The 72,089-nt window shown below is 44.5% G+C and overlaps 1 protein-coding gene across 2 annotated transcripts; it reads left to right on the forward strand.

The window, feature by feature from the left end:
• Positions 1–29,870: 29,870 nt before the first annotated feature.
• On the forward strand, positions 29,871–59,368 carry IRF6 (interferon regulatory factor 6). 2 transcript variants are annotated; one of them, XM_044286205.1, is made up of 8 exons: positions 29,871–29,995; positions 38,122–38,298; positions 44,973–45,177; positions 47,469–47,579; positions 49,704–49,850; positions 49,957–50,349; positions 55,567–55,685; positions 58,501–59,368. In XM_044286205.1, the coding sequence occupies exons 2-8, from the start codon at positions 38,125–38,127 to the stop codon at positions 58,774–58,776; spliced, it is 1,425 nt and encodes a 474-aa protein (XP_044142140.1). In that variant the 5' UTR covers positions 29,871–29,995; positions 38,122–38,124; the 3' UTR covers positions 58,777–59,368. The 2 variants fall into 2 exon arrangements, with proteins under 2 accessions (XP_044142140.1, XP_044142141.1); XM_044286206.1 differs by having other exon boundaries at positions 29,905–30,000.
• The last annotated feature ends 12,721 nt before the right edge of the window (positions 59,369–72,089 follow it).

Here is a 72,089-nt window from a genome sequence, read left to right on the forward strand (position 1 = left end):
AGTCCTTAAAAAGTGGGGTTTGGAAATTTCTTAAAAATTTTAAGAATTGCTTCTATTAAGGGCCAGCTGTTTCGTTCCGCAAAATACGGAATGCACATGGATGTCATCCGTATTTTTTGCAGATCCGTTTTTTGCAGACCGCAAAATACATACAGTCGTGTGCATGAGCCCTTACAGTGCTTTATTTTTTTTTTTTTACATAATTCTGAGAACCCCATTAATGAGACACAGATTAAACACATTTTAGAATTTGACTACCTGAGATAGGGCAGATGTGTAAATGCTTTACTTAACTTTTAGGGAACAGCCTTTTACTTATGTTATCTTTTATCTAACTATTTTGTGCAAAAACTTGTTCTGACCTTAAGGCCTCTTTCACACGGGTGTGTGCGCCCCGTGGTCGTGCTGCTGCCCGCAAAATGTCGGCCGCAATGCACGAGAACAGTCCGTGGGGCAGCCGCAGCAGATTGCGGACCCATTCACTTTAATGGGTCCGCGATCCGGACGTTCCGCAAAAAGATAGGACATGTTCTATTTTTTTGCTGTACGGAAGTACGGGACGAAACCCCACGGAAGCACTCCGTAGTGCTTTCGTAGGGTTCCGTTCCGTGCCTCCTTTGCGCACCATTCCGCATCTCCGGATTTGCGGACCCATTGAAGTGAATGGGTCTGCATCCATGATGCGGAATGCCCACGGAATGGCACCCGTGTATTGCGTATCCGCAAATGCGGTCCGCAATACGGCAACGGGGAGCACTAGCCCGTGTGAAAGAGGGCTAAATCAAATCTGTCACCTCTCTATCCAACTGTTTGCATAGACACATAGTTGTTGTTCACCTGATTAAAATGATGTTTTTAATGAAAAATATTACATGAAAAGCCAAAAGAAAAATATAACGATTATTTTAAATAAAATTCATTTAATTGTGGGGCTCACACACGCGAACGTATTTTCTTTCCGTGTCCATTCCGAGTTTTTTTGCGGACCATATGCAGAACCATTCATTTAAATGAATCCGCAAAAAAAAACAGAAGTTATTCCGTGTGCATTTTGTTTCCGTAAGTCCGTTCCACAAAAGAATAGAACATGTCCTATTATTATCCACATTACGGACAAGGATAGTACTGTTCTATTAGGGGCCAGCTGTTCCATTCTGCAAAATACGGAATGCACATGGACGTCATCCGTATACATAGGCGTGCCTGGGCACACCCTAATCACACCCCTGTGCTACTGCACTGCCGTCTGCTGCAGCTGCATAGCCTCTTGAGCCCCGGCTGTCAGCCCTGGCCGTACAGCTTCAATGACATCTCAGTTTCTCACATCTGCTCGACTGACGAGTACGACTGCTCCTGTGCTCCTGTGTCCCAGCGGCCGGTCTCGTAACGTCACTCACTTCGACGTCATGCGCCTGCTCCGCCTGCTTCAATAATAAAGTGGGAGGAGCAGGAGCGTGCCGCGTGACGAAGTGGGTGACATCACGTTACGCTGCCGCCGGCCTAGTTTGAATGTTTGAGAGCCTGCCTGCCCGCCCAAGGCGCCCAGTGATTGTGTAATAGATAGTAGTACAACTTGGTACAAGTTTAATTACAACACTTTACATAAGGAACGTGGCAGGGTCTAACAATAGTTGCCGGGCTCCACCCCCTGCTGGGGGTCACTCACTGTCAGGGACACTGTTATGGGGGGGGGGGGGGGTCTGTGGATGATGACACATATACAGTTGCAAGAAAAAGTATGTGAACCCTTTGGAATGATATGTATTTCTTCACAAATTGGTCATAAAATGTGATCTGATCTTCATCTGTCACAACAATAGACAATCACAGTCTGCTTAAACTAATAACACAAAAATAATTGCCATGTTTTTATTGAATACACCATGTAAACATTCACAGTGCAGGTGGGAAGGTGGGAAAAGTATGTCAACCCTTGGATTTAATAACTCGTTGAACCTCTTTTGGCAGCAATAACTTCAACCAAACGTTTCCTGTAGTTGCAGATCAGACGTGCACAACGGTCAGGAGTAATTCTTGACCATTCCTCTTTATAGAACTGTTTCAGTTCAGCAATATTCTTGAGATGTCTGGTGTGAATCGCTTTCTTGAGGTCATGCCACAGCCAGGGGCGGATTAAGTGCATCATAGGCCCGGGGCTGTTTCCTAAACTTGGGCCCCTTTTCTCTATTTATTAATGTGTTAGCGGAATATCCATAACGGAATTCTTAGATAACCCGAACCTTATACGCCGAACTTGAAAACAGAAGTTCGCTCATCCCTAGTGCCCAGCCCAGCACACCAAGTGTTTGAACATCAAAATGGTGGATTATTAATCCCTGTAATCCATCATTTTGATGGTCAAAAACTTGGTGTGCTGGGCTAGGCACCTGTGAAGAGAAGGATCAATTGTAATCCACCATTTTAGGCTAGGTCTACACAACGACATTTGTCGCACCAATGTCGCGCGACAATTTTTATAATGGCAGTCTATGGTGTCGCACTGCAACATGCGACATGCTGCGACGCGACAGTCTCAGAAAATCCATTCAAGATGGATTTTTCTGCGACTGTCGCGTCGCAGTCGCAACATGTCACATGTTGCAGTGCGACACCATAGACTGCCATTATAAAAATTGTCGCGCGACATTGGTGCAACAAAATGTCGCGCGACAACTGTTGCGCCCTATCTGTTGCGCGACTTTTTGTCGCGCAACAAATGTCGTCGTGTAGACCTAGCCTTAATATCAAACACTTGGTGTAATAATCCATCATTTTTATAGTCAAACACACTTTGTGATGGGCAGTGGCCCCTGTGAAAAAAGAGGCAGAGCAGAGGCCAGACAGCAGCAGCCATTTCAGTCAGATTAGAGCCAAAGCTGCAGAGTGGCTGTAGCCTGTAATCTGACTAAAATGTCCACTGTTGCTCTGCCTCTCACTCACAGACACGGGCAGCCCACAGTCCCACTGCCCTGCTGCCCAGGCCATCACCATTCATTAGAATTTACTAGCTTTGGCTGCTGCTGCGCCTGCTCACTTGAATACTGGAAGTTAACTCCGACGAAGCAGGTCCTCCATGCTGCTTTCTCTCACAGACCCAGCCAGGCTGTCCCGACTCCTGGCACTGGCAATAGTAAGTGGTGGCACTGAGAAGACTGGGGGCGGGCACATCGGGGGCGGGAATAAAGCACTGCAGCGTGCCTTCTGTGATGGAGGAGGCGGAGCTACAGTGAGTGACTGACTGAGTCACGTGCCCCCCTCCTCTCCTCTCCTCAGCACACTGTCTTCCGCCGAATCCGCCCTGCTTCATTTTTACAGCCTATCTTCGCGGCGCTGAAGGGGGCAGGATCAAGCAAGCCGGCCGGCTGTTACTGTCTGCACTGCATCAGGCAGCGCAGCGGCACGTGTAAGTGAAGCGCTGGCTGTGCGTCGCTACTGCAGATATATTTTTGTAACTTGGGGTCTGGTGGTGGCGCAAAATGGGGCGTTTAGGATGGCAAATAGGCGATGGGCCCCTCACTCACCCTGGGCCCGGGGCTGCCGACCCAAACACCCCAATTATAATCCGCCACTGGCCACAGCATTTCAATCGGGTTGAGGTCAGGACTCTGACTGGGCCACTCCAGAAGGTGTATTTTCCTCTGTTTAAACCATTATGTTGTTGATTTACTTCTATGCTTTGGGTCGTTGTCCTTTTACAACACCCATCTTCTGTTGAGCTTCAGCTGGTGGACAGATGGCATTAAGTTCTCCTGCAAAATGTCTTGATAAACTTGGTAATTCATTTTACCTTTGATGATTGCAATCTGTCCAGGCCCTGACGCAGCAAAGCAGCCCCAAACCATGACGCCCACACCACCATAGTTCACAGTTGGGGTGAGGTTTTGATGTTGGTGTGATGTGCCTCTTTTTCTCCACACAGTGTTGTGTGTTTCTTCCAAACAACTCAACTTTGGTTTCATCTGTCCACAGAATATTTTGCCAGTACTGCTGTTTTTTACAGCAGTGGCTTCCTCTGTGGTATCTTCCCATGATATCCATTCTTGTTTAGTGTTCTATGTATCGTAGATTCGCTAACAGGGGTGTAAGCATATGCCAGAGACTTTTGTAAGTCTTTAGCTGACACTCTAGGATTCTTATTGACCTCATTGAGCAGTCTGCGCTGTGCTCTTGCAGTCATCTTTACAGGACGGCCACTCCTAGGGAGAGTAGCATCAGTGCTGAACTTTCTCCATTTATAGACAATGTGTCTTACCGTGGACTGATGAACAGCAAGGCTTTTGGAAATACCTTTATAACCCTTTCCAGCTTTATGCAAGCCAACAAATCTTAATTGTAGGTCTTCTGAGAGATATTTTGTGTGAGGCATCATTAACATCAGGCAATGCTTCTTGTGAAAAGCAAACCCAGAACTGGTGTGTGTTTTTTTATAGGGCAGGGCAGCTTTTACCAACACCTCCAATCTCATCTCATTGATAGGACTCCAGTTGGCTGACACCTCACTCCAATAAGCTCTTGGAGATATAATTAGTCTAGGAGTTCACATACTTTTTCCACCTACACTGTGAATGTTTACATGGTGTGTTCAATAAAAACATGATAACATTTAATTCTTTGTGTGTTATTAGTTTAAGCAGACTGTGATTGTCTATTGTTGTAAATTAGATGAAGATCAGATCACATTTTATGACCAATTTGTGCAGAAATCCATATCATTCCAAAGCGTTCACATACTTTTTCTTGCAAATGTATCTGTGTCATCATCCACAGATTCACCCCACCCCACCATAACAGTGTCCCTGACAGTGAGTGACCCCCAGCAGGGGGTGGAGGCCAGCATATCATTCCAAAGGGTTCACATACCTTTTCTTGCAACTGTATAGAACAAGATGCTGCTATATATGTGTCATCCAAAGATCCCCCCCAGCCCCCCATAACAGTGTCATCCACAGATCCCCCCGCATCTGTGTCAGATTCCACACAGATGCCCCCATAACAGTGCTATCCAGAGATATCCCCTTAATATATTGTTAAGGGGATATCTGTGGATGACACTGTTATGGGAAGGATCTGTGGATGACACATTGTTAATAACAGTGCATCATCCACAGAAGCCCCCCATAACAGTGTCATCCACAGATATCCCCTTAACAGTGCGTCATCCACAGATATCCCCTTAACAGTGCATCATCCACAGATGCCCCCATAACAGTGTCATCAACAGATGTCCCTATAACAGTGTCATCCACAGATATCCCATAACAGTGTCATCCACAGATCCCCCATAACAGTGTCATCCACAGATCCCCCATAACAGTGTCATCCACAGATCCCCATAATAGTGTCAGTGTCATCCACAGATTGTCACAACCAGACAGCTGAGAAGCTGTGACAGAGGCCTTTCAGAACCTCCTCCTTGAGTTCTCTTTGTTGTGCTGTTCAGTTCCTCATCTCGTTAGCCTCTCTCAGCTGTCATGGAGTTGGACTGATTGCTTCCCTTTAAATTCCTCCCCATGGTGCATTACTGGGCGGCTTATACTACTTCCTGGAGTGTGTGTGCATGCTGATCTTGTTTTCCAGTCTGCTACAAAGTTAAGTGCTGAACATTTATCTGTTATTTTCAGTTTGCTGGATCCCAGGTGACCCTGACTCCCTCCGTGTCTGGTGAAGGGAGCTGGTGGTCGTGTCCCCTCACTATTGTAGGGTGTTCAGGGGTTATATAGTCGAGGTACGTCGATATGCAAACTTCCACCTTTGGGATCTTTGCATAGGCTGAGCAGCCAGGGAAAGTCTCAGGTCTTGTGCAGGGGTCTCCCTTTTGGTTCCTTAGCTTTGGAGCCACTCAGTCATATATGCATGTTGCTTTGTCTTGTTTCCTGTACACCGTCCGTGACATTATAAGCTGCCAAAACCGTCTCAAGTATGGATCCGGTTTCACTTTTGGCTGAACGCTTCCAGGGTCTTTCATTGGAGGTAGCTGATCTCCGTAAGACTTTTTCTCAGCTTCAAGTGACCGGTTCAGCTTGCGTTCATGGAGTTTGTTCTGAGCCTAAGATCTCGCTCCCGGATACGTTCTCCGGGGGTAGTGAGAATTTTGTGCGTTTTAGAGAGGCTTGCAAACTCCATTTTCGCCTTCTTCCCCATTCCTCTGGTGATGAGGAACGGAGGGTGGGGATCATTATATCGCTGCTCAGGGGTAACGCTCAGTCCTGGGCCTTTTCGCTGCCGGAGGGGGCACGGCCCCTCCGTTCAGTGGATGAATTCTTTTTAGCCCTGGGTCAGATATATGATGATCCGGATCGTATTGCTCTGGCTGAGTCTAGACTACGTCTATTATGCCAGGGTAAACAATCCGCAGAAATATACTGCTCAGAATTTCGGAGATGGGCAGTTGATACTGGTTGGAATGATGCTGCACTCCGAAGTCAATTTTGCCATGGTCTTTCAGAGAGATTGAAAGATGCATTTGCCTTTCATGAGAGGCCTATTTCTTTGGACTCTGCTATGTCTCAGGCCGTTCGTATTGACAGGCGTCTTAGAGAGAGAGGAGAGATGTCCCCTTCCTGTCATACTCAGTCCCAGGACAGTGCAGCGGTCCCATTCTGTGCGCAGGGGTCTCAGTCGCTGTCAGCCCCTTCTGAGCAGGAGCCCATGCAGCTGGGGTTGATTGCTTCTGACAATAGAAGATTCAGTTCGCATGGGAGGGTTTGTTTTTGTTGTGGAGGTATAAATCATTTGGCAAATATTTGTCCCTCTAGGAGATTCAGGCAGTTTTCTGGGAGTAATAAAGAAACAAACAGGAAAAAATCTTTTAAAAATGTTCCGTCTGTTACTATTGGCAGGGTTAAGGCGGAAATTGAAGGTTTTCCGTTTGCTTGTAGTTCCCGTTTTGTCCTGCCGGCTAGGGTGGCGCTAGAGAGCAAGAACATTTTTTGTGAGATTTTTGTGGATAGTGGAGCAGCGGTCAATCTCATTGATAATCAATTTGCGATAACTCATGGTTTCCAGGTGCGCACTTTGGGAAAGGATATTCCTGTTTTTGCTATTGATTCCGCTCCACTTTCTCAGAAATCATTAAAGGGCATAGTTCACAATATCCGTTTAATTGTGAGTGATGCTCATGTTGAGGATGTGTCATGTTTCGTCCTTAGCGGTTTGCCTACTCCTCTAGTGTTGGGGCTACCCTGGCTCACTAAACATAACCCCACCATTGATTGGCAAGCGAGGCAAATAAATGGTTGGAGTGACTTTTGCAGAGAGAATTGCCTCACGACATCTGTTTCTGAGGTTGCTACTTAGACTGTACCATCTTTTCTCTCTGAATTTTCGGATGTCTTCTCTGAGAGTGGAGTTCAGGATTTGCCCCCGCACAGGGAGTACGATTGCCCTATTAATCTCATCCCAGGCGCCAAACTGCCTAAATCTCGTTTATACAATCTTTCCCAACCTGAGAGGATCGCTATGCGTGCTTATATCTCTGAGAGTCTGAGAAAAGGACACATACGACCCTCTAAGTCACCTGTTGCCGCTGGTTTTTTCTTTGTTAAGAAAAAAGATGGTTCTTTAAGACCTTGTCTGGATTTCAGGGAGCTGAACAGTATCACTATTCGTGACCCTTATCCGCTTCGTCTGATCCCGGACCTGTTTAACCAGGTTGTTGGGGCTAAAGTCTTTTCCAAATTAGATCTAAGAGGGGCATACAACCTGGTCAGGGTCAGAGAAGGAGACGAATGGAAGACGGCCTTCAATACCCCTGAGGGCCATTTTGAGAATTTGGTTATGCATTTTGGTTTGATGAATGCCCCAGCCGTTTTTCAGCATTTCGTGAACAGCATTTTTTATCATTTGATGGGAATATTTGTATTAGTGTATTTGGATGACATTTTGATTTTTTCTCCTGATTTCAAAACTCATAAGGAACATTTACGTCAGGTCTTGCTCATCCTGCGGGAGAATAAATTATATGCGAAACTGGAAAAATGTGTGTTTGTGGTTCCAGAAATTCAATTTCTGGGGTTTCTTCTCTCCGCTTCTGGTTTTCGCATGGACCCCGAGAAGGTCCGTGCTGTGCTTGAGTGGGAGCTTCCTGAGAATCAGAAGGCGCTGATGCGGTTTTTGGGCTTTGCCAATTATTACAGGAAGTTTATTTTGAATTATTCCTCTATTGTTAAACCACTCACTGATATGACCAGAAAGGGGGTAGATTTTTCCTCCTGGTCGGTAGAGGCGCGTAAGGCTTTTTCTAATATCAAGGAGAGTTTTGCTTCCGCTCCCATCTTGGTGCAACCTGATATTTCTTTACCCTTCATAGTTGAGGTTGATGCTTCTGAGGTGGGTGTGGGGGCGGTCTTGTCTCAGGGTTCCTCTCCTGCCAAATGGCGACCGTGTGCCTTTTTCTCGAAAAAAAACTCTCCTCCGCAGAGAGAAATTACGATGTGGGAAATAGGGAATTGTTGGCCATCAAGTTGGCTTTTGAGGAATGGCGCCATTGGCTAGAGGGAGTCAGACACCCTATTACCGTATTTACTGACCATAAAAATCTGGCCTACTTGGAGTCAGCCAAGCGTCTGAACCCGAGACAGGCCAGATGGTCTTTGTTCTTTTCTAGGTTTAATTTTGTGGTCACGTTCCGGCCTGGAGTTAAGAATGTGAAGGCAGATGCCCTGTCACGTTGTTTTCCGGGAGGCGGGAATTTTGAAGACCCGGGTCCCATTTTGGCTGAAGGTGTGGTGGTCTCTGCTCTTTTTTCTGAATTGGAGGCAGAGGTGCAGGCAGCCCAGTCAGAGGCCCCTGATCTTTGTCCTCCTGGGAGGTTGTTTGTGCCTCTCGCTTTAAGACACAAGATTTTTAAGGAACACCACGATACAGTCCTTGCTGGGCACCCGGGGGCAAGAGCCACACTGGATCTCATCGCTCGGAGATTCTGGTGGCCTGCGCTTCGTAAGTCGGTTGAGGGTTTTGTGGCAGCCTGCGAGACTTACGCTTGTGCCAAAGTCCCTCATTCACGGCCATCAGGTACTCTCCTTCCCTTACCCATTCCTTCCCGTCCTTGGACACATCTGTCCATGGACTTTTGAACGGACCTGCCTCGTTCCTCGGGGAAGACTGTGATTCTGGTGGTGGTGGACCGTTTTAGCAAAATGGTGCATTTCATCCCTTTTCCTGGTTTGCCCAATGCTAAGACGCTGGCGCAGGCATTTATTGATCACATTGTCAAATTGCACGGTATTCCTTCAGACATAGTCTCTGATAGGTGCACGCAGTTTGTTTCCAGATTCTGGAAGGCTTTCTGTTCTCGCTTGGGGGTTCGGTTGTCATTCTCTTCTGCTTTCCACCCGCAGTCGAATGGCCAGACAGAGCGCGTCAATCAGAATCTGGAGACATATCTGCGCTGTTTTGTGGCAGAGAATCAAGAGGATTGGTGTTCTTTTTTGTCCCTTGCTGAGTTTGCTTTAAATAACCGTCGTCAGGAGTCCTCTGATAAGTCACCATTTTTTGGTGCATATGGGTTTCATCCGCAGTTTGGGACTTTCTCGGGAGAGGGGTCTTCTGGTTTACCTGATGAGGACAGATTCTCCTCGTCTTTGTCATCTATTTGGCAAAAGATTCAGGATAATCTAAAGAGCATGAGTGAGAGATATAAGCGTGTGGCAGATAAGAGACGTGTGCTTGGTCCGGACCTGAATGTTGGTGATCTGGTGTGGTTGTCCACCAAGAATATCAAATTGAAGGTTCCCTCCTGGAAGTTGGGTCACAGGTTTATTGGGCCTTACAAAATCCTGTCTGTCATCAATCCTGTTGCCTACCGTCTTGATCTCCCTCAGACTTGGAAGATCCATAATGTTTTTCATAAGTCCTTATTGAAACCTTATTTTCAACCCATTGTATCCTTGCCTTTGCCTCCTCCTCCGATTATGGTTGATGGGAATCTTGAATTTCAGGTCTCTAGGATTGTGTATTCTCGTCTTGTCCGCGGTTCTCTTCAGTACCTTGTTCATTGGGAGGGTTATGGTCCTGAGGAGAGGATGTGGGTCCCAGTGACGGACATTAAGGCCTCTCGTCTCATCAGGGCTTTCCATAGGTCCCATCCTGAGAAGGTGGGCTCTGAGTGTCCGGAGTCCACTCGTAGAGGGAGGGGTACTGTCACAACCAGACAGCTGAGAAGCTCTGACAGAGGCCTTTCAGAACCTCCTCCTTGAGTCCTCTTTGTTGTGCTGTTCAGTTCCTCATCTCGTTAGCCTCTCTCAGCTGTCATGGAGTTGGACTGATTGCTTCCCTTTAAATTCCTCCCCATGGTGCATTACTGGGCGGCTTATACTACTTCCTGGAGTGTGTGTGCATGCTGATCTTGTTTTCCAGTCTGCTACAAAGTTAAGTGCTGAACATTTATCTGTTATTTTCTGTTTGCTGGATCCCAGGTGACCCTGATTCCCTCCGTGTCTGGTGTAGGGAGCCGGTGGTCGTGTCCCCTCACTATTGTAGGGTGTTCAGGGGTTATATAGTCGAGGTACGTGGATATACAAACTTCCACCTCTGGGATCTTTGCATAGGCTGAGCAGCCAGGGAAAGTCTCAGGTCTTGTGCAGGGGTCTCCCTTTTGGTTCCTTAGCTTTGGATCCACTCAGTTATATATGCATGTTGCTTTGTCTTGTTTCCTGTACACCGTCCGTGACACAGATCCCCCATAACAGTGTCATCCACAGATCCCCCATAACAGTGTCATCCACAGATCCCTATAACAGTGTCCTCCACAGATGCCTCATAACAGTGTCATCCACAGATGCCTCATAACAGTGTTATCCACAGATGCCTCATAACAGTGTTATCCACAGATGCCTCATAACAGTGTTATCCACAGATGCCTCATAACAGTCATATCCACAGATGCCTCATAACAATGTTATCCACAGATGCCTCATAACAGTGTGTCATTCACAGATCCCCCATAACAGTGTGTCATCCACTGATGCCCCCATAACAGTGGCATCCACAGATGCCCATAACATTGTCATCCACAGATTCCCCCATAACAGTGTGTCATCCACAGGTCCCCCATAACAGTGTGTCATCCACAGGTCCCCCATAACAGTGTGTCATCCACAGGTCCCCCATAATAGTGTGTCATCCACAGGTCCCTCATAACAGTGTGTCATCTATAGGTCCCCCACAAAAGTGTGTCATCCACAGGTCCCCCACAAAAGTGTGTCATCCACAGGTCCCCCACAAAAGTGTGTCATCCACAGGTCCCCCATAACAGTGTGTCATCCACAGATCCCCCATAACAGTGTGTCATCCACAGATCCCCCATAACAGTGTGTCATCCACAGATCCCCCATAACAGTGCACCTGCGCACTGAGGAGAGACTGAAAGGAGGGGAATAGCCGCAGAAGCAAGCAGAGGACGGCACAGCAGACGACTGAATAGCTTCTTTTGTAAGTAAATTATTTTATTATAGTGCTGAAACTGTTTTAAACTCTAAAGAAAAGTTTTTGAGAGTCTTTCTGTATCTCATGTCTGAAGCAATACCGAGGAAGAAAGGAAAACTCTTGAAAGCTTGTCTTTTAAGTATTAGGATAGTACAATAAAAAGGTATCCCTGCATACCGCAATAGTATTTTGTAATCTTATTTATATATGCTTATTTTGTTTTTTTTCAGTAGTATGATTAAGTGGTGAAAATTATTGGTGCCCCCCCATTTTTGACTGTGGTATCTTTTGTGCCCCCCTATATATTGTTCCTAGAGTCGCCACTGCGCAGAGGCGGAGTCACGGCAACGCTAGGGTGAGGCCCGGCCTGTGTGTGTATATATATATAATATATATATACATACATACACACGTGCGCGGGGCGTGTGTGTTTGTACTTTAGGGCACACACCCTAATGCGCACGCCTATGTCCGTATACATACGGTTGTGTGCATGAGCCCTAAGGGGTCATGCATACTACTGTTGGATATTTTGCAGTCTGCAAATTGTAGATCCGCAAAACACGGATACCAGCCGCGTGCATCGGCCGGCCTCTAATTGAACAGTCCTATCCTTGTTTGTAATGCGGACAATAATAAGACATGTTCTCTTTTTTTGAGGCACGGTCATGCGGACATACGGACATAGAATGCCCACAGAGTCATTTCCATTTTTTGTGACCACATTGAAGTGGATGGTTCTGCATACGGGCTGCAAAAAAAAATAAACTTTACTGATACGGAAAAATAATAATTTCGCATGCATGAGCCCTAAATGAGTAACTTATGTATACCCCAAATTATTGCCATTAAAAAATACAACTTGTCCTGCATAAAAAAAGCATTGACAGAAAAATAAAACTGTTATAGCTCTTAGCATGCGAAGAAGAAAAAAATTAAAACATTACTTGATCATTAAGGCCTAAAACAAGCCGGTCACTAAGGGATTAACCTATAACTGGAAGAAACTCTCAAGACACTCACCCACACACTGCTGAGTGAAACTTAAAGATGACCTTTCATCACCTCTCCTGACGTGCCTGTTCTAGTTACTACTTGCATTTCCCGTATAATAACAATTCTAGAACATCTAGTCTTTTGACTGTATGTTGTGCCATTCTTCTAATATTCCTACTAGAACTTATGAAAGAATTGCCAGCAGGGTGTTACCATGTTGTGGTGTATTACAGCACAGTCTTGCTGCAGTGTCAGTACTGTAAATCATGGGATTTCCTCTTAGAGAGTTTCACCCAATTATACGTTATATGCATACACCTCCTGTACATTAAACAGTGAGGGAAAAATATAATAAATTGGATTATGACAAGGAACCTGAGCAGCTGTGCCCTTACTAAAGAGCAACTAAATCAGATCTTTCTGTTTAATGTCATGCTATTGATATTTTTTTAGTGGTCTTTTTTACCTTCTGATTTGAGTAGGTTATCACTGGGATGTTATGCAACATTACGAGGCACTGTGGCTGGCATAGTCAGGGGGCACTGTGGCTGGCAATGTGGTCAGGCACTGTGGCTGGCATATTCAAGGGGCACTGTGACTGGAAATGTAATGAGGCACTGTCGCTGGCATAGTCAGGGGGCATTATGGCTGTTAATGTGATGAGGCACTATGGTTGGCATAGTCAGGGGGCACTGTGGCTGGCATTGAGATAAGGCACTGTGGCTGGCGATGTTATGAGGCACTGGATTTTGTACTGTCTGTACTGTATCAAATGTATATCATCCATAGGACGTATAGAGTAAGAATTGTATTTTCAATTTTTTTGTTGCTTATAATTGTGGGTGCGTCTTATGGCCCGAAAAATACTGTATTTTCTTTGGTTGATGCTTGGCTAGATCTGGTCTGCTCCTTTTTCCTAGTAGCTTGTAAAAATTTGGTCACTGATTTTTCTATAAATTGTCCATAAAAAATAAAGTTGTGAACCCTAGTACAAAGACAATCTCACAAGGAAGTCAGCGCATGGAATGCTGATTTTTATTACAGTAAAGGCGCTCATGTATCTTCAATAGCTGCCACAGCCAATCCTCCTGACCTCTGCATACACATGTACTCCCAGCCAACCATGCATATCTGTTAATGAGGAAAGGGGAGTAAAACTGCTGCTGGACACCTCTGACAGCAGCTTATCTCTCCTGAGAACAAAATAATAAGTTGAAAATCAACATGCCTGATCCTTCTTTCCACCAACATTCAGGGGTTAATTAAACACCCGGGCTCTCTACCCAACTTGGGCCCTCTCCCTCCATTTTCTCCTGACAATCCCAGGTGCCATCAGTGTGCAGCCCAATAGTTATTTTTTTCTGTATGAGATGGATGCAGCACTCCGTGGCACCTCTTCCTTGGCCATGTGACATCACATTCATCAGTCACATGGCCTAGGAGCAGCTCAGTCCATCCAAGTGAATGGGGCTGAGCTGCAATACCAAGCTAATCGACAGCACTGTGCTTGGTATGCAGCGAGGAGGTCGCAGAGCTCACTGGAACAGCATGGTTTCCTCAAACAGCTGATTGGCAGGGGTTCCAGGAGTCGGACCCCCACCAATCTCATATTGATTACCTGTTTTAAGGATAGACCCTCAATATATAAATCCCAGAGAACCCCTTTACCTTATGTTATCTGTACTGTTGCATAGGACTGCAGATACCATCTACCATATTATCTGTACTACATCTACTACTTAATTTGTACTCAGTCTCTGAGTACAGATAATGTAGTTGATGTCATCTGCAGTCCTATGTAATACCACAGATAACATACACTGATATATCTCTAAGTACAGATAATGTAGTACAGGGGTGTTGCTAGGTTAAAACATTTGGGGCCTGGGCCCCTGATGTTTTGTCTCAGGCCCAGAATGTCCTGCCTGCCTGCTAGATACAACTGTATTGCCATCCACAGGACGGCGATACAATTAAATCTAATGCGGTGGAAGAGCTGAAGGACCTGTGGTGACATCACAGGTCATGTGACCAGTAAAACAGTCAGTGGTTGAGAAGGACCTGTGATGATGTCACCATCATGTGACCAGTGCAGGAGAGGGCGGCAGTGAAGAGGGGAAGAAGCTGAGGTGATATCTGCTACATCACCAGAGGTAAGTGAATGGAGAGGCAGAGCAATGCTGGGAGTTGTGGGTTTTTAACTGGGACTGTATGTTAGGGCTGAAGGGAGGGATGTTATTTACACTATCACTGAGACCAACTACCTAAAACATAACTTTTATTGAAAATAATTAAATCAAGGTCCCTGCCAGGGGGGCCAATATAGACATGGACAAACACAGAAAAAGAGCTTACTAAGGACCAGGCAAAGGATTGGTGCTGATGGAGAAAGGTAGGGGCAAAAACGTATGGGTCCCTGTTGTTTGTCTCTAAGGTGTCCCTCAAATTATCCTCAGCCCAGAGATGCACCTGGATGGTAGGAGCACTCTGTCCTCGTGCCTCATCTGCCTGTCCTTATCACGCCCTTGCTAAAGGTATATTAACCCATATGGGTGCCTGGGTCCTTGTATACACTAATTGCTAAATAAGATACACATACACAACTTGATAACACATTACTTGTCCCGATGCGTTTCCCCTTATAATTTAGAGGTTCGTCAGGGGACACAAGCATCATCTTTTTTTGCCCCCTGGAGCCCCTCAAGTCAGGCACCAATGGTCTGTGAGTGGACGTTCATCGCCAGATAAGTATCATACTGGTTTTGTTCTCTTTCATTTATGCCTATTGGTTACATGTATATATTCTGTGTTCCCTCATTGACCAGTGCTGGTTTGAGGGCTCTCCAGTTTTTTGGTTTTGGTTTTGTATTTGTTGTGTATCTGTGACACACATGTCTATACTTGTGTCCCCTGACGAACCTTAGAATTATAAGGGGAAACGCGTTGGGACAAGTAATGTGTTACCAAGTTGTGTATGTATATTTTATTTAGCAATTAGTGTATACAAGGACCCAGGCATCCATATGGGTTAATATACATTTAGCAAGGGCGTGATAAGGACAGGCAGATGAGGCACGTGGACAGAGTGCTCCTACCATCCAGGTGCATCTCTGGGCTAAGGATATTTTGAGGGACACCTTAGGGACAGACATCAGGGACCCATACGTTTTTGCCCCTACCTTTTTCCGTCAGCACCAATCCTTTGCCTGGTCCTTAGTAAGCTTTTTTTCTGTGTTTGTCCATGTCTATATTGGCCCCCCTGGCAGGGACCTTGATTTAATTATTTTCAATAAAAGTTATGTTTTAGGTAGTTGGTCTCAGTGATAGTGATTTTGACTCTACAACTACCCATTGATTATTTTTACCTTGACGAGAATAAAAGGGATGTTATTTACAAGGAACTGTGTGTTGGAGTTGGCTGGGTAGGGGGTAATGTTATTTACATGGGACTGTATGTTGATAGTTGCTGTAGGAGGGAGTGATGTTATTTACATAGGACTGTATGTTGGAGGGGGCTGGGGCAGGGTGATGTTATTTACATGGGACTGTATGTTAAAGGAGGCTGTGGTAGGAGATTATGTTATTCACATGGACTGTATGTTGGAGGTGGCTGTGGGAGGGAGTGATGTTATTTACATGGGACTGTATGTTGGAGGGGGCTGCGGTAGGCAGTGATGTTATTTACCTGGGACTGTATGTTGATGGCCGCTGTGGGAGGGAGTGATGTTATTTACATGGGACTGAATGTTACAGGGGTCTGAGTGAGAGAGTGATGTTATTTACATGGGACTGAATGTTCAGGGGGTGATGTTATTTACATGGGAATGTATGTTGAAGGTGGATGTTGTGGGGGAATGATGTTATTTACATGGGACTGAATGTTGAGGGGGTGATGTTTACATGGGAATGCATGTTGGAGGCGTATGGGGAGGGGGTGATATTATTTACTTGGGACTGTATGTTGAAGGTGACTGGGGAGGAGGTGATGTTATTTACATGGGACTGTATTTTGGAGTAGACTGTGGATAGAGAGGGATGTTATTTACATGGGACAGTATATTGGAGGGGGCTGGAGAGATGGTGTGATGTTATTTACATGGGACTGTATGGCGGAGGGAGGGAAATAGTGTTATTTACATGGGACTGTATGTTGGAGGGGGTGAAGGGAGGGGAGTGATGATATTTACATAGGACTGTATTTTGGACAGGGCAGGAGAGATGGTGTGATGTTATTTATATGTGACTGTAGGGTGGAGGCGGGAATATAACAACAGGGGGCACTGCTAATCCAGGGGACAATATAGGTGTTCTTATTACCACTGAGGGCTCTATAGGAGGGACTTATAGATCTGCATTATTACTACTAAGAGTACTCTGGGGGGCTTATTACTACTGAGGGGTCTGTAGATAGCTTTATTACCACTGGGGGAACAATAGGGGGCCTTATTTGTACTGGGGGCTCTGTGAGGGTATTATTAATACTGGAGGGCTCCTCTACTAATGGGGAACTCTTTGGGGAGCATTATCACGGTTGGGGCACTGTAGGGGCAGTATTACTATGGGGGCACAAATTTTTCTTCAGGATAGTATCTGGGGGTATTGGGGGGCACAGCGAGCAGCAGGATAACACTGTTGGGACTCCAGGTTGGGGGGTGATGATACAAAAGTGAGGAAGCTAAGATGTCTGTGTGTCACTCTCTGCAGAGACGAGGCGGCTCAGAGAAGTCGTCTGGACCAAATGGAGAAGATGATGACAGAGAAGATCTACATCAGAGGAGAGGTCACCTGGGAGTCCCTGGATGTCAGAGTTACGTGCTGCTGTATAGCAAGTACAGCAAAATGCGGTGTGTGTGTGGGGTGACTTAGAGAACTAGGCCATCTTTTGAGACCCTAGCAACGCCCCTGATTTAGTAGATGTTCCCTGCAGGCGTATGTAACAAACCAGATAACACAGTGATAACTCTCTGAGTACAGATAACGCAGTAGATGTTCCCTGCAGTCCTATGTAACAGCCCACATAAAACAGTGATAACTCTCTGGGTCCAATGTGAGTCAGATGGTACCTGCAGTCTACGTTGCCCAAAGTTGCCGCACCCTCCTCCTTGTTTCCGTGCTGGTCCTCTGATCTCCCCTTCTTCCCGCAAGGACACAGCAGTGCAGCAAGAGGGAGGTGGTGGGGACTGCAGAGGATAGCGGGCCTGCAGAGCGGCCCTGAACTCGTTATAGAATAGCCTGGAAAAGAAGGTGTGCTGCCACTCAGTTTAGGGGGACACTGTAGCCCTTGAATTCTTCAATGTGGGAGTTTGGGGCAGCGTTGTGCCCCACAGAGATGTCGGGCCCGGGGCTGCCAACACAAACGTCCCTATTATAATCTGCCATAGCTAACATCAGTCAGGAGAGAATCGGGAGGACCCCATAAACATAAATCAGCAGGTTCAGATGACTTTTTCTTATCTGTATTGCGTCCCTATAGGGGTTGTCTGACCGAGGAACTGACAACCCCAATGCTCCTCAACTGTCTCCAATTTAAAAAAATAAAATAAAATGTCCACAACGCCACCATGGCCACATCACTGCCCCAAAGGATCGAAAATGGCATGGTCCCATGACATTTCAGTGATTGGCCACAACGGTCAAATGTGCATGAACAGCACATCACTGCTAGCAAATATCACCTCTTAGGCCAGTGATTGGACGGAGCGGTAACAGGACCAATCCACTCACAGTTGTGTGGTACCTAATTAAATAATCATACTCACCTTACCTTCGCCACTGTGTTCCAGCACATTGGCTCTGTTCTGTGATCTTCTGGTCCCCGACTTACTTACAGTGGCCCTGGAAAAAAAAAAAGTAAAAGTGGCCCCATGTTGTAGGATTGTCTAAATTGACAGGAGGTGGGGCAACATACGTAAGAAGGGGTCAGCAATACCATAGCGCAAAATACCATATACCACAGTGCAATATATTGCTCCAAAAGCGTTCCCTCTGTGTTGGCCATCAATAGCTGCCATTTTCTGTCCTCCTCCTCCCCCAGTTGTCTCAGAGTAAGATATGGAGCAGAGTGCTTAGGAGGTGAGATGCAGGCCATAATTGAATTCAGGAGGGCATGGGAGGTCATTGGCTGGGTACATGAGTACTTGATTCTCACAGTACCACTGAAAGCTCATTATGTACCTGGCCAGCAGCAGAAAGGGGGACTTGAGCAGCCCCCTGGGCATCGGCCAACCGCGATTTTCCTGTAAGGTCTATGGCCAATCTGCCCCTGCTTCTGTCCAAGGTAAAAATGGGGTCATGTATGCTGCTGCAGCCAATGATCGGCCTCAGTGGTGAAGTATTTCTGTAGTACTGCTATCTGATTATTTTATGGTGACTACTATGTGATGAGTGCAATTTTTAGAGAGAATAAATAATTCAGTTCTGATGGAATTCATTATTGTCTTGAAATTGCTTGGTTTTGAAGGTGGATAATAAGGATAAGGGATGATGTTTGGAAGTTGGTTATATGTGAAAAATGTACATTTGTTGTGGCACATGCGTTTGTGGATCCATGAATTGGGCTTCTCAACATCAGAGACCCATTATTATAGCTTCTAGAAAGTAATTATCCAATCACAATATCTATAGTGCATATGCTTGCAGTCCAGACAATGCATTTGAAGGACAAAACAAACCTTTATCAAATCCTAGTTCCATTGTTTTTTACTCATTCATCGAGACAATCAATCATCCCTTCACTTTAGCTGATGTCATTATAAGCATTCACCATTAATACTGTGATCTAGACAGTAAAATTGACTTATCTTGCCTGCAAAGTTTTTTTTTGTATTTCTGTGACTTTTATTGTTTAATTATTCCTTAAGAAAGGTCTGATGGAGAATATGCAAGCTTAGTATAAATGAGCAAAAATATAACACAGTCGATTAAATTCAACATTATATGCATAAAGACAACTCATCCCCTATCCACAGAATAGGGGAAATGTGTCTAATTGGTAGAGGTTCAACTGTCAGGCTCCCCACTGTACATGAGAATGGAGGCCCATGCTCTCCTTGTGAAGTGAGGTGTGGTCAGGCAACGGTGCCACTGCTCTATTGAGCTTTATTAGGGCTCCTTGAGTCAGCCGATCGCTTGCACTCTTCTTTCTCCGGTAGTCCCATGTAGGGATGAACGAATCTACTTCAGATGAAACATCTGAAGTCGATTCGCATAAAACTTTGTTTCAATACTGTACGGAGTGAGCGCTCCATACAGTATTAGAATGTATTGGCTCCGATGAGGTACCACTTGGAACCGAACCCGAGTTCGGGAAATGTTTTTTTTACAGTAGAAATAAATTTATGAAGTTATTACGCAAATTCTCGTGAGACTTCGCAAAGTAATAACTTCAGCTCATCGGAGCCAAATACATTCTAATACTGTACGGAGCACTCACCCAGTACAGTATTGAAACAAAGTTTTATGCAAATCAACTTCAGATCTTTTATCCAAAGTCGATACGCTCATTCCTAGTCCCATGGAGTTGAATGGAACAGCAGACGCTAAAACCGGGCACATACCTCCGTTATTTTGATTGGTGGGGGCCCCAGGAGTCCTGTGGGTAGAGGTTAAGTTGTCTAAATGAGACAACCCTTTTATCGTAGGAATTCCAGGAGCAGAAATTAAGAGGAATTGGTCCATCTCACACATTGGTGGCATATCTCTAGAATATGCCACCAGTGTCAGATAGATACGTGTGTCACCTCTGGAACCCACAGCTATCTCTAGAAATGGGCCCCTAAAGTGAAGTAGCGTGCACTGTGCATGCACGGTGTGCTCACCATTCACTTCTGTGGAAGTTTCAAAAAGAGCCCAGCGAGCATGCTCAACTATTTCTGGAACTCCCCTAGAAATTAATGGAGTGCGAACAGCACAAGCACAGCCACTTGTCCAATCACCTTTATGGGAGTTCCAGAGATAGATGAGTCGGCCCTTGGCTAATTTCAGCACTTCCATGGAAGTGAATGGAGGGTGGCCGCACTTGCACTTTGGGGGCCCTTTTCTAGAGATAGGCGCTGGTCCCAGTGGAGGAACCTGCAACTATAGCGATATGCCACCAATATGGGGGGCATGTCGCAATGAGATGGGTCAACCCCTTTAACAGTATATTCTTTAGATTAGAATTTTGTGATTCATTGCTTGACTTGCACATGTTAAAACTTTGAAACAATGGCACTTTAACATGCCTCAACATGTATGTTATTTTGACATATACCCATCTGAATGACCTCCTGTATAGAGAACATACTATATATTGTTACTGTTCAACATTTACATATCAAACTAAAGAATTTGGAATAATCTGCAAATCAATAGGTGATTCAGCTCTGCCGTTCACATTCTGCAGTAGCCCCAAGATGTAAATGACAGTGTCAGCCTCTTTACATATGTTAAGAAGCCTTGTTGGGTTCTTGGCTACTTAGTAACAAAGGCTGTTTACACCTCTAGGAGACCTTTGCATTTGCATATTGCTCATTCCTAAAAAGACTTAACACTTAATCAGGATCACCACAAAGGCATCTGCTTCCCCTAAAATTGTGTTAAATCGTTTAACTCTCATGCAGATATAGATTAAAAGGCTGAGGAGATCCTTGGGCGTGCCCCGTAAATTGGTGTGCGCAGTGTCAGGATGTGACATGACAGGCAGGGGCCAACTATCAATTATGCCAAGCATTCTAGGAAGATGCCAACAGACTGGGTGCTGGGTAGTGAATCAGTGCCTTCTCATAAGATGAGTGTATTATTCAGGCCCACGCAGACACCTACAGATCAGCCTTCTAAATGCAACCTCTGCTTTCAAACACGAAGCACCAAACAGGGCTGCTGTGTGCTGCAGATGGAGTCTGCTGACTTCTTACATTTTTCTCCTTCAGGACAATGCAAATCCCAACAAAGAACCCTTTCACAGTCTATGGTGGACCTACAATAGCTTTAACCCCCCCCCAAGTGATTGAATAAATGTAAGTCAATTATATTCCACTAGAGCACCATGCAGTTAGAAACTAGGCGACTGAACTACTTCGTGGCTCCATTGTGAATGGAAGTCTACGTACAGAACATGTTGTATTTAAAAATGGTCAGCCTTTATTCTCTAGATTAGAAAATTAAGTTTTCGAAAAGCAGCTGCTATTATGATTTCTGAATACATATGCAAAGAATTCATGAGGTTCTCAGAAGTGGAGAGTCTGACACCTGGCACCCCTGCCGATCAGCTGTTTGAGGCGGTTGTGGCCTCCTCGCAGCTTACCAAGCACAACGTCATCCATTGTGTAGCGTCTGTGCTTAGCATCGCAGCTCAGCCCCATTCACTTAAGGGGACTGAGCTAAGCCTAGGCCACGTGACTGAAGAATGTGACGTCAAAGACCTATGAAGAGGCCACAATGCTCACCGGAGCGCCATGGCCTCTTCAAACAGCTGATTGGCAGGGGGGCCAGGAGTCAGACCCCCGTCAATCTGATATTGATCACCTATCCTGCTCTGTCCAGGAAACACAGGCCGTGTGTTGCCCACGTCTCCCAAACCAACAGTGGCTACTCTGACTGAAATGACTGCATAATAGTAATATACGATACAGTTAGTATTGTACTGTACTCACATGATGATGTCAGTACACTACAATAGAACCGCAGTCAGATAGGAACTCACTGCATTGTAAATGACTATGATGCAGTGAGTTCTGGTCAAAGGAGTCGCTAACAGTCCAGGAGAAGCGGGCAAAACATGGGCCATGGTCAGGGGTGGAGTGACCATAGGCCCACAGGGAAATTTCCTTGTGGGCCAATGGACAGGGGGCCGCCCAAGCCCTTCTCATGGCTACCGGCCGGGTACATCACAATCTGATGCTCTGAGCATTAGGGCAGTAATACAGTTGAATACTGTGGCGGGGATGAAAGTGTTTTGTGCTGCATTGTAGGATTTGGTTCTGCCTGGGCAATATTTTGTGCTGTACTACACTACTGCTGGCCCCGTCTACTTCTGTTGCCCTGCCTTTTGTCAAGTTGGACTCTCCTACAACATGTGGCTACTCTTATTTGTTTTCCATGGCCACTTTAGGTTCTCAGTATGCCCCTGGCCGCGTTTCCAAGCGCAGTCATGTTCGTGCACATTTAACCTTTATCGGCTGCTTACAGAGAAGTACAAACTACAAAGACTTTAGAATCCAGCATAAAAAAATACATGTTTTATGAAATGGTGTGTGGTATATTAGGATTAGATTAGCTATTAGGATTACCCCACAATATAGTTTTTTTGTGGGAAAACAATAAAAGAAAAACACTGGTTCAAAAGTTGCTTATATAGCACTGTACAGAGGTTGTCACCATTCACATCTATCTTAATCCCCAATGGAACTCACTTTCCAATTTTCCTTTGCCATTAGGGTCAAAGGAAGGCAATTCACCTTTGAATATGTTTTGAGTGTGGGAGGAAACCCACACAAATACCAGGAGATCAGGGATCTCCAATTAAATGGCACTAAAAAAGCTTGTTCTGCCAAACACAGGAATAAAATGTGACCTCTATGTACAGTTAACAGCGAACGTTATGTGACGGGGGAGGGGGTTAAGGTCACACAATGCTAGATAACATCTGCCTCCCCTGTCTTGACTTGCTCAGGAATAATTCTGTGAATATGGATATGGCACTCTGGAAACAGGGGCATAGCTATAGGGTGTGCAGAGGTAGCAGTTGCTACCGGGCCCAGGAGCCTGAGGGGCCCAAAGACCCTTGTGCTGCATAAGAAAACACTGGTATTATAGAAAGCGCATGCTGGTCAGGTTACACCTCTGTCTGGAGGGAAGGGGGTAGGTTGAGAATTTGGCATGAGGGGTTGCCATTAATTTTTTTGCCTCAGGCAGAACAAAGGCTATGTGCTTCCCTGCCCCTGGCCACAAAGCACTGAGGGAGCGAAGGGGGGCCCAAACTGTACTCCTGCACCAGGGCCCATGAGCCTTTAGCTGCGCCCCTGTCTGGAAATATTTTCTCTGAATATCCCATCTCTCAGGGGAACATAAGATCGGGCATGTTGACATCCAGCATGTCCATCCACAATATATTGTACAGTAGGAAGGACCCTATACACATTAAATTGTTGTGTATATTTTTATGGAACCCCGACTATAAACTGTACAGACAAGGATGTATACAGAGTGAATTACTGACTCGCCATATAAAAATTTACGGAAATTCATGGGTACACCAGGCTCAATGCCTGTAGGGCTGGCTTTCACTTAGCAATCCATTGCTTCCTTCTGGAGAAAAAGTACTTTTAAAGGGGTTTTCCAAGACTTTAATATTGATGGCCTATCCATCAGTATCTGATTGGTGGGGGTCCTATACCTGGGATCCCAACTGAACAGCTGTTTGAGAAGTCAGCGGGACTCACAGTAGCGCTGTGGGCTTCTCTCAGCGTTCCCTAGGCCAGTGACGACACGTTCATCAGTCAAGTGGCCTAGGCACATCTTAACCCCATTCAAGTGAATGGGGCTGAGCTGCGATACAAAGAACAGACACTATACAATGTACAGCCGAAGACTGGTGCCTTCTCAAACAGCTGATCGGCAGGGGTCCTAGGTCCAGACGATAGATCATCAGTATTAAAGTCTGGGAAAACCCCTTTTATCCATATGCAAATGAGCAGTAAAACATAACATACTGACTTGAATACATTGTGTCTCAGTTCTGGGCATACAATGTGCAACCGCATGGCTAATATCTGTAAAGAGAACAAAATTTAGGTAAATTTAAAACAGAATAATATTGTATGTTTCTGTGCTCTTGTAGGTGACCATGTTACACTGAGAGAAACCAAAAACATCAAGGCATATAGGTCTAGTCCAGCAAAGGGGACCTTCAATGTTTCTGATCAGTTATACCGAGCAAAGTAAGGACCACATTTGACTGACTTCACATCTCAACCACTGAGCATATTTAAATGTCAATGCCTCGCTTCCAGTAATTGGGTGTAAATTAGAGGTGCGCATATGGTTGAGGGACAGAAGTGAAATCTGATCATGGCTTCTGCCATCTAGCCTTTCTTATAAGAAAACAACAACGTAGATTATAAATGGAAATAGCCTCTATATTTTCCTGGAAATGTAGTATTACAGACCAACTATTCAAATGCACGGTGGACCTTCTAATAATACATAGATAGGTTAGGTCCATCAGAGAAGCAGTTGCTCTCTGTTTAGAGTGGACCCTCTTTATTACATTACATTACTTACTGTGGAATCCTGACATTTTCTGGACTTTAATAGACTTTTTCTCCCCAAAGCCCTAGTACTAACTTTGGATTTTGTCCGAGTGAGCGCATGTGTAAAAACAGCAGTAAATGTTCCATAAAATCACAGTGGACCATGCTTAAAGTTCCTACCCCTTGCCTAGGGACCTTGACCATTTCCTCTGTAGTGAGAACGCACCCAACATTGAACATCTCTGGGGTGATAGCTACATGTGTGAAAGGCTAACTCTGGTAAATCTACAGAATTTATAATCTGGAAATATTCCTGAATTTAGGTGTGAAAACAGCTTATTACATTCATATGCCTTAAGGGTGCATTGACATGACTGTATTTTCAGTCCGTCCGATACGCATTTTTACACACGGACCCTTTCATTTCTATGGGGCCGTAATAAATGTCATCCGTGTGCTGTCCGCATCTGTACGGCCGAGCTGCAAATTACAAGAACAGGCACTTTTTCCATAAGGCCCATGAGAAGTGCGGGATGCACCTGGACCGCATCCATATTTTGCGGATCCTTGATTTGCAGACCACAAAATGAGTACAGTCTTGTGAATGCCCGTAACACGGGTTGCTTGGTGTCTAGTTTAAAATCCCCTTCTCGCAGTTTGGAAATCACACCTAAAATGATTCCATCACAGCAGTATTCATGCTGACATCATCTCAGACATCGCTCATAATACATCACCAAGCTGGGATGTTTAAAATGCAGCTAAGAAGCTGCTAAGGAAGCCGCGTCACTCATGTCATAGTCATTGTATATGTAAAGGCCTAATAAATGATTTAGATATGGCCTCAGGCACACTGAGGACTACACATACACTACATAACATTTTGAGTAAGCAAAAACCTCTTTGGCATCAAAACAAGGGGCTACATGATGTATGTTTAATACATAAGAGCCAGAGTGGAACATAAGACGTGAGAAATCGGAATCATGATGTGAGCAACTCATGTCTCATCATGTATGATCTCAGAAAGCAGTAGGTACTATATACATAATCAAGTCTTGTATGAAGATATCATCAGTCGTGTCATCTAGTCCAACCCACTGCTACCATACCATTATTATTCAAATCCCTGCTATTATAAGAACATGTGGTGTGCCCTCTTCGGCTTCACTATGCGGCTACATTCAGGCAGCTGAATATACCGCCAAGAATGGGATTAGATCATGTCTGAACATTTCAGAGAAACCTCTGGCAAGGATCTGACCCTGTCCTTGGCACACAACCTACACACCGCACAGATGCCGTTTCCAGATTGTGTCCTACAGCCACATCCCACCATTGAAGGTACCATATTTCTAAGGAAATGTGAGCCCTACAAATATGCTGACAACTAACCTTCACCACTGATACCTCATCTCAAAGGTGCCTTTACATGCTAATTGTTATTAAATACTTGGATTATGTGTGCTATTTGGTGATTTTTTGCCTTGTTACTTGGTCTTCAAAAAATTGACCGTGTGTTTACATGTGGCGATTCCTCCACATTGCTCTGAATTTTCAGAAGTAGTCACATGGTACAGCGGTGGGCACCAAAGTCTAGATAGGAGGTTTAGTTGCCAGACTGTTGAGAGACTGCATTTACACACAGCAAGCTGTTGATTACAATCAAAAGTTTTAGCCTACCTGAAGATGTGTGAACACGATTTCAACCATCTAAACCGGTCGTGTGCAAGGGAGTTCTGAAAAAAGCAGAGCACTGGGTCAGCTATTTCCAGCAGTCCCACAGCAGTGAATAGACAGGTAGCTGTGCTTGCTTGGCTATTTTCGGAGGTCCCATATCAATGAATGGACAGGATGTTGCACATGCTCAGTCTGCTTTCCTTCACCTTGGGTGCTCCATTCTGAAACTACAAGCAGGTACCGGAGGTGGGAACCGAACCTATCTGACATTTGTGGTATATTCTAGTGACATGCCATAAATGTTGAGATGAAATAGCGCCTTTAAGGCTCTGAACACAGGTACAGCATCTCTAGGGGTCTCAGAAATTGGGTTTCTAACATCAGTAATGATAAGTTGTGTATTGAGCTGTAGAATATGTTGGCGTTAATCAATGGTAATAACAAGAATTTGAAAGAGGTTTAGCAGTAGACGTGAAGCCCGTGCCTCTGGGGCATCTCTAGTGAACTCATCAGGGTAAGGTGGAATTTGCTGTGTGTTGGCACAAAGAAAAAACAAGGTTTTAAACTATGGTCTTCTAGATGCCCGCAGCTTTACCAGTCTATAGTCTATACCTTCAGCTTTGCCAGTCTATACTCTATTCTGCCCGTCTAAACCCTATACCCTCAGCTTTACCAGTCTATGCCCTCAGCTTTTTCAGTCTATACTCATGACTAGGGTTGAGCGAACCCAAACTGTAAAGTTCGGGTTCGTACCGGACTTTAGGATTTTTGGACCCCGAACCCGAACTTTTCAGTAAAAGTTCGGGTTCGGTGTTCAGCGAGTTAATGACGCTTTTTGAAAGGCTGCAGTGCAGCCAATCAACAAGTGTTTAACCGGTATGCCCTTAGAAGCCATCACAGTCATGCCTACTAATGGCATGGCTGTGATTGGCCAATGCAGCATGTAACCCAGCCTCTATATAAGCTGGAGTCACGTAGCGCCACACGTCACTCTGCTCTCCACTAGTGTAGGGATCGGTGTTCGCTCAACTCTACTCTTGACTATGCCCTCATCTTTGCCAATCTATAGTCTATGCCCTCACCTTTACCAGTCAATACTCAAGATCATGCTCTCAGCTTCACTAGTCTATGCCCTCAACTTTACCAGTCTAGAGCATGCCTCCCAAGTGTCCCTCTTTTCGACCCATGTCCCTCTTTGATCCTTAAATGTCCCGCTTTATGACCCAGGGAATAAATGCATACATTTGCATTAATAAATTTACTAAATTGCTACTTACTAAACTATCTGTATGGTTTCTACCAGTATATTAGACCATAACTTCATTATTTGGTGCAATTTGGACCTTAAAATATCTATAGTCTGATGATTTATGGCATGTGATAATATTTAAATTGATTTTGAAGCGCAAGACCAAAAAATGTTTGTCCCTGGGGCTCCACATGCTGTAAAAAAAAAAGGACCTTACACTCCTCTAACCGATCCCCAGCTGCTGCAGTTGTGATGGAGTCAGTATAAAAATTGTGGTGATGCGCGCTGCACATATTGTCCCTCTTTGTGATTTTTTGGGAGATATACTATAGTCTATGCCATTAGTTTACCAGTCTATACCCTCAGCTTTACCAGTCCATAGTCTATGCCCTCAGCTTTACCAGTCCATAGTCTATGCCCTCAGATTTACCAGTCTACACAATTCACATCCTCACACAAGTCAATGGAGATGGTGTAATGTAATGCAAACAGGACCTATACATAACAGGGCGGTGAGCAGCCGCCATAACAACAGCAGACATACATCCACATTTACACACAGTGGAGGCCTTGGCCTCCTGCTGTGTGCTCCCAAGTATATAGAAATAAGATTACAAAATACGGGAGTATTGCGGTATGCAGGGATACTTTTTTATTGTACTAACCTAATACTTTTTTTTTTTTTATGAGATGACGGTTTGGTTGGAACTATTTTAGGGTGCATATGAATTTTTGATCGCTTGGTATTACACTTTTTGTGATGTAAGGTGATAGAAATAGCTTTTTTGGCACAATTTTTTATTTTTATGGTGTTCACCCGAGGGGTTAAGGGCTCTTTCACACTTGCGTTCTTTTCTTCCGGCATAGAGTTCCGTCGTCGGGGCTCTATGCCGGAAGAATCCTGATCAGTTTTATCCTAATGTATTCTGAATGGAGTGAAATCCGTTCAGGATGCATCAGGATGTCTTCAGTTCCGGACCGGAACGTTTTTTGGCCGGAGAAAATACCGCAGCATGCTGCTCTTTTTGCTTCGGCCAAAAATCCTGAAGACTTGCCGCAAGGCCGGATCCGGAATTAATGCCCATTGAAAGGCATTGATCCGGATCCGGCCTTAAGCTAAACGTCGTTTCAGCGCATTGCCGGATGCAACGTTTAGCTTTTTCTCATTGGTTACCATGGCTGCCGGGACGCTAAAGTCCTGGCAGCCATGGTAAAGTGTAGCGGGGAGCGGGGGAGCGGCATACTTACCGTCCGTGCGGCTCCCGGGGCGCTCCAGAGTGACGTCAGGGCGCCCCACGCGCATGTATGACGTGATCGCATGGCACGTCATCCATGCGCATGGGGCACTCTGACGTCACTCTGGAGCGCCCCGGGAGCCGCACGGACTGTAAGTATGCCGCTCCCCCGCTCCCCACTACTACTATGGCAACCAGGACTTTAATAGCGTCCTGGCTGCCATAGTAACACTGAACGCATTTTGAAGACGGATCCGTCTTCAAATGCTTTCAGTTCACTTGCGTTTTTCCGGATCCGGCGTGTAATTCCGGCAAATGGAGTACACACCGGATCCGGACAACGCAAGTTTTAAAGAGCCCTAAGTCATGTGAGGGGGCAGGTTCTTACGGACGCGGCGATACCTAATATGTTTACTTTTTTATTTATTTATTTCACTTTAGCACAATAATAGCAGTTTTGAAGCAAAAAAAAATCATATTTTAGTGATAGCTTTTATTTATTTTTTTACCAATTGTCTTAGGTAGGGTCTCATTTTTTGCGGGATGAGATGGCGATTTGGTACTATTTTGGGGGTCATACGCCTTTTTGATCGCTTGGTATGACACTTTTTGTGATGTAAGGTGACAAAAAATGTTTTTTGCACCGCTTTTATTTAATTCTTTTACGGTGTTCACTTTTACGGTCATGTGGTATTTTTATTGAGCGTGATCTCGCACTCGCCCGGCCATCCATATAATGAGGAGGGGGCACATTGAGGGCTGCAGAGGGAGGGGGAGGATATTCTATATACATTTTTGAAGGTTCTGATTCCAGCAGATCAGAACCTGTCAGACTAGCCAATCAGAGCGATCGTTGGCCCGGGCCAGCCCTCATGGGTCCCGGGCCGGTTAGCTGAGATCCCTGGCTGTGTCAGCGCAGACATGGGAATTGCCCCCTGTAGCGACGCCTCTGCCCAAGCCCATAGTGCCCTGACTCATGCTGGCAGCGCAGGCCTCCACGCTCGCTAGGTGTGTCCTGTAGCCCTGAGCCATGTGACGTCACCCATACCTGAGCCAGGCAGGAAGAGCAGCGCAGTCATTAGCACAGGAACCTCAGGAGGAGGGTCGGAGGCATAAGGGGTCAGATCCGGGGGCTCTCCGCTCGTTTCCCCATTGTCATCCATTCAGTGTGCTGGAGCCAGGTGAGGTGAGACGCGGCTGCATTTCCCGGTTTGCTGGGAGCGCTCCCGGGTTCCTGATCGGCTGCCCTATTGCAGTTTCGGGGCAACCATCCTGGGGGTTATTGAGTCTGTACATATAGATCGGGTCACGTGATGGCTGTTATGTTTTTTCACATTTAACTTTCATTATGTCCATGCACTTTTTTTGTATTGTGTATTATAATATGTAGTGTTTTGATGCTGAGGTTACTTTTCAATTTTATTTTCATTTTAGTTTTTTGTTCATAGAGCCCTGTGATTATCAAGTTTAGTATATTGAGTTGTGCTCACCTCACACCCTTGTGTTTTCACTGGCTAGTCATACGCTTTGCTTTTCACTTTGGCCATGGTTGTTTGGGTGGAAATACTTCCTAAGATAACTTTTTTTTGTTGGGTTGAAATATATGCATTTGGCACCATGCCGCTGTTGAATCTTGTGGCATTTACTGGTGCCCATAAGCCACGGCTTTCTGAAGGTTCAAAGTTTGAGGAGCCCTGTTTCAGAGCTGCTGAGCCTCTCCTCCTGTAAGCTTTTTGGGGTTGTGAACTCTGAACCTTTGTACTGAATATTGTGTTGGCATTGTGGGCATTAGTTGATACACACAAGTTGGTTGGTTGAACAAACATCTAGTGAACGGTCGTTTCACAGACATGGTCACAAACATCTGAAGACATGGCCACTAGTGTTGAGCGAACTTGTGTTTTTAAGTTTGTCGTGCAAGGTTCTGGTTATCTAAGAATTCCGTTATGGATTCTGCAACCACGGACCATAACTTATGGTTCGTGGTAGTGGAATCCATAATGGAATTCTTAGATAACCTGAACCTTGTATGCCGAACTTGAAACACAAGTTCCCTCATCCCTAACGCTGGGTTCACACCTGAGCGTTTTACAGCGCGTTCCTACGCGCTGTAAAACGCACAACAGGCAAGAACCAATGATTCCCTATGGGAATGGTTCTCACCTGGGCGTTTTACAGCGCGTACGATCGCGCTGTAAAACGCCCGACGCTCAAACAAGTGCTTGAGCTTTTTTTTGGGCGTTTGTCGCGCGTTCCCGCACATAGAAATTCGGGAACGCGCGACAATGTGTGAACGCCAGTCTCTGTATGCGCAATTGTAAACGCCCGTACAATCGCGCATACAGAGCGCTCGTTTCAGAACGCTCAGGTCTGAACCCAGCGTAATGGCCACAAATATCTGGTAAGCGTTCGGTTTACATCCATATTGACTGATACAGTTGTTTAAACTGCCCATACACGTTCAATGAAATTAGGCGATGGAAGAAAGAAAGTTTCTGAATGGAAGATCTTTCTGGAAACAATCTTTGTTTGAACGAAAGATCTTTCGTCCAACCATCGGGTGAGAATATTAAACCTGGCCAACTTCTTTTCAAAAGATAATGGTCTGTCATATGTTGTCAAACGGTTGTTCATTGTTAAATTTCAAAAGACGAACACTCATTTTGGTTTTGGTCCATTTTGATCAACTTTAGACTAATTTGTAGGCCACTTTAAGACTAGGTCTACACGACGACATTTGTCGTGCACTAATGTCGCGCGACAATTTTTAGAATGGCAGTCTATGGTGTCGCACTGCGACATGCTGCAACTGCGACGCGACAGTCGCAGAAAATCCATTTGAAATTTATTTTTCTGCGACAGTCGCAGCATGTCACATGTTGCAGTGCGACATCATAGACTGCCATTCTAAAAATTGTCGCGCGACATTAGTGCAACCAAATGTTGCGCCCTATTTGTCGCGCAACAAATGTCGTCGTGTAGACCTAGCCTAAGACTATGGCTGGATTGGATCCATGCATAGGTCAGCTACATAGGCGTTTATAGGCCTTATAAGAATTTGATTACTAAACCCCTGTGATATTTTGAGTCTATGAGCAATTTGAACATGTTCTTCTGGGATTCTCATTGTTATCTATTTAGACGTCTGGGCAGATGTGCATTTGCCCCTTAGAGATGCTTCAGTCAAATCATTAAATTACAAGATGATTTCTGTTACAAACAATTTCTTGTGTGCTGTATGGTACCAACATTTTCATAGTATAGGTATGATGACCTTTGCTTGTATGGTATGGGGGTGGATAAAAAATTGGATGTTACTTTAACTTGATGATGTGTGATATAAAAAAAACACATCATATAGTAGAACCTTAATTGATTTGAAGATTTTCTGATTTACATATGTAAACAATGGGGGACCATAAAGATTAGCCATGGGTGATCCAGGGGGTGAAGTGCTGATCAATCAAAGGGAACCATAAATGATGATGCTGAAGAGAAATCCCATTGACTGGATATACTTGATATTTTGGATGTTTTCTTTATTTTCCTATTCACTAAAATATCAGTGGATATCTTGAAAGCTTACATTTCTGAACAGACATGAAGCGTGACGCTTTAGTAGAGTTGACATCACGTTAGTCACAAGTACATTTGGAAATCTCTTTAAAACTAGTTATGATCATTAGTCCCCTATCATTGCTCAGTGTGTTGTCCAACTATGGCATGTACTGTGGAAATGTTTAGTTAAAGGGGTTCTGCACTTTCATTTAACTGATGATCTATCCTCTGGATAGATCATCAGCTTCTAATCGGCCGGGGTCCGACACCCGGGACCCCCGCCGATCAGCTGTTTGAGAAGGCAGCGGCACTCCAGCGGCGCACGGCCTTCTCACTGTTTACCGCCGGGCCGCCCGCCCACTGACGTCACGATTTGTATCAACTAGAGTGGGCGCGGCTAAGCTCTGTTCACTTGAATTGACATGCGGTCCGCAAAAAGTGGTTCCATTGTTCCGTGATTTGTTTCCGTGTGTCTTCCTTTATTTTTGGAGGATTACCAGACATGAAGGAAAGTAAAAAAAAATCGGTCAAGTTTGCCATGCAAATGATAGGAAAAAAACGCGGATGACAATCTTGTGTGCCTCCGTGTTTTTTCACGGACTCCTTGACTTGAACGGGTCCGCGAACCGTTGTCCGTGAAAAAAAATAGGACAGGTTATATTTTTTTCACGGACTGGAAACACTGATCTCGGACGCGGATGACAAATGGTGCATTAGCCGAGTTTTCCACGGACCCATTGAAAGTCAATGGGTCAGCAGAAAATCACGGAACAACGGACACGGGACACAACAACGGCCGTGTGCATGAGGCCTAAGTGGGATTTAAAGTAAGTCGGGGACACTGGGGGTCTGGAGGATGCTCTTTATTTATAACGAGGAATAGGCCTCATCATAAATTAGACACGTCCTCTAGCAGCCCATGCGCCTAGATTGAAATCTACTCCAGACCCTAGCGGAGTAGATTTCAATTGTCATTTACACCAGGAGACTATTAGTAAAATTCCTGGGGAAGATGGTACTGCCTCTGCCACTCCGCAGTGGAGAAGGAGGGGTAAAAATCGCGTGGGCACCTAAAGTTAGGCACACGTGTTCAAAAAGTCACAACATGGGGCTGTGTGACTTTTTCATGCCAGTTTCTGGCATGTATGTGTGGGTCATAAATGACCCTTTAAGCGTCTTTTTACACAGCAGACTTTTATTGCTGACACAAGCGATTATTGATGATTTACCATATTCGTCAATCTGTTACAATCATTGGCACTATATGTACCTATTGGCACATACATTTTCATTATTTTCAGCAGCACAGCGATCAGCGGCATGTTAATACGGGACAATGATCAGGCAAATGAACATTGTGGCTGGGCAATGTTGGCTACGAGGGGGAGTAGGGGAAGTGATGGCAAATGACACTGGGGGCAGCTTGTGTCATTGGGGGAGGAGCTGATGGCACTGGGAGGGGAAGCAACTGATGACATGGGGAAGCTGGTGGCATTGGAGGGGAAATGATGGCACTGCTGGAGGAACTAATTGCATTGGAGGGGGAACTGATGGCAGGGGAGCTGATGAGTTTTTATAGAAAACATTCCTTTACTTAGCTGCTGCTTACAGTACTTGATTAATCTGTAGAATACTTGATCACTGAAATAATCGATAGCTGCAGCCCTATAGGTAGCCATTATGACTATGGGCGCTGTGGTGGATAAATCGCAGGCTAACCAGTTTTTATTGGGAATAGTGTAAAAAATTAAGTTGGAGATGCCACGTGATGCCACAAATCATCTTATGTGGCGTTACTTTTCCCACCGTAGAAACACATGGAAACTTCCACTGACTTCTGCGCAGTCCAGCTGTTGGGATATCAAGGAGGGCGCCAATTTAAAGGGATTTTCCGGGTTTACAGTATTTTTTTACATTTTCTTTTAGCATTGCGTTAATCCCCTGCCGTGTTCCTGTGCAGACCTGACATTTGTACACATTTTTAAAAGAGCAGGAATGGGGCATATTGAAAAGTGACATCATTTTAATAAATCTGCAGATTTTAAATAAAATATAATTGTGGTAGAAAAAAAAAGTCCTGAAAATGCAAGCTACTGCCACGTAGGATTGTCTAGCAGAGGTTGCTGCCCGCCTTTTAGCCTTAGGGTGTGACTACAGAATGGGGAGCCGGCAGTGACCTGATGAGACGCTTGAGGCTGAAAGGTCGGATCTTGCTCCCTTAGGCCCAAGAATAAATCTGCATTTGTATTGTCAGGTTTTCCAGAGACCAGCCCTGTTTGTTAATGGATAAGTCTGTTCTGTGTTGTAAAGTATATTCGTGCTATAAAAATTCCACCCTCATGTCCACATAATGTGCTTTGTACCGTGGTTAAAATACCACAGTTATGGACATGTTACATTTTGGTGGAAATGGCATAAAAAAAACATAGCCTTGAAGTTTGGCGAAGACTATGATGTCTTTTTCACAACACATTGCTACCCTGGTTATACAAATTGCCTGTATTTTCACTGACCAAATGCACAAAAGATCATATCCTGAACAGAAAAGGCATTTCGTATTTGAAGCATATGTGGAATAGCGGCATAGTCCTACTTCTCCATTCAGGCTTGGGCTACTTTCACACTGGCGTTTTGGCTTATCGTTTGTGAGATCTGTTCAGGGATCTCACAAGCGGTCCAAAACGGATCAGTTTTGCCCTAATGCATTCTGAATGGAAAAGGATCTGCTCAAAATGCATCAGTTTGCCTCAGTTTCGCCTCCATTCCGCTTTGGAATAGAGCGTTTCGATGTCCATCTGACGAAACAGTCAAACACAATGTAAGTCAATGGGCACGGATCCGTTTTTCCTGACAATCTGGTACAATAGAACACGGATCTGTCCTCCATTGACTTTCAATAGTGTTCAAGACGGATCCGTCTTGGCAATGTTAGGCTACTTTCACACCTGTGTTTAGATGCGGATCCGTCTGGTATCTGCACAGACGGATTCACACCTATAATCCAAACATTTGTATTCTGTCAAAAAAAAAAAAAAAAGTCTTAAGTCAAAACGGATCCGTCCTGACTTACATTGAAAGTCAATGGGGGACGGATCAGTTTTCAATTGCACCATATTGTGTCAGTGAAAACGGATCCGTCCGCATTCACTTACATTGTAAGTCAGGACGGATCCGTTTGGCTCTGCATCACCAGGCGACACCAAAACGCTGCAAGCAGCGTTTTAGTGTCCGCCTCAAAAGTGCAACGGAGACCAAACGCAGCTAAATTAATGCATTCTGAATGGATCCTTGTCCATTCAGAATGTATTGGGGCTGAACTGATCCGTTTTGAACAGTTTGCGAGATCCCTCAAACGGAATGCAAAACGCCAGTGTGAAAGTAGCCTTACAGATAATACAAATGGATCCGCACAAAACGCCAGTGTGAAAGTAGCCTTAAAGAGGACCTTTCACTACAATAAAACATCTAAACTAACTATACAGACATGGAGAGCGGCACCCAGGGATCTCCCTGCCCTTACTATTATCCCTGGGCGGCGCTCCGTTCTCCCGGTATAGGCTTCGGTTTTTTCAAATTTTCGGCTCAACTGGGAGGAGCCTGCCGGCGTCTCCTTCTCCCAGGCTGTAGCGCTGGCCAATCGCAGCGCTCAGCTCATAGGCTGAGAGTTTAATTTTTTTTTCCTCTCAGGCTATGAGCTGAGCGATGCGATTGGCCAGCGCTACAGCCTGGGAGAAGGAGACGCCGGCAGGTTCCCCTGGGTGGAGCCTAACTATGAAGATACCGGAGCCTATATCGGGAGAACGGAGCGGCGCCCAGGCATAATAGTAAGTGCAGGGAGATCCCTGGGCGCCGCTCTACACGTCTGTATAGTTAGTTTAGATGTTTTATTCTGGTGAAAGGTCCTCTTTAAGTAAGGAGCTTCCTAACCTCTGTTCCCTGCGTCAGAACACCACATACCATTGGCCTTTAAGGCTTCATTTACACAACAGTGAAAAAACTCCCTTAAACACAGCAAAACTGACACCTTTCTGAGAAAAGGACTTTAAAAACGGTTCCCTTCAATTGTATGGGGGCTGTCAGTCGGTGATAACGGACAAAATAGGACATGTCCTATTTTTGATGTTTGTTCTCAACAGGCCTTCAAAAAAATGGCCGTGTCAATAACCCATAGACTACCATTGTTCTAAAAACTAACGTGTGTAACCTACGTTTTTTTGGTTACGATATATACATTTTTTCCTGTTATTTGTTGGAGGTTTAGTACTACTGAAGTGCTGTAAATCCAGTTAATTGCTGCTTGCCTTCCATCCACTAGCTGAGAACATCAAAGGACATTGGGAATGTACTTCTCAACCTTTCATCTGTTTTCTACAGAACTTTGCATTCAGAAACCTGCACTTTATACCTCTATTCATGAGTCGCATGCTTCTGTTAATAGTTACTGTGCTGCTGCTATTGGGCTACCTATTTGTTATGAACCCAGACATATCCCCATTTTCATCCAGGCAGCCCCTCTGAGGTGAGCATCGGAGCATATAATTCTCTCCCTTGCCCTACTCTGGATTGCGCAGGGCAAGGGGCTTTTTTTGTTTTACACTGCTAGACGGAGGCAGCGCTAAAACCTGCCCATTAGTGCCATTTAAAGGGAACCCCTTTAAAGGGAATTTGTCACAAGCAACCTCACTAGCCATCTGTTTCCATAGACACATAGCTGTGGTTCACCTAATTTTGTTGATCTGAGGCTCTGTTCCTGAGTTATACTTTTTCTTAATATGCAAATTAGGCCTTTGGTGCAATGAGGGTGTCACTATTGCTCTTATTGCACCTAAGCTCCACACCTTTTTGTGGCCAGACCCTCCCTAACTGCTTTGCCACTGTATAGCAGCTAGGGAGGGGCTAGCCGCCGAAGTGAGTGACGCTTGTGTGAACCAAGAGCAACAGTGGCGCCCTCCTTGCACCAGCGGACTAATTTGCATATTAGGAAAGTGTCATAACTTGGGAATGGAGTCTCAGATCAACAAAATTAAAAAGTGTTAATCGAGTGAACCGGAGCCATGGGTCTATGCAACCAGTTTGATAGGGAGGGCGCTGGTGACTGGCTTATTTTGTGTATTGGTGGTTCACACTCAATATGGCTTTGCTTCAAAATGGATACTTACGCATACATGTCTTTTTCTACTATTTTGCACATTTAAAAAAAAAAAAGATGCAGTACCACCCCTGAGAACATTGGGCATGTTGAATTCCAGTAACCTTAGATTTCTTTCCCCTGGTGGTGGAGAAAGTCAGGACACTGCCATGAATATTATATGGTTGGCCAGGTCTACTGAAATTGTCAGGTTTGGTCAACGCTGATCTAATGTGTGTAGCCGACTTTACAGTCTATGATGGTGACCAGTTTGTGACTCCCTGAGGTGACACAGATAAATGTGTGTCTGGTATTCGATAGCTTGGTGTTTAGACCTGTTGGATGGGTGAGAGGGCAAAGTCATCTAATGGATGTTCTGGAATTCATGACCCAGCTAAATATTTGTTCAGTGACAGAGATGAAAGGCAGCAGTAAGTTATGGAGCCACATTAGCTAAAGCAGACTTAATCATGAAGGAGACATGTGCATTATCTCCTAATAATCTATTCTTAGTTGACCTTGATTTGTTCCTGTGTGTTCAGGAGGAATTCTGACTCCGCAGATGGTAAACAAAAGGCTTTCTGAACACCAAACGTCTTATTATCACTTTCTTTATTACAGAAAATGGCCATGCACCCTCGTCGAGTTCGTTTAAAACCATGGCTGGTGGCCCAGGTGGACAGCGGAATGTATCCTGGTCTTACGTGGTTAGACAGAGAGGCCAAGAGGTTTCAAATCCCATGGAAGCATGCAACACGTCACAGTCCTCAACATGAAGAGGAGAACACAATCTTCAAGGTGAATAATAACATTCCTAATAGAAATGCTGGTTAATTTATCTAATAAAAATGGCTGAAACTGATATGATCTTAAGTTAGCACCTAGAAGAACATTTAGGTTAATCATGAACATTTCCATTACAACCACTATAACCACTATTCTGCTTGCACTTCAGATTCTATGTAAACACTCCTGAATTGATGAACAGGGTAATGAATTGCAGTTTGCCTTTTACAGCATCACAAGTCACATGCAGTGATTGTTTAGGCTCTATTTCTGTCATGTATGGAGTCTGTCGCAGATATAGGTTGGCCAAACCGAGCGTGTGTGTATTAGCGAGTCAGAAGAGACAGCTGTTGGCAGAACGAGTTATGAGTCACCAGCTATTAAGTTGTAGGGGTGTCCCACCACTCGGACCCCCACCTATCTCTAGAACGGGGCCCCCCAAAGTGAACAAGGGAGCACAGCACAAGTGCAGGCACCCTCCCTTTACGGAAGCTCTGGAAATGGCGGAGCGTGAGCTTGGCTATGTCCGAGACTCCCATAGAGATTAAAGGAGAGGGTCCATGTGTGCGTGGTGCGCTCTTCGTTCATTTCTATGGGAGTACCCGAAATATCAGTCTGCCCACTTCAGCTATTTAAATGAGTGAATGGAGAAAACATACTCATGCACGGTGTGCTCTCTTTCGCTTTGGGGGCTCCATTCTAGAAAAAGGTGTGCACCTATCTGACATCGTTGGCATAAGCTAGCGATATGCCACCAATGTCTCAGATGAGACAACCCTTTAAGAATATTGTTCTATCAGCCATCATCATGTTACTATTCATGTTTAGATGGTTGATGGGTGGATGGGATGGAGTGGTCTGAACCCACTGATTTACCATTGAGATTGCTTTAAATGGTAATGGGATTGTAATCAGACCTTTTACTTCCAGCATGTTTACATCGGATAAACCTAATTTAACATGAAGGGAGGAGATGTCCTGCTCCATCCTTCTGGACTGTTTACCCAGACACTATTCATCACTTGCTCTCTCAATCTTTGTAGACCCTTTAGAGGACATGGTGAGATAATGAAAGTGCTAGTCACACATATGTACACGTTTAATCTGTAATTTAGTAACAGAAAAAAAAAAAATCTAAGGGGTGAACAATTGTTTCAGTGGTGTACGGTGATGTTGATCAGTGGCATTATCAGTCGTAAAACAATGTAAACTGTCTTTATCTAAATAAAGTTAAGAATGTCTATTTGTTATCTTGTTTATGTGCAAGTTAAGCCCTCCAGACACATTAGATTACTGTCTAAGGCCTAGTTCACACATCATTGTTTGGGCAGTGATTATGAGGCCTAGTTCACACGAACGTATGGCTTTTATAGTATTTTGCAGTCCGTTTTTCATGGATCCGTTGTGTTTCTGTTCTGTTTTTCAGTAGAAAAAATTGGGCTGGACATAACCTTTTCAATAGATGGTTCCGCAAAAACGGAATGCATACGGATGCATTTCCGTATGTGTACAGGGTTTTTTTTTTTTTTTTTTTTTTGCGGACCCATTGACTTGAATGGAGCCACGGAACGTGATTTGCGGGCAATAATAGGACATGTTCTATCTTTCAATGGAACGGAAACGGAATTCTTACGGAACACATTCCGTTTTTAATGTGGAACCATTAAAATGAATGGTTCCGTATATGGAACACAAAAAAACGGCCCGTACACTCGCAAAACAAAACGATCGTGTGAACTAGGCCTGAGCCAAAACCAAGTTCAGGTCAAAAATACAATACTGGCTGTGTGAACAAGGCCTAATGGTGCATACACATAATGCCTCATGCACACGACCGTTGTGTGCATCCGTGGCCGTTGTGCCGTTTTCCGTTTTTTTTTGGCGGACCCATTGACTTTAAATGGGTCAGTGGAAAAATCTGAAAATGCACCGTTTTGCAGCCGAGGCCGTGATCCGTGTATCCTGTCCGTCAAAAAAATATGACCTGTCCTATTTTTTTGACGGACAACGGTTCACGGACCCATTCAACACGGATGCACACAAGATTGGCGTCCGTGATCCGTGGCCGTAGGTTGCTTTCATACAGACGGATCCGAAGATCCGTCTGCATAAAATCTTTTTCTGATCTAAGTTTTCACTTCGTGAAAACTCATTTCCGACAGTATATTCTAACACAGAAGCGTTCCCATGGTGATGGGGACGCTTCTAGTTAGAATACACTGCAAACTTTGTACAAGACTGCCCCCTGCTGCCTAGCACCACCCGATCTCTTACAGGGGGATATGATAGCACAATTAACCCCTTCAGGTGCGGCACCTAAAGGGGTTAATTGTACTATCATATTCCCCTGTAAGAGATCAGGGCTGCCAGGCAGCAGGGGGCATACCCTCCCCCCCCTCCCCAGTTTGAATATCGTTGGTGGCACAGTGTGCGCCCACCATCGCCCCCCCCCCCCCCTCCCTCCCTCTATTGTAATAAATCGTTGGTGGCGGCACAGTGTGCGCCCACCATCGCCCCCCCCTTCCTCCCTCTATAGTTAAAAATCGTTGGTGGCACAGTGTGCGCCCACCATCGGCCCCCCTGTCTCTATAGTAGTAACAACCATTGGTGGCAGTGTGCGGCCTCCCATCCCCCCCCCCCCCCATCATTGGTGGCAGCGGAGTTCCGATCGGAGTCCCAGTTTAATCGCTGGGGCTCCGATCGGTAACCATGGCAACCAGGAAGCTACTGCAGCCCTGGTTGCCATGGTTACTTAGCAATAGTACAACAGTAGAAGATTCATACTTACCTGCTTGCTGCTGCGATGTCTGTGACCGGCCGGGAGCTCCTCCTACTGGTAAGGGACAGTTCTTTAGCAATGCGCCGCACAGACCAGTAGGTGGAGCTCCCGGCCGGTCACAGACATCGCAGCAGCAAGCAGGCAAGTATGAATCTTCTACAATTATACTATTGCTAAGTAACCATGGCAACCAGGGATGCAGTAGCTTCCTGGTTGCCATGGTTACCGATCGGAGCCCCAGCAATTAAACTGGGACTCCGATCGGAACTCCGCTGCCACCAATGATGGGGCGGGGGGGGGGGGAATGGGAGGCCGCACACTGCCACCAATGTTACTGCTATAGAGGGGGGGGGGGGGGCGATGGTGGGCGCACACTGTGCCACCAACGATTTATTACAATAGAGGGAGGGAGGGGGGGGCGATGTGGGGCGCACACTGTGCCACCAACGATATTCAAACTGGGGAGGGGGGGGGGGGGGTTTGCCCCCTGCTGCCTGGCAGCCCTGATCTCTTACAGGGGGATATGATAGTACAATTAACCCCTTCAGGTGCGGCACCTGAGGAGTTAATTGTGCTGATCACGGCCCCCTGTAAGAGATCGGGTGTTGCCAGGCAGCAGGGGGCAGTCATGTACACAGTTTTTCAGTATATTCTAACCTGAAGCGTCCCCATCACCATGGGAACGCCTCTGTGTTAGAATATACTGTCGGAAATGAGTTTCACGATGTAGCTCATATCCGACAGTATATTCTAACGTAGAGGCGTTCCCATGGTGATGGGGACGCTTCAAGTTATGTTCGGGTGTCCGCCTGGCTGTGGGGAGGCAAGCGGATCCGTCCAGACTTATAATGTAAGTCAATGGGGACGGATCCGTTTGAAGATGACGCACTGTGGCTCAATTTTCAAACGGATCCGTCCCCCATTGACTTTCAATGTAAAGTCTGGACGGATCCGTCTGAGGCTATTTTCACACTTAGAAATGTTTTAACAATATAATGCAGACGGATCCGCTCTGAACGGAATATGAACACAAGTGTGAAAGTAAAGGGACTCCTGACTTTACATTGAAAGTCAATGGGGACGGATCCGTTTGCAATTGCACCATATTGTGTCAACGTCAAACGGATCCGTCCCCATTGACTTGCATTGTAATTCAGGACGGATCCGTTTGGCTCCGCACGGCCAGGCGGACGCCAAAACGACTTTTTTTTCATGTCCGTGGATCCTCCAAAAATCAAGGAAGACCCACGGACCCCGTTTTTGCGGACCGTGAAAAAAAAACTGTCGTGTGCGTGAGGCCTAAGAGTAAAGTTAGCCAACTGTGTATGGAGGTGTGCCATCTCTTACTCCATGTCACTGTCTATATTTAAAGAAAATCCTAAAATCCTGCAGTTTTTGCACTTGCCACTAAACCTAATAGGTGTCACATTCTGATATGTTCCAATCATTCTGCAGCATTCATCTTATTATCCTCACAAGCAGAATTACAATGACGGATATCGCATCTTTGTAAATAAGACAGGATCCACCCTTCACAATATGTGATTGTCAATACGTAGCTACTTCTTTCGTAAACAATGACCACAGGTCACAGAATGTGCCTAAAAAAACTCCCATGGAAGCAATGATTCCCCTCCAGTCTATTGTGCTTATAGCCCATTATGGCTACTGTAAAGCATACCTCTTAAAGAGGACCTCTCATTACAATAAAAAATCTAAACCAAGTATGCTGACATGGAGAGCGGCACCCAGGGATCTCCCTGCACTTACTGTTATACCTGGGCGCAGCTCCGTTCTCTTGGTATAAGCTCTGGTATCTTCAGATTTTTAGCTCAACTGGGAGGAGCCTTCTCTTGTTCTCCTGGGCGTCCCTTGGCCTTATCGAGAACACATGCACACTCGAACAAAGTGTCATGGGAGAGTCGGGAGAACTCCACCAACATCTGCAGAGAAGATACAGATTTGATTTTTAACTCTGTGGGGCAGATTTATCATAGCCGGGCTAAAACAACCAGGCGTGCTGGCAGATGCTGCATAGCATCTGGCAGTCTTTGCGCCTGAAATCTATGCCAGCCCACGCCCCGCTCTCGCCACACCCCCTGTTTGGGAAAATGGCAAGGCCAGTGAAGTAACGGCACTTGCGCAAATTTTTTTTCCCAAGTGCCGTTGAAAAAATCTCAAACGTGCGGTGTATTGTAATTATAAATTTTCCCGAATGAGCACTATGTTTAGAATAGAAGCGGCAACGCTGCCTCGCCATCTGTCTGAACCAGTGGTCACATGCGTGATCATGAGACCACGGTGGTGGCAGGAGGAGGCTGCGGGGTCTGAGTGGATCCAGCACTGCATTAACAATTGTTAGTATAGGGCTGATTTGCTTTGTAACTGATGTCTTCTACAGGAGCCTCACTAGAGGTGGCCATACACATTAGGAAGTTGGTTGATGGTTGGACAAACTAACATCTGATCTGATTGCAGACATTGTCATACAGTTTTTCAAACTACCCACACATGTTCCATGAAACTGGGCGATGGAAGATAGATCTTTCTGGGAACATTCTTTCAAAGAATGATCTTTCATTCACAAACTATCTTTCTTTGAACAAAATATCTTGCGTCGAACAAAACTATTTAACATGTCCAACTTCTTTTGAAATGATAATGCTTTTTGAATAGTCGGCTTAATTGATCATTTGTTGTTAAATTTCAACTGACGAATGTTCATTTTGGTTGAAATTGTCCATTTTGCTTAACTGTAGACTAATGTATATGGCCACTTTTAGGGTACAGCCACATTGGGCAGTTCCACTGCGGTTTTACCACAACTGAAAATCTGCAGCATGTCTACAGATTTTCCACACATGATTCACATAAAAATGGTATCAGAAAGGCCAACCCATTTGGAAACTTGTCAAGAGTACAATGGTGCATTAAAATTGAAAAATGTAATCCTGGTGAACAGTAAAAAATCAAAATTAAATTGATGCTTCATGTTTTAAGGATTAAGCTAACACTAGCGTTAAAATGATCCGGTAGAGGAACAGCCTACCGGAGTTTATCGGATCCGACATTTCCAGATACCACCTTTTCTCCTCTGGAGCCCATTGACTAGAATTGGACCGGGAACCGGCCTGTTTCCGGGATTCGGACAGACCAAAAATTGTATTTGTCCGACCTGATCTTGGCACTTATGCCCAGGCTGGATTATAGTCAGTGGGTCCTAGCGTTGCTCCGGGTATGCGATGAACTCCAGCAGGCCGTGCCTCCACTGGAACAGCCTGCTGGATCATTTTAGCTCTAGTGTGAAACCAGCCTTAGTAGAATGAGTATTTGTGGAAACAAAATTATTTTTGTGAGGGACAGTAAGGCTACTTTCACACTTGCGGGGTCTGGCAGGCTGTGTTGGCGGGGGAGCGCTAACCCACCACCAGAAGTCTGTTCCAACTTGATTAACTATAATGGGGGTGGGCCGGAGGTCTGGCCACAGCATGGCAAACATGCCGAGAGGCAGCAGGAAAAAAATACAGCATGCTGCGGTTTTTGTCTGGCCGCCTCTTGGCTTGTTTGCCGTGCTGCGTCCAGACTTCCGTCCCACCCCCAATTATAGTGAATGAGTTCGGAACGAACTTCCGGCGGCACGGTGGGCTAGTGTTAGCACGGATCCAGTAGGCTGTTCCCCCAACAGAACAGCCTGCCGGACCCTGCTAACGCTAATGTGAAAGTAACCCAAGGCAACATTTTCTTGTGTACTTTGTGACCATTTTGTCATACATATTGTCATATTACTCATTCATAGGGAATTGGAGCTCCGTTTTCCTTTTGAATGCAGGGCCTAACACTGTGTAATATAATGGATATAGCAGAAGAAATTATAGTCACACTTTCTTTCTTTTTTTTTTTTATACAGGCATGGGCTGTGGAGACCGGCAAATATCATGAAGGCGCAGATGATCCTGATCCAGCCAAGTGGAAGGCCCAGCTGCGCTGTGCACTCAACAAGAGTCGGGAGTTCAAACTCATGTATGATGGCACCAAAGAAGTTCCTATGAATCCAATAAAAATTTATGAGGTCTGTGATATACCTCAATCTCAAGGATCCATAATAAACCCAGGTAAGGGAATTTTATGTATTCTATGGTGTATATATAATTTTTTATTTCTTTGCTTGTGTAGAAAAGTGTGATATGGTACCAGATTTTCATGACAACGGAAAAGCTGGTGTATATACAATCTCCCTTTAGAAGATTGTAACAGAGCAAATTAACGTAGAGATGTTTTCTGTATGTAAGCGGTGCAGTTATACTAGGTCAGTAACTGCCTGGTGCTTTAAAAAGTAAATCAGCCCTCTTACTACATACAGACGTGGACAAAATTGTTGGTACCCTTTGGTCAATGAAAGAAAAAGTCACAATGGTCACAGAAATAACTTTAATCTGACAAAAGTAATAATAAATTAAAATTCTATAAATGTTAACCAATGAAAGTCAGACATTGTTTTTCAACCATGCTTCAACAGAATTATGTAAAAAAATAAACTCATGAAACAGGCATGGACAAAAATGATGGTACCCCTAGAAAACACAGAACATAATGTGACCAAAGGGACATGTTAATTCAAGGTGTGTCCACTAATTAGCATCACAGGTGTCTACAACCTTGTAATCAGCCATTGGGCCTATATATATGGCTCCAGGTAATCACTGTGTTGTTTGGTGATATGGTGTGTACCACACTCGACATGGACCAGAGGAAGCAAAGGAAAGAGCTGTCTCAAGAGATCAGAAAGAAAATTATAGACAAGCATGTTAAAGGTAAAGGCTATAAGACCATCTCCAAGCAACTAGATGTTCCTGTGAGTACAGTTGCACATATTATTCATAAGTTTAAGATCCATGGGACTGTAGCCAACCTCCCTGGACGTGGCCGCAGGAGGAAAATTGATGACAAATCTAAGAGACGGATAATCCGAATGGTAACAAAAGAGCCTAGAAAGACTTCTAAAGAGATTCAAGGTGAACTTCATGCTCAAGGAACATCAGTGTCAGATCGCACCATCCGTCGTTGTTTGAGCCAAAGTGGACTACATGGGAGACGACCAAGGAGGACACCATTGTTGAAAACGAATCATAAAAAAGCAAGACTGGAATATGCCAAACTACATGTTGACAAGCCACAAAGCTTCTGGGAGAATGTCCTGTGGACAGATGAGACAAAAATCGAAGTTTTTGCCAAGGCACATCAGCTGTATGTTCACAGACGAAAAAATGAAGCATATCAAGAAAAGAACACTGTCCCTACTGTGAAACATGGAGGAGGCTCTGTTATGTTCTGGGGCTGCTTTGCTGCGTCTGGCACAGGGTGTCTTGAATCTGTGCAGGGTACAATGAAATCTCAAGACTATCAAGGAATTCTAGAGAGAAATGTACTAGCCAGTGTCAGAAAGCTTGGTCTCAGTCGCAGGTCATGGGTCTTGCAACAGGACAATGACCCAAAACACACCGCTAAAAACACCCAAGAATGGCTAAGAGGAAAAAATTGGACTATTCTAAAGTGGCCTTCTATGAGCCCTGACCTCAATCCTATTGAGCATCTTTGGAAGGAGCTGAAACATGCAGTCTGGAAAAGGCACCCTTCAAACCGGACACAACTGGAGCAGTTTGCTCATGAGGAGTGGGCCAAAATACCTGCTGAGAGGTGCAGATGTCTCATTGACAGTTACAGGAAGCGTTTGATTGCAGTGATTGCCTCAAAAGGTTGCGCAACAAAATATTAAGTTAGGGGTACCATCATTTTTGTCCATGCCTGTTTCATGAGTTTATTTTTTTACATAATTCTGTTGAAGCATGGTTGAAAAACAATGTCTGACTTTCATTGGTTAACATTTATAGAATTTTAATTTATTATTACTTTTGTCAGATTAAAGTTATTTCTTTGACCATTGTGACTTTTTCTTTCATTGACCAAAGGGTACCAACAATTTTGCCCACGTCTGTATATAGGCCGGACCAAAAAAAAAAAGAAAAGAAATATATATATATATATATATATATATATATATATATATATATATATATATATATATATATATATATATATATGTATGTATGTATATGTAAATTTTTTTTTTTTTTTTTTTTTGCCCTGGCCGAATCCAGATCCCGGTTATAGTTGGGTCTGGATCCCAGTATAGTCTATGGGGTCTGGCGGTGAATGGCAGTATCCAGCAATGCTGGATCCGGTGAACTCCGGCAGGCTTTTCTCTGCCGAACAGCCTGCAAGCTATGGTTACAGTTGATGCTAGATGTTTTAGGGCTTCATGGTGCCAGAAGTTGGCAGTGCACATCTAGCATTGATCAGGGAAAAATGATATGTCTTCTCTGACATCTGTTTTGCTCTCAAACAGGTTCAACTGGATCCTCACCATGGGATGATGATGAATATGATGAAGAAGATATAAACCAGTCTCAACTTCATGTTCCAATCCAAGAGCCATTCAATGGATTAACTATTCACGGTAAACATCCATTTCTTTTTTAACCACCCTTACAATCATAGGTTTAGTCTTTAAGAACTATTGGGGTTTTCATAGGTATTGTTTGCAGGACAAATATTTGCAAATACAGTAAGTGTTGCATACTAACAAGAGCAAAAGAGCACAAAAAGTTATGTTACAGTAAATTAATCTGTGAGGCAGTTTAACAATCGGAAGACTGCTTAACCCCATAACAGTTTTTTGCCTAAAGACACTGTATACCTGTTACAGAATTTAAGGAAAAAAAATATAACAATATTAAAAACCAATCATATATTAATAAAATTCTCTTAAGAAGTTATCTCCTACCTACAGGGCTAAGTGGGTGTTCGACTGCTGCCCCCCCCCCCCCAGACCCCCAATGTAAATAAAACCTCAGATGAGAGCCCCATGCCTCTCAGCCAGCCCCCATTATGCCTCTGAGCCAGCCCCCAGATTATGTGCCCCCTCACAGTAGATATGCCAACATATGTGCCCCCTCACAGTAGATATGCCAGATTATGTGCCCACTCACAGTAGTTATGCCAGATATGTGCCCCCTCACAGGAGTTGTTGCCCCCAGTCTACAGCTTTATTAAAAAAAAAACTGATGCTTACCTTTTTTCCTGATGATGCGCTCCCACACTCACATCGCACTGCTGCTGTGCTGGAGGACGATTCCCGGGCCTTCAGCACTCCTCCCACAGCCAGCAAGGGGAGCGCTCAGAAGAACAGTAAAGCAGGGAAAGGAGCACTTCACTATGGAAACAGCTGGGCAGTGACAAGAACTGCCTGGTGTGTGATTTCCCCTCCCCCCCCCCCCCCCCCCGCCTCTGCGCCAACACTTCCCCCTTCCTTGCCTCATATTATACATGTTTGAGGAGTGCTCTGACAGGGCCCGGCATGGTCACTGTATTTCATGCCGGGCCCCGTCAGAGCTCTATTACATGTGAGTGCAGAAGACTGCCCTTGTGGGGCCCCCTAGTGGCCGCAGACCCTCGGTCCATGCCCGAGTGCCCGAATAGTCAGTCTGCTCCTGCATTGGCATGTACTGACTGTCCACTAACGGCAGATGTCAGTGAAAGAAGGAAGAATGGTTGGGTGCAATTGCCCTCTCGCACACATGCACTCCTGATCAAACCAAGCATGTCTGGTGAAGTTCAGAAAATAAGCTGTTGGCTGAATTTCATGCCCCCCACCCCTTAATGTGACTGGAAAAGTTCATAAGAGCAGTTATCAAAGTCTTGAAACTCTACAGGATACTTCATTACTTTCAGACTTATTTTTGTCATATGGCCACTAGGAAGAGTCACTCTTCATACCAAGGCAGCTCTTGGTCTGGTAAACTAAAAGATGCCCCAGAATGGTTATACTCTGGGTATGTCTGCTACTTTAAAGGGATTTTCCATGCACCACATATTGATGACCTATCATCAAGATAAGTCCTTGACATCAGATTGTTGGGGAAGGTTGTTGAACCCCTACCGATTTATAATTGATGACATCCTGAAGTTAGTGCATCAGTTTTTGGAGCCTGGAACATCTCTTAAGTGTGAAACAATAGAGCACCACATATTATTTTCACCCATGTTGTTGATCTCCTCAACTACTCAGGTTTTTACTTTCAGTTGAATAATATATATATGGTTTTGTAATGCACTAAACCTTTTGTTGCTGGGTTCATAAAGGTTTAGTGCAATGTTGTCCAGCCTGTCTGTCAAGGTTTAAGAATCGCATTACAAATATTTGACCTGTATTTGCTTTCCGAGAACACTAGTAAATGTATTTGCTACCGAAACTGCACATTGGGAGTAGGAAACATTCATTTGTATACTGTTTTTGTTGTTGCTGTTTTTAACAGTTTCTTGGTACAAGAAGACCAGCATGTAATTGGACTTTCCTGAACTGTGTACAGTAGGGGTTCTGCAGACCTCATATTGTCTCTTATATGCTCTGACTAGAAGTGTGCTGTAGGTTCTATGTAGTCACTTATATGGATGCTGGATGTACACTTGTGAAAAGTGGCTGACCAAATAACTTTATTAATTTAAAACGTTGGATTAGCATTGCCCTTCAGTAGATGCAATGGGTACCATGTATGTAAATGGTAAAATTTTGCTTTTCCAGATTCTCCGATGGCCCCTGCCAGCATTGGAAGTTGCACTCCAGAGCCAAATTGGCCGAAATCTGAGCCACAAGATATGGAAGTCCCACAGACCCCAGGAGCAGTTGAGTTTTTCAACACTCCTGAGTTGTGGATTAGTTCTCTGCCAAGTAAGTACACCTTCCCTTGTGGTGTGTGTTTTTAATACGTGTTTTAAGCCATCATTGATGGATCATGGTACCATTCTAATCTACATTACATTCTTATATTTTACAGTGACTGATTTAGAAATCCAGTTTTTGTACAGAGGGAAAGAGATGGGCCAGACAATGACTGTCAGTAACCCCCAAGGTTGCCGATTATTCTATGGAGATCTGGGTCCTATGCCCAATCAGGAAGAGCTCTTTGGTCCCATAAGCCTTGAACAGGTTCGATTCCCTGGTCCAGAGCAAATAGTAAATGAGAGGCAGAAGCTGTATACCAGCCGCCTTCTAGATGTCATGGACAGAGGCCTCATCTTAGAAGTGAGTGGACATGCCATCTATGCCGTAAGGCTGTGCCAGTGCAAGGTATACTGGACGGGACCTTGTTCTCCTTCTCCAAACATTCCGAATTTGATTGAAAGGCAGAAGAGAGTGCAGCTTTTCTGCCTGGAGACATTTTTAAGTGGTAAGCAACACTATTTTACTTTGTTTGCTAATTATTCCTTAACCCCTTAAGGACCAGGCTCATTTTCACCTTAAGGACCAGGCCATTTTTTGCAAATCTGACCAGTGTCACTTTAAGTGCTCATAACTTTAAAACGCTTCGACTTACCCAGGCCGTTCTGAGATTGTTTTTTCGTCACATATTGTACTTCATGACACTGCTAAAATTGGGTCAAAAAAGTTAATTTTTTTGCATAAAAAAATACATTTTTTACCAAAAATTTTGAAAAATTAGCAAATTTCAAAGTTTCAGTTTCTCTACTTCTGTAATACATAGTAATACCCCCAAAAATTGTGATGACTTTACATTCCCCATATGTCTACTTCATGTTTGTAGCATTTTGGGAATGATATTTTATTTTTTGGGGATGTTACAAGGCTTAGAAGTTTAGAAGCAAATTTTGAAATTTTTGAGAAATCTTCAAAATCCCACTTTTTATGGACCAGTTCAGGTTTGCAGTCATATTGTGAGGCTTAGATAATAGAAACCTCCCAAAAATGACCCCATTCTAGAAACTACACCCCTCAAGGTATTCAAAACTGTTTTTTCAAACTTCATTAACCCTTTAGGTCTTCCACAAGAGTTGATGGCAGATGGAGAAACAATTTTGAAATTTCTATTTTTTGGAAAATTTTCCAATATAATCAATTTTTTCCAGGAGTAAAACAAGGGTTAACTGCCAAACAACACTCAAAATGGGTTGCCCTGATTCTGTAGTTTGCAGAAACACCCCATATGTGGTTGTAAACTACTGTTTGGCCGAACGGTAGCACATAGAAGGAGGGGAACACCATATGGGTTTTGGAAGGCAGATTTTGCAGGACTGGTTTTGTTTATACCATGTCCCATTTGAAGCCCCCTGTTGCACCCCTAGAATAGAAATTTCAAAAAAGTGACTCCATCTAAGAAAGTACACCCCTCAAGGTATTCAAAACTGGGTTTACAAACTTTGTTAACCCTTTAGGTGTTCCACAAGAGTTAATGGCAGATGGAGAAACAATTTTGAAATTTCTATTTTTTGGAAAATTTTCCAATATAATCAATTTTTTCCAGGAGTAAAACAAGGGTTAACTGCCAAACAACACTCAAAATGGGTTGCCCTGATTCTGTAGTTTACAGAAACACCCCATATGTGGTCGTAAACTACTATTTGGCCGAACGGTAGCACATAGAAGGAGGGGAACACCATATGGGTTTTGGAAGGCAGATTTTGCAGGACTGGTTTTGTTTATACCATGTCCCATTTGAAGCCCCCTGTTGCACCCCTAGAATAGAAATTTCAAAAAAGTGACTCCATCTAAGAAAGTACACCCCTCAAGGTATTCAAAACTGGGTTTACAAACTTTGTTAACCCTTTAGGTGTTCCACAAGAGTTAATGGCAGATGGAGAAACAATTTAGAAATTTCTATTTTTTGGAAAATTTTCCAATATAATCAGTTTTTTCCAGGAGTAAAACAAGGGTTAACTGCCAAACAAAACTCAAAATGGGTTGCCCTGATTCTGTAGTTTGCAAAAACACCCCAAATGTGGTCGTAAACTACTGTTTGGCTAAACGGCAGGACATAGAAGAAGGGGAACGCCATACGGTTTTTGGAAGGCAGATTTTGCTGGACTGGTTTATTTACACCATGTACCCTTTCAAGCCCCCTGATGCACCCCTAGAGTAGAAACTCCATAAAAGTGACCCCATCTAGGAAACTACGGGATAAGGTGGTTGTTGTTTTGGGACAATTTTTGGGGTAAATTAGATTTTTGGTTGCTCTATATTACTCTTTTTTGAGGCAATGTAACAAAAAAATTTAATTCTAAAATTGTTTCTACATTCGCTATTTAGTTTTGTGGAACACCTAAAGGGTTAACATAGTTTGTAAAGTAATTTTTGAATACCTTGAGGGGTGTAGTTTCTTAGATGGGGTCACTTTTTTGGAGTTTCTAGTCTAGGCTACATCAGGGGGGGCTTCTAATGGGACATGGTGTAAAAAAAAAAAATGTCCATCAAAATCTGCCTTCCAGAAACCGTATGGAGTTCCCTTCGTTCTATGCCCTGCCGTGCGGCTATATAGCCATTTACGACCACATATGGGGTGTTTCTGCAAACTACATAATTGGGGCAATAAATGTTTAGTTTTGTTTGGCTGTTAACCCTTGCTTTATTACCGGCAAAATGGATTTAAATTTAAATTTTGCCCAAAAATAGGTGTTTTGGCACCGTTTTTATTTTATATTTTTAACACCGTTCATCCGAGGCGTTTGGTAAAAAGTTATTTTTATAGCGACGACTTTTACGCACGCGACGATGCCCAATATGTATGGCTCTCAGACTTTGGAGACACTAAGCAGGCATCCTAAAACTGCGGCCCTCCAGATGTTGTAAAACTACAATTCCCACCATGCCCTGATGATGGCTGTAGGTTGTCTGGGCATGCTGGGAGTTATAGTTTTACAACATCTGGAGGGCCGCAGTTTGAGGATGCCTGCACTAAAACTAATATTTTTTGGGGAAAGAAAAATTGTTTTCGTGTCTCCAAAGTCTGAGAGCCATAGTGTTTTATGTTCTCTAGTGAACTGTTGGGGATTATAAAAATTTAGTACTCCATGGAAGTGTGATACTCCCTGAAGCAATCGATAATGCAGAGGCCCGGATGATCGGGGCACGTGTCACATTGAGTTGTGGTGTCCTTCCGTATCCCCCTCTTGTGACACACTCTGCACTTTTTTTGGGTTCGTCCCTTCTTTCCAGTATGGGGGACCACACCTGGAAAGTGTTGGCCAGGGACGATCCGGGCGCCTCCAGTTCCCGAGGTACTCCGGCCTGCTCTTTCCCGGTCCGAAAAGATCAGGTCTTTGAGGACTGCCTCATAGAATTGGAGGAATGTCCCTGTGCTGCCAGCGCTTCGGGATAGTACAAAAGAGTTGTACATGGCAACCTGCACCATGTAGACCGCAACTTTTTTGTACCATGCCCGGGTTTTGCGCATGGCGTTATATGGCGTGAGGACTTGATCAGAGAGATCAACTCCTCCCATATACCGATTGTAGTCGACGATACAATCGGGCTTGAGGACCGTTGCCGCGGTACCTCGCACAGGGACTGGGGTGGTGCTGTTACCGTGGATTGTGGACAGCATAAGGACATCCCTCTTGTCCTTATACCTGACCAGCAACAGGTTTCCACTGGTAAGTGCACGGGTCTCACCCCTGGGGATAGGTACCTGGAGGGGGTAGGCAGGGAGGCCGCGTTGATTTTTCCGCACGGTCCCACAAGCGAACGTGGATCTGGCGGCAAGGGACCTGAACAAGGGAATGCTGGTATAAAAGTTGTCCACGTACAAGTGGTAACCCTTATCCAGCAGTGGGTACATAAGGTCCCACACGAGTTTCCCGGTAACACCCAGAGTGGGGGGACATTCTGGTGGTTGAATCCGGGAATCTCGCCCCTCGTACACACGAAATTTGTAAGTGTACCCTGAGGTACTCTCACAAATTTTGTATAGCTTCACGCCATACCTCGCCCGCTTTGTGGGAATGTATTGGCGGAAACTGAGTCTCCCCTTGAACGCAACGAGAGACTCATCAACCGCGACCTCCCTTCCAGGTACGTAGGCCTGCTGAAATGTGGCCCCAAAGTGATCGATGACCGGCCGTATCTTGTACAGCCGGTCATAGGCAGGATCACCTCGGGGTGGACATGCTGCATTATCGGAATAATGCAGACATTTCCGGATGGCCTCAAACCGGTGACGTATCATGACCATACTGTACAGTGGGGTCTGGTACAGGACGTCCCCACTCCAGTATTGCCTGACACTGGGTTTTTGGACTAGACCCATATGCAGCACGAGGCCCCAAAATGTCCTCATTTCGGCTGCACTGACCGGCGTCCAGCCACCGGGTCTAGCCAAAACTGAGCCTGGGTTTTGAGCGACGAACTGTTGGGCGTACAGATTCGTCTGCTCCACCATCAAATTCACCAGTGGGTTACTGAAAAAAAAACTAAAAAAGTCTATTTCAGTAAACCCCACTGTGGGAATCTGGATTCCAGGATTGCCAGCGAAATCCGGAATCTCAGGCTCAAAGTCCACTGGGGGACACCAGCTAAGTTCATCGGCAGGGGGCTCCGGTGAACTTATTTGGTGGGCCGGGAAACCAAATGCGGGGGGGGGATGCGGGGGGGGCAAGTGGCAGGGGGGGTCTGGGGTCTGAAAGTTGAAAAAAAAAAGTTTGGAATAAATGTGCTTTTTTTTTTTTTTTTTTTTTTTTTAACTTTTCCCTTCTATCCCTGCCTAAAGGTGCCTCTCCCTCACTGACCCTAACCTACCTGGGTGGCGATGGGTGCAGGAGGGTGATGGATGCCGATTTAGGGGGACACAGGAGCTGGTGCTGGACGATGCTGCACGGTCAGGGTGCTGGACAGGAAGAGGAGGGGAGAGAGGAGCGCAGGAAGTTTGAATCTCGCGCCTCTCTCCCCTGCACCAATCAGCACCCTGGACAGCGGCGTTCAGCACCAGGGCCAGCTCCGCCTCTGCAAATCCTCGGACTGCGATTGGTGGTGTAAAATTACGCCACCGATCGCAGTCTTTTTCCGGTTCATCGGGTCACAGGACACCCGAATGGACCGGAAACGCAGAAAACCGCAGGTCTGAATTGACCTGCGGTTTTCTGCGATCGCCGATACGGGGGGGTCCAATGACCCCCCCCCTGCGTTGTTACGGGATGCCGGCTGAATGATTTCAGCCGAAATCCCGTTTCGATTAACCCCCGCGGCGCCGGAATTCAGATTTTAAGTCAGGACGTACCGGTACGTCCTCGGTCCTTAAGGACTCGGGAAATAGGGCGTACCGGTACGTCCTCGGTCCTTAAGGGGTTAAAGGGCATCTGTCAGCAGATTTGTACTTATGAAACTGGCTGACCTGTTGCATGTGCACTTGGCAGCTGAAGGCATCTGTGTTAGTCCCATGTTCATATGTGCCCGCAGTGCTGTGAAAAATATTTTATTATATGCAAATGGGCATCTAGGAGCAATACACTTTGGTTGACTGGGCCAGGCAGTTTCATAGGTACAAATCTGCTGACAGATCCCTGTGTGACTTGTAGGCAAGAGACTATATTTATCCCTGCAAAATGGCTGACCTTTCCGCCAGGCATTCTAATTTTTGTTTTTGAATTTTAATCAACAGAACTCATTACACATCAGAAAGGAGGCGGGGTTAAGCATCCACCATTTGAAATCTACTTGTGTTTTGGAGAGGAGTGGCCTGACGGTAAACCAAAGGAGCGCAAACTTATCATTGTTCAGGTGAGAGGCATTCTGCTGAACAAAGTTCTATGCTATACTTATTATTCCACAACATTGGAATAATTGAGACCGGACCTGAAATAAACAGTTTCAGCACTTTATCTTGACTTTTGATGGCTTTTGTTGGTATGCTACGTTTTTCGTACGTTATTTAAAAGCAACCTATATGCAACTGTACTGAAATATCCAAAATTTGACCCATTAATTTTTTTTTTAAATGGCATATTTTGGCTTAAAGGGGTTTTCTTGTTATGTAAATCATGTTTGATGAAATTTCACGTGAGCGGGTCAGTTTCCCAGTGAAACATTATCAAACAGTGTGAACAGATGAATTATATATGACTGACACAAAAAATGCTAATTAAATTATAGTAATAATCATAAATGTTGCAGTCAGACTGTAACATACAAACTATTCCCAATAACGATTGTTTAGTATTTCAGTACTTTGCAAACAGTACAGTATTTGTTTTTTTTTTTCCTATTGAACACAATGGAGCATAATTGCTAAGCCTGACTAATAGTTAGTGCCCCTTTACATGTGCCAACTGACAAGGCAATTGTTCGGGATGGACTGTTTGTTCCCAATAACTGCCTGATTATATATGAAGCAATCTTTTCTTCTGTATGAGGATAAGCAATTGCTACTGTGGAGATCTGCCCAAAAGCTATGATTTTGGGTACTGCATCAGTAATGTTTAGGGATGATTAACGAACATGCTCATCGGGTGGTCGGCGGCACCTTTACACAGGCCAGTTAGTGCGACAAGGGTTCATATGAACATTTGTTCCTGATAAACAGGCCTTTAGTCAGGCAGTCTAATTGACCACCAGATTTATTACAAGGGCTGAAGCTGTGTATGATAGCTTGTGCATAACATACCTTTGTTATGTTGGCTTGATTTCCAACAGAGTTTGCCAAAATTTTGGCATGCAATGGTGTACCTTAAGCCACACCCTTCCCCCGCTAAGGTACTCCCTCTTCTGCGAAAAAGGCTTACCGTATTTTACGCCGTCTAAGACGAACCCCAACTTTTTCAGTTAAAATATAGGGTTTGGGCTATACTCGCCGTATAAGACTACCCCTCCGATGCTATTTACTATGGCATCAAGATCTGCAGGTAATTGTTGTGCAATTTTCGTCTTTTGCCTCAGTACCATACTATGCCTTTCTAAGAATCTAGTAGACCAGGATATAGTGGCCTTAAATCTGTTGCTGTGATCTGGGTTAGATTTGGCCCACTGAAGTGCAAACAAACGTATTTTATTTTGTGTCACTACATAACAGTTTTGGCGATGCTCATTCACCATGTCTGCTACATGTTTTCGAGTTCTGGCCAATGTGGGGTGCCTCTTCTTAATGCACACTTACCCCTTGGCATACTCTTTAATGCTTTTTCATTTGCTTTCCAGTCCCGAACCATCTTTTCTGTTACTCCATATTGTCTTGCAGAAGCGCAGTTATTATGTTCCATGTTCTGTGCACACTGCATACAAAGCCTGCTTGGATTGGGTGGGTCAGCTCTTCCTGCTTGCCAAGCCCTCATTGTCTTCAAGACGATCTGAGCGGTAGTGCGCAATGTGATACTGCCGGCATGAGAAAACCAGCAGCAGGGAGAGGGGGCTGCTTCAGGATCGGCTGGCCGGGTTGCAGCGCACGGTGGCTCAGCTAGAGGGCGCCTGTCCCTGAAGCTGGAGAAGGACAGCTTCTCCAGTCCGGCTAGGAAGTAATCTTCAGCATGCCGTATACCGGCAGATAAGACGACACCCGGCGTATAAGACGACACCCGACTTTTGAGATGATTTTCATGTGTTATAAAAGTAGTCTTATACGCAGGAAAATACAGTAGTGGTTTTTTGTTGTTGTTGTTTTTTTTTATAAAGTAATGAACTTGTCTTAAGTGACATAGCACAAGTACCGTATTCTTCACCCTATAAGACAAGACGCACCTAGGTTTTTGAGGAGGAAAATAAGAAAAAAAAAATATTTTGAACTAAAAGGTGTGCTTTTGGTGGGTTTTGAACTAATGGTGGACTGTGGATGACGCACTGTTATGGTGGCATCTGGGGATGGCACTGTTATGGTGGCATCTGGGGATGGCACTGTTATGGTGGCATCTGGGGATGGCACTGTTATGGTGGCATCTGGGGATGGCACTGTTATGGTGGCATCTGGGGATGGCACTGTTATGGTGGCATCTGGGGATGGCACGGCACTGTTATGGTGGCATCTGGGGATGGCACGGCACTGTTATGGGGGCATCTGGGGATGGCATGGCACTGTTATGGGGGCATCTGGGGATGGCATGACACTGCTATGGGGGGGGGATCTGTGGATGACACATAGCATAAGATGCTATGTGTCATCCACAGATTCCCTCCCCCCCCCCCCCCCCCCCCCCAATAAGTGTCTGTGTAGTGAATGACCCCCAATACAGGGGGTGGGGGTCGGAATCTTGTTTTGTAATGGCAGCGGGGCCCGGTGCAGTCACTGTATTCTACTACATCGGGCCCCGCTCACTGTAGTAATCATATAGGCAATGTTAAACTGTAAATTCATTCATCCAGGCTCTAGTACGGCACTTACTACTAACTTCCATAGCAGGCAGGAGGCGGCAGCGTAACTAACTACGTCACTCAGTGCTATTCCTCTCACACACACACTTTTTTTGGGGGAAGTGCGTCTTATAGTGCGAAAAATACAGTAATTCAGGCTCCTAATAATAGTAAGAATGTTCTTGACTTAGTTGTGATTTTACGTACTGTACATTTTCACATATATTTACATGCATTTTTTTTCTTCTTTGTATGATAGATTATTCCAGTGGTGGCCCGGATGATTCTTGAGATGTTTTCTGGAGAGGTCACTCGCTCCTTTGAAAGTGGAAGCGTTCGTTTGCAGATTTCTGTTCCTGATATCAAAGACAACATTGTCGCTCATCTCAAACAACTTTACCGCCTTTTACAGAACCACCAGAGCCCCGATGGTTGGCCAATCATGCAGCACCCAAACATGCAGCAAGCGGCTTTGCAGGCAACACATTTGCAGCCATCAAGCCTTCATATGGCTCAGGCACTGCAAGCTCAGTGATGGCATGTGTACATAACTTGTAGGACCTTGGAGGACTGCCTGAGAAGAAGGAGCCCACATTCTCCTTTGAGGCTGGATTACTGGGGCATAGAGTACTCTTACCTTAATATGCAGCCTTAAAGATGTAGCCCTGGAGAAGATAGGGGAGTCTGTAAATTACTGTTTCTGTGCACAAGTCACTTAGAGTACTTAACCAATGCTTATAATAGCACATATTCAAAATAACATTTTATATACAATTATTTTTCTTTTTGTAAATCTTCTAACTCTCCTGATAATAAGCATCAGAATATATATATATATATTACCCAAAGTGCCTTGAGAAAGCTGGAATTTCTATGGCATATACAGCAATCATTCAGCAGATTTTAGCAGCCACCGTGGTCAATACTTATTTATTATATTAATGTGTCATACGGCATTATAACCTTGCTAACTTGTGAAATATCGAATAAAACGGATGCTTTGTTATCACATTCACTGCTGTTAGTACAAGCAGATAAGGCTTTTGTACAAAATTGCTTTCTAAAATACGCAATTCCTACTTGCCTTTTTTTACTGTCTTATTTTGTAAAAAGTAAATTTTCTTATTATCTCATATGTATGGTTTGTATTTTTCTACATTGCTTCACATGTGTACACACCAAGTGTTAAAAGTGCTTGTCAGAGATTTTTGTATGGATGGACTAGCCTCAGTATCGGGGCCAATTCCAGCCTTTCTGCTGCCTGAGGCAAAAATATAAATGGTGCCCCCCAAATTCTCAATCCAACCGCTCCTCCCAGCTCTACTGTTAGACCTCCTGCACACAATATCCGTATTGCTGTTCGCAAATCGTGGATCTGCAAAATGCAGTCTGTGTGTGTCCCGCGCTAGAAATGCCTATTCTTGTCCAGATGCACACAGTTTGACACCTGGCACCCACGCCAATCAGCTGTTAGTCGAGGAGGCGGTGCTCCTGGTCTTTACAATATGAATCATCTCCTCTGGAGCTGTGAATGGAGCAAGTACTTGTCTGCACTTCCGAGATGCAGTGCAGGAAGCAGCACTCGCATGGAGCGCGGTTTTGTCTAACAGCTGATCGGCAGGGGTGCCTGGTGTCAAAGCCCGGCTGGTCTCATATTGATGACCTTTCCTGAGGATGGGTCATCAATGCAAATTGCAGCACAACCCCTTTAAAGACATATTTGGATGGGCATCACATACAGCTTTACAAAACATGCAGGGTAATGGCTCATTCAGGCGACCGTATTGCGGTCTCTTACGTAGGTTCTTGTTCCTCATCTCCATTCAGAGATCAGACCGTCATGGCAACTTCTTCCAGCCACATCTCGTCTCTGCAGAGTTTGACACAGAAATCTTAGATTCCTCACATCATCTCCCTTCTGGTGCCCCAACAATGTCATCCTGCTGCTACCCCTAATACTGTGCTGTGCTCCCTAATGCCCAAAAAATATTATATTGTAAAAATAATAGTACTAAACAGTTTCCCCACCCAATAACTCAGACTGCCCTTAATAGTAATAGTACCCCCAACAGCAATCCATTAGTAGTAGTGCCCTCCATATTGTGCCCAATAAAGCCTAATACTCTCCCTTTGTAATATCATGCCCCTCTATATATAATACATGATATTGTAATATCATGCCTCTGTAGTATAATGCTCTCCCCTGTAGTGTAATGCCCCTGTTTATATACACTGCCTGTTCAAAAAAAATAAAAAATCCACCTGGATTTAACTAAGCAAATAGTTATGAGCCTCCTATTGGATAATTACTGCATGGGCGATTATCTTTCAGCTGGCAATAAGTTATTTAACCCCAACTGGTGCAATGAGCTGCTTCTCATTTCTTAAACTACCATGTCGAAAGGCACATCTCGTGGTTTTGGAAAAGATGTTAGTCTGTTTGAGAAGGGTCAAATCAAGCAGAGAACACAGCTGAGATAGCAGAAACTACTAAAATTGGTTAACAACTGTCCAATGCATTATTAAAAACTGGAAGGATAGTGGGGACACATCGTATTCGAGGAAGAAATCTGGCGGGGGAAAATAATCCTGAATGATCGTGATCGGCGATCACTTAAACGTTTGAAATCAAATCAAAGAAAAACAACTGTAGAAACATAGAAACATAGAATGTGTCGGCAGATAAGAACCATTTGGCCCATCTAGTCTGCCCAATATATCTGAATCCTATGAATAGCCCCGGCCCTATCTTATATGAAGGATGGCCTTATGCCTATCCCATGCATGCTTAAACTCCTTCACTGTATTTGCAGCTACCACTTCTGCAGGAAGGCTATTCCATGCATCCACTACCCTCTCGGTAAAGTAATACTTCCTTATATTACTTTTAAACCTTTGCCCCTCTAATTTAAAACTGTCCTCTTGTGGTAGTTTTTCTTCTTTTAAATATGCTCTCCTCCTTTACCGAGTTGATTCCCTTTATGTATTTAAAAGTTTCTATCATATCCCCTCGGTCTCTTCTTTCTTCCAAGCTATACATATTAAGGTCTTTTAACCTTTCCTGGTAAGTTTTATCCTGCAATCCATGTACTAGTTTAGTAGCTCTTCTCTGAACTCTCTCTAGAGTATCTATATCCTTCTGGAGATATGGCCTCCAGTACTGCGCACAATACTCCAAGTGAGGTCTCACTAGTGATCTGTACAGCGGCATAAGCACTTCACTCTTTCTACTGCTTATACCTCTCCCTATACATCCAAGCATTCTGCTTGCATTTCGTGCTGCTTTATTACATTGTCTTCCCACCTTTAAGTCTTCTGAAATAATTACTCCTAAATCCCTTTCCTCAGATACTGAGGTCAGGACTGTGTCGAATATTCTATATTCTGCCCTTGGGTTTTTACGCCCCAGGTGCATTATCTTGCACTTATCCACATTAAATTTCAGTTGCCAGAGTTCTGACCATTCTTCTAGTTTTCCTAAGTCCTTTTCCATTTGGCGTTTCCCTCCAGGAACATCAACCCTGTTACATATCTTTGTGTCATCAGCAAAAAGACAAACCTTACCATCGAGGCCTTTTGCAATGTCACTTATGAAGATATTAAACAAAATTGGTCCCAGTACAGATCCCTGTGGAATCCCACTGGTAACATGACCTTGTTTTGAATGTTCTCCATTGACTACAACCCTCTGTTGTCTGTCACTCAGCCACTGCCTAATCCACTCAACAATATGGGAGCCCATGCTCAATGACTGCAGTTTATTGATAAGTCTTCTATGTGGGACAGTGTCAAAAGCCTTACTAAAATCTAGATATGCGATGTCTACTGCACCTCCACCGTCTATTATTTTAGTCACCCAGTCAAAAAAATCTATAAGATTTGTTTGACATGATCTCCCTGAAGTAAACCCATGCTGTTTTTCATCTTGCAATCCATGGGATTTTAGATGTTCCACAATCCTATCCTTTAATAGGGTTTCCATTAATTTGCCTACTATTGATGTCAGACTCACTGGTCTATAGTTGCTCGATTCCTCCCTACTACCTTTCTTGTGAATGGGCACGACATTTGCCAATTTCCAATCTTCCGGGACGACTCCTGTTACTAATGATTGGTTAAATAAATCTGTTAACGGTTTTGCCAGCTCACCACTAAGCTCTTTTAATAATTTTGGGTGTATCTCATCAGGCCCCTGTGACTTATTTGTCTTCACTTTAGACAGCAAACTTAGAACATCTTCCTCTGTAAAGACACATGCATCAAACGATTTAATAGTCATCCTTTCTAGTGGAGGTCCTTCTCCTTCTTTTTCTTTTGTAAAAACTGAACAGAAGTATTCATTAAGGCAGTCGGCTAGCCCTTTATTCTCTTCTACATACCTTCCGTCCTTTATTTTTAATTTAGTTATTCCTTGTTTTAATTTCCTTTTTTCATTTATATATCTGAAGAATGTCTTATCCCCTTTTTTCATAGACTGAGCTAGTTTTTCTTCTGCCTGCGCTTTAGAAGTTCTTATAAATTGCTTGGCCTCTTTATGCCTAATCTTGTAGATTTCCTTATCTTCATTGCTCTGGTTTTTTTTATAATTACAAAATGCTAGCTTTTTATTTTTAATGATTTGGGCCACTTCTGCCGAGTACCACAGTGGTCTCTTCCTTTTTTTGCTTTTACTGACAAGTCTAATGCAATTTTCTGTTGCCTTCAATAATGCACCTTTTAAGTAGTCCCATTTCTCCTGGACTCCATGTAATCCGTTCCAGTCTGATAAGGACTCATTTATGACTAATTTCATTTTTGAAAAGTCTGTTTTTCTAAAATCTAAAACTTTTGTTTTTGTGTGGTGGGACTCTTTCACAGTTCTTATATTAAACCACACTGACTGGTGATCACTAGATCTGAGGGCTATGAACTGAGGGCTATGTTTAATAATGAAAGTAAGAGCATTTCCAGACGCACAATGCTAGGGGAACTCAAAGGATTGAGACTGAACAGCTGTGTAGCTGTAAGAAAACCACTATCAGTGAGGCAAACCAGAAAAAAAGGCTTCAATTTGCTAGGGAGCATAAAGATTGGACTCTAGAGCAATGGAAGAAGGTCATGTGGTCTGAGTCCAGATTTACCCTGTTCCAAAGTGATGAGCGCATCAGGGTAAGAAGAGAGGCAGATTAAGTAATGCACCCATCATGCCTAGTGCCTACTGTACAAGCCTGTGGGGGCAGTGCTATGAACTGGGGTTGCTGCAGTGGGTCAGGTCTAGGTTCAGCAATAGTATGCTCCAAGAATGAGGTCAGCTAAATACCTGAACATACTGAATGACCAGGTTATTCCATCAATTGATTTTTTTTCCCTTACGCCCATGACAGCACCCTTGAGAGACCGCCTCCATCCAGGACAGGAAATGGGAACTTTCGTGGAGAGCTCCTAAGGAGGAGCATGGCCCCAAGACCACCCGTTTCCAGTCCTAGACAGAGGACGGTTCGTGGAGAGCAAGGAAGCTTTAGGCTGCAGGGCCCCTGAGTTTTGCTGGAGTGGGGTTACCTGTTCCGGCGTAAGTCTCCTCTAGGAGCCGCCAGCGGAAGTCTGGTGCTGGCTGCTGGGGTCCCGGTTTTGCCGCGCTGCCGCTACTCTGCAGTCCCGGGCGCACTGGGAGGTGCGTCTGGCACGCCGGTCCCTCCTGACGGTGTTAAGGTGGGATGGGGCCTTCCTCCTCACAAAGGCTTCACAGGGGGACAAAATCTCGAGAGCCGAGCGAGATCCGGATCTCGGCCGCGAGACTTCCGGTATTTGGAACGCACGCAGCGTGCGTTCTGGAAGTAGGAAGTAGTTTCCCTACATATGGCCGCAGATAGCTCCAGCAGGACCCGACCGAGGGAATTTGGACCCACAGGAGGCGCACGGTCAGCAGTAGCCCAGCCAGCCTGATAGGAATCTGGATTTTGGATCCTGCAGGAATCGCTCTATCCCATTGTATCATGGAGGACAAGCGTGCCCAACGCGCCGATCAGCAGGAGGGTCATGAGAGCAGACCGGTACTCCTGGTGGGGTAAGGGGGATCGTTCCCCATCACTTTTTTTCTTTAGTCATGCTAAATTCCTTCCCTTTGTCTTGCCTTTTAGACTATAAAAGAGGGGCCTAGGAAGGCGGTCTCATAGACCAAAGGGAAAGAATGTGTCGTCTGCAAAAATAAACTTGCACCCTCTTGGTCAAAAATGCTATGTCAACGTTGCATTGAGAAGCTAGTGGAGGAAGAGTCCCCATCCCTTCTGCAAAGTATTAGGGAGATGGTGAAGACAGAGGTCTCTGATTCCTTTAAAAGATTTCAAAAAGAGTCTCCCCTCTGTAGCTCCCTTGGAGCCAGAGCAGGCATGGCTAATAAATCTGACTCGGATCCCTTAGAAGAAAGTGAAACGGGGGAAATACTAGATAGCCCAGACTCGTCCCAGGAGGAGGAATCCACTGGCAGACCACTTTTTTTCCCGGAGGATACGGAAGCTTTACTAAAAGCAGTCCATGCTACCATGAAGGTTGACGAATCTAGGGACCCGAAATCCGTTCAGGATATCATGTTTGGCGACCTAGGACAGTGTTTTTCCCGTGAATGAGAATATAAAATTTTTGATACAGAAAGAATGGAAAAAACCTGATAAAAAATTATTTGTCCCTAAAAACGTGAACAGGAAGTATCCTTTTGATGAGGCGGACTCAGTTAATTGGGACAGGCCTCCTAAGTTGGATGCACCTGTTGCAAAGATGTCAAAAAGATCAGCTCTACAGTTTGAGGACTTGGGTACCCTTAAAGACCCCATGGATAAGCGAGTGGAGGTTTATCTAAAAAAGGTTTGGGAGACCTCAGCTCAAGCCTTTAAACTGAATATTGCAGCCACTTCCACTGCTAGGTCGCTAAAAGTATGGCTAGAAGAATTAGAGTCTCACATTCAGAATAAAACCCTGAGAGATCAATTACTGGCCGTTTTTCCCACTTTACTTAAAGCGGTAGACTTTATTTCTGATGCCTCAGCAGATGCTTTGAAATTAAGCGCTAGGTCAGCGGCACTTTCTAATTCAGCCAGGCGAGCTATTTGGCTCAAAGGGTGGTCAGGAGACACTGGATCAAAAAATAAGCTTTGCGCTATTCCTTGTCGAGGCGATTATCTTTTTGGTCTGTTTTAGACGACCTTTTGGATAAGGCTTCAGACAATAAAAAAGGATTCCCTGTCTCCAGACCCGCCAAGAAACAGCGTTTTTTTCCCGCAAAAAGAAGGATTTTTATAGGGGCCAGAAAAAAGACTTCAGAGCAGATAACAAGAATAGGAAAGGCAAGGGCTTCCTGTTCAATTCCCAATTTTCCTAAACCTCTAAACCCTCTCAGCAATGACGGTTTCCCTCCCGTGGGTGGCAGACTTACTCGCTTCCTTCACGCTTGGGAAAAAATCTCCTCAAGCCCCTGGATTTTAAGCGTCATAAGGGAAGGATTTTGCCTAGAGTTTGTCTCTCACCCACCAGACAGATTCAAAATTACAAATTTCCTAAGAAACCCGGGAAAGAATCTAGCTTTACAACAGGAGATTGCATCTTTACTTCGAAAAAATGTTCTAATCTCGGTGCCAGAAGCGGAGAAAGGCAGGGGCTTCTACTCTTCCCTTGAACCAGAGGAACATTCAGAACTATTATAAATTTTAAAGATCTAAATCAGTCCCTCTCTTACAAAAGATTCAGAATGGAGTCGATTCAGTCAGTTTTAAAACACCTTTTAGGGGGCTGTTTTATGGCTACAATAGACATAAGAGATGCATACTATCACATCCCCATTCAGGTAGACTGTCAAAAATTTCTCAGAGTTGCGGTTTCAATAGGAGGTCACATCCATCACCTACAATATACAGCCCTTCCCTTTGGGATTTCTCAGGCTCCCAGACTATTCACGAAAGTCATGGCTCACATAAGAGAAAGAGACATTCTAGTAATTCCTTACCTAGACGATCTTTTGGTAGTAGCGAAGTCAGAATTTCTTCTCGAGTTGCACCTCAAAGTAGTAGTGCAGATCCTAGAGGATCTCGGCTGGCAAATAAATTGGGAAAAATCACATCTAATACCTTCCCAAGTTCGTGTCTTTCTTTGATTCTGGACTCGAAAAATCTACTTTGTATCCTCCCCCAAGACAAGATTCAGAGATTAATACAGGGGGTTCAGTCTCTAATGTCTACAAAAAACCCTACTATCAGACAAGCAATGGCGGTTTTGGGCAGAATGACTTCCACTATACCAGCGGTCAGCTGGAGCCAACTTCACTCCAGACTGCTGCAGTGGCAAATCCTGAAGGAATGGCAGGGTACCCTCCGCCCATTAGATACACCCCTCACACTCACCCCCCAGGTGATTCAGTCTCTTCACTGGTGGTTGAATCCTGTAAACCTGTCCCAGGGGCTCCCTTGGATCCAACGGAATTTTGTTACCCTTACCACCGACGCAAGCAGTTTCGGCTGGGGGGCCTGTTGCCAAGGGTACTTAAGGCAAGGCGTCTGGGAAAGAGAGCAGAGTCTAGACTCCCAAAACATGAGGGAACTGAGAGCGGTTTTTCTCGCCTTAAAAGAGTTTCTTCCTCTACTTCAGGGAAATGCAATAAATTAATTTTTTCAGACAACGCCACAGTCGTCTCCTATTTCAACAGACAACGAGGAACCAAATCAGAAAATCTTATGCAGTTGGCATCAGACATCTTTTCCCTCATAATTCCTTGTGTTCCGTCCCTTACGGCAGTACATCTAAGGGGCACGGAAAACAAGGTGGCAGATTTCTTTAGCAGAAACACACTAGACCAGGGCGAATGGTGTCTGAATCAAAAAATCTTCAATCAAATAATTCAACTTTGGAGTCGCCCACATGTGGACTTATTTGCTACCAGAGAAAACAGAAAATGACGTCTTTTCTTGTCCCTCAGCGCGAGAGATTCACCAACGGGAATACATGCCTTCTCCCTCCATTGGCCGAACCAGCTCCTCTACGCCTTTCCTCCGTTGAGACTTCTTCCAAGATTCCTCCAAAAGTTGAGACAAGAACGAACAACTGTGGTCCTAATTGCTCCATTCTGGCCCAGAAGAACCTGGTTTACCTGGTTGAGGAAGCCATCTCTGACAGACCCTTGGATTCTCCCGGAGAGGCAAGACCTTCTGTCTCAAGGACCTATCAACCATCCGAGCGTGAGGCAGTTACACTTAACAGCATGGCTCTTCAGGGGGAAATCCTAGAAAGTAAAGGACTCTCCAAGAAAGTAGTTTCTACTTTGCTATCCTGCAGAAAAGAGATCACCTTTTCCATTTACCTCAGAATTTGGAACACTTGCCAGAAGTTTGCCAAGGATCCGGTGAATCCTTTAAATCCCCTGCCTATGGGTAAGATCTTAAATTTTCTGCAAGCCGGTCATTAAAAGAATATAAGGCCGAGTACTCTTAAGGTACAGGTATCTGCTCTAAGTGCTTTCTTTGATTCCCCCATCGCTAACCACCCCTGGGTCCGAAGATTTTTTAAAGCCATCATCAGACTTAGACCTATATCTGGTCCTTCAGTTCCCCCCTGAGACCTTAACTTAGTTCTCACTAGTCTCACGGAGCCTCCTTTTGAGCCACTACAAGAATTACCCATGAAAGTCTTGTCCTTCAAAACCGCTTTTCTTGTGGCAATCACCTCAGCCAGGAGGGTCGGCGAAATCTCGGCTTTCTCTTCTTCGCCACCTTACACTAACATCCTAGATGATAGGGTGCTCATTAAGCCAGACCCTTCATTCTTACCGAAAGGGGTTTCTATGTTCCGTAGAACTCAGGACATTATCCTTCCTTCTCTGTGTCAAAGTCCGAGGAATGAAAAGGAGAAAAAACTCCATTGCCTGGATGTAAAAAGATGCCTATCTTATTACCTGGAGGTTACTAGTCAGTGGAGAAAAACCTCAAAGCTGTTCATTCAATTTAGTGGAAAAAATAAGGGTCTCCCAGCCTCTTCTAAGACCCTTTCCAGATGGATTGTGAGCGCCATTACTTTGGCCTATTCTTCAGCTGGAAAGACTACCACAAAAGGTTTTTGTGCTCATTCCACAAGATCAGTTTCCACTACTTGGGCAGAAAGGGTTGACGCTACCTTAGAGCAGATTTGTAGAGCAGCCACTTGGCAATCACCCTGCACTTTCGTTCGTCACTACAGATTAGACCTAGGCACCAGAGAACAACTAGCTTTCGGTAGGAAAGTCCTCCAGGCAGTAGTCCCCCCCTAAGGAAAGGGATTTCTATTCTAGTCGTCTCTCAAGGGTGCTGTCATGGGCGTAAGGGAAATTTGAGATTACACTCACTGGTAATCACTTTTCCATAAGCCCATGACAGCACCCGGGATTTATTCCCACCCTATATGGAGATAATTTTATTAATTTCCAAAAAAATAAATATATATATATATATATATATATATATATATATATATTTATATAAAAAAAATGATATATATGTGTGTATATGTGTATACACTTGTGTTTATATGCTCGTAAATAAAAAAAGGAGAAAAAAAAAATATATATATATACACACACAAAATAATATAAAATTTATAAAATATGTATGAGTGTGTTCTAGGACAAGTTCTTGCGGTTAACTGGTGGTCTTGGGGCCATGCTCCTCCTCATGAGCTCTCCATGAAAGTTCCTGTTTCCTGTCATGGGCTTATGGAAAAGTGATTACCGGTGAGTGTAATCTTAAATTTTCTTCCCTGATGGCACGGGTATATTCCAAGATGACAATGCCAGGATTCATTAGGCTCAAATTGTGAAAGAGTGGTTCAGGGAGCAGGAGACCTCATTTTACACATGGATTGGCAACCACAGAGTCCAGACCTTAACCCAATTGAGAATCTTTGAGATGTGCTGGAGAAGGCTTTGTGTAGCAGTCAGACTCTACTATCATCAATGCAAGATCTTGGTGAAAAATTAATGCAACACTGGATGCAAATAAATCTTGCTAATGCGTGCCGTAATCAAAGCTAAAGGCTTTTTTTTTGGTGGCAACTTATTTTTTTGGACAGGCAGTGTATAATGCTGTTCCACTATAGTACAATGCTCTTCCCTTCTAGTATAATGCCCAAATATATAAAGCTCTGCCTCTCTAGTATGATGCCCCATATATAATGCTCTGCCCCTGTTGTATAATGCCCCCATATAATAATGCTCTCTTCCCCTGTAGTGCTATACATAGATATATTTAAAAACACAAACATTATACTCGCCTGTATCTGCGATACAGAAGCTTCCTGGTGCAGGCGGTCGCAATGACCCAAGCCTCCTGCGCCAGGTCATAGGAGGCGTGATGACGTCAGTGGCGGATCCAGAGCCTGGTCTCGGGAGGGGCACTTTCAGATTAATTTCTGTCCGCCGCCACAAAACAATGGTGCTTATAGAACAGACTACACAGTATAGCGGTATACTGTATATTGTGTGGCACAGTGTAGGCTATATGTGTATAACAAACATATTTCACAAGAAAACTTACAATTACTTGGCTTGACCCTTGGGGACGCCACTTCAACACTTTGGCCAGGAGCTCGGCGGAGCTGATGTTGTGTTTTATCCTAATGAGAAAGATTTCATAATAAGGATTTGGAGAAGGGGCAGAGGGATAGCAGAGCAGGGAGAGGCTGGTGCTGCTACTAGAGTGTCATACCATGGGGGAGTAATAAAGCCCACCATAATGCCCCCCCAGTAGAAATAATTCTCCTTATAATGTGACAGTGCAAAAAATACCCCCTTGCAATGCCCCCAGTTGAGCTAATGTCCCCATAGTGCCCCCATAATGTGCCAGTATAAATACCCTTATATATAGTGCCCCAGTAAATTCCCCCATAGTGCTCCACACCCTCCTCCCTCCTAGTGCCCCCATAATGTACCAGTATAAAATGCTCCAGTAGATGCCCTCAGTGTCCCCCATAATTTGCAAGTATAAAATACCCCTTCTTAGTGCCCCCCGTAGATGACCCTACAGTACTCCTCTCCCCCCCTCCCCATAGTACCCACCATAATGCGTCCCAGTATAAAATTGTACTGTACAGAGCACCCATATAAAATACCCCTTCTTTATGGCCACAGTAGATGCCCCTATAGTGCCCCCAATCATGTGCCAGTATTAACAGCCCCCCATATGTCAGTATTAATAACAGCCCCCCATGTGCCAGTATTAATAACAGCCCCCCATGTGCCAGTATTAATAACAGCCCCCCATGTGCCAGTATTAACAGCCCCCCATGTGCCAGTATTATTAACAGCCCCCACATGGGGGGGCTGTTATTAATGCTGGCACATGGGGGGGCTGTTATTAATGCTGGCACATGGGGGGGCTGTTAATACTGGCACATGGGGGGCTGTTAATACTGGCACAGGGGGGCTGTTAATACTGGCACAGGGGGGCTGTTAATACTGGCACAGGGGGGCTGTTAATACTGGCACAGGGGGGCTGTTAATACTGGCACAGGGGGGCTGTTAATACTGGCACAGGGGGGCTGTTATCACTGGCACAGGGGGGCTGTTATCACTGGCACAGGGGGGCTGTTATCACTAGCACAGGGGGGCTGTTATCACTAGCACAGGGGGGCTGTTATTACTGGCTAGTGATGAGCGGCATGGGTCATATTCGAATTCGCTATATTTTGCGAATATTTTTAGAATATTCGTGATTTGTGATTCAAAAATCGGCAAGGTAATGATTGTGTAATATGCGAATTTTTGTAATTCAAATTTTAGGATTCAAATTTTTATAGCGAATTTTTAAACTTACAACTATTAGACAAAGAAGTTTATAGCACTATATTAGCTAAATTGCTCTATATTCGATTTTTTTTTAATATTCGCTATATTGCTATAACTTAGTTTTTTCGAATATTCGTAATATTCTAAGACAAGAATATATAGCAATATAGCGAATATTCTAAAAAAAAACGAATATAGAGCAATTTAGCTAATATGGTGCTATATAATCTTCTTTCTCTAATAGTTGCAATTTTTTTCTTATCAAGTTCAGATTGGAAAAAAATTACAACTATAAAAAAAAAACTGATTATAGCACTATATTAGCTAAATTGCTCTATATTCGTTTTTTTAGAATATTCGCTATATTGCTATAACTTTGTTTTTTCGAATATTCGTAATATTCTAAAACAAGAATATAGAGCAATATAGCGAATATTCGAAAAAATGAATATAGAGCAAAATTCACAAACACAGTGATGAGCGGCCGGGGTCATATTCGAATTCGCGATATTTCGTGAATATTTTTTAGAATACCCCCCCTGTGCCAGTAATAACAACCCTCCCCCTCTGCCAGTAATAACAACCCTCCCCCCTGTTTCAGTAATAACAGCCCCCCTGTTCCAGTAATAACATACCCCCGTGCCAGTAATAACAGCCCCCCATGTGCCAGTAATAATAAAAGCCCCCCCATGTGCCAGTAATAATAACAGCCCCCCAATGTGCCAGTAATAATAACAGCCCCCCAATGTGCCAGTAATAATAACAGCCCCCCCATGTGCCAGTAGTAATAACAGCCCCCCCATGTGCCAGCAATAACAGCCCCCCATGTGCCAGAGATAACAGCCCCTCATGTGCCAGCAATAACAGCCCGCCCTGTGCCAGTAATAACAGCCCCCCCCCTGTGCCAGTAATAACAGCCCCCCCCCCTGTGCCAGTAATAACAACCCTCCCCCCGTGGCAACAGTCCACCCCTGTGCCAATAATAACAACCCTCCCCCTCTGCCAGTAATAACAACCCTCCCCCCCCCGTTCCAGTAATAACAACCCCCCTGTTCAAGTAATAACATCCCCCGTGC

The sequence above is a fragment of the Bufo gargarizans genome, chromosome 3 (genome assembly GCF_014858855.1).
Source record: "Bufo gargarizans isolate SCDJY-AF-19 chromosome 3, ASM1485885v1, whole genome shotgun sequence".
NCBI lineage: Eukaryota > Metazoa > Chordata > Amphibia > Anura > Bufonidae > Bufo > Bufo gargarizans.

Excerpts from the sequence above, each read along its gene's own strand:
- IRF6 (XM_044286205.1), top strand. The coding sequence starts at position 38,125 with ATGGCCATGCACCCTCGTCGAGTTCGTTTAAAACCATGGCTGGTGGCC. Across the intron at positions 47,580-49,703 it reads CAATGGATTAACTATTCACG|ATTCTCCGATGGCCCCTGCC; the intron begins GTAAACATCCAT and ends TTGCTTTTCCAG. Across the intron at positions 50,350-55,566 it reads CCTGGAGACATTTTTAAGTG|AACTCATTACACATCAGAAA; the intron begins GTAAGCAACACT and ends TTTAATCAACAG.